We start from the raw sequence: 70,577 nt of genomic DNA on the forward strand, positions 1-70,577 counted from the left end.
TTGCATTTGGTCTGTCATCAACTGAAATGCCACTATATTCTATGTGACGGTTTATGCCAGTGCACCTTCAAGTAGTATGCCAGTTTATGTAAGAATACAATTCTTGGGACATATGCTACTATTTTCCCCTCCACATCACGTGAGTAACTTGTCATAATATTTTTCCTGAATATTAAACTTCATAATCCATTGAACTGTAGTTTATAAAAGGAATTTGAAATTATTCCATCAGCTTCACCATTTACAGTTCTTCAGTTGCTCAGCATCTGCACCTGATCTCATTTCCTTCACCGGCGGGCCTCCCCGTGCCATGCTGGCATGTCTGCTCCTGCTTGCAGCAAGCTCAGCTTTTGAAGGATGCCTTGCTGCACAGACATACAACCCTGGCTTCACATAGGCGCGTGGGGGGTGGGGGGAGGGAAGCTCTTATCTTTTACTTCTTTAAAAGACATTTTAGAGCTTCTGAGATGACTCCGCTGGTAAAGGCACTTGCTGCTAAGTCTGGCAACTTCAGTTTGAGGGATGTAACCACACTGGAGAGAACTCTCCTGTCGTCCTGATCACACCTTCTAACTCTCCCAATAAATAAATGTAATAAAAATATTGTAAACACATTTAATTTTCTTTTAGCTTTAGGATTTGTTTATTTATTTATTTTCGGAACAAATATGTGGCTTGTCTTTGTGTATACACGTGAAGTGGGAAACAGCAGGACCGTGACCCAAGAGTGTATAGGGACTGCGACCTGGCAGTGGCCACGAGGGTGTGGGAAGAGCTCAGATCCTGAACAAATTCAGAAGTTGGGCTGCCAGAACCTCACACACTGAACACAAATGAGGAAAGAGTCCAGTTGTCTCTGGCCACTGGCCGAGATTCGGGGACGGGTGGGTAGGTGGGTGGGGCAGTAGGCAGTCCGGTTGAGAAAAGCAAGACCGTACTGCCGGACACACAGACTTGCTGAACGCCTGTTTTCTGCGTGTAGAACCGCGGCCCGAAGCAAGCAAGGTACACAGGGACGACCGGTGTTTGCCTCTCCTTTGCTGGGTGAAGCAGGAGCTGACACAGGAAAGGCTGACTCTAGGAAGCAGAGCGTGCAGTGAGAGGGCTGAGGTGACAGTGGCTAGGGTCACCACCGAGAGCTGGCCGGTGGGTTGAAGCAATGTGGTAGGCAAGAGCCAGAGACCTGGACACGGTGAAGCTGTAGCGAAGGAAGCAAGCAGTTCTAGCCATGAGCCGCCATATCCTTTAAAGTCATTCTACGTTGAGACAGAACTGACACGTTAAAATATCCAGTCGGTGCAACCACTTCCCACGATGGCCTGGCCTCAGGGTGGACAGCTGACCCGGTCAGGGAGGCGGGCCGACCCCTCCCAACCGGACTTACGCCCAGACTCCCTTCCGGAGCTTTCTTAGCGAATGTACAGGAATTGTACGTAGGCCGCGAGCCTCCTGGTGGCCAAGGAATTGATGCCCAGATCAAAATTCCTTTCTGTTCCTCGGTTTCAGACTCCTGACCCAAAGCTACCTCCCCTTTAAGAACTTGCTGAGCCCTCCCGCCTCTTTTTTCTCGCGCGTAGTTCTTCTAGAACTATCCCGCCCCCTGGCAGCGTGTGCGTCATCGCGTTGCTGCATCATCGCGCCTGCGCTGTGGATCCACCCAGGCAAATGATGGGCGGGGGCCAAAACTGAAAGGAACTGGACTAGGACCGGAGCGTCGCGGTGACTTCCGCTCCTGCGCTGCGGGTCTTCGCGAATATGTGCCTGCTTCTCTCAGGGCCCTTTAGCAGGGTTCTGCCTACACCGGAAAGGGTGGACGAAACTCGCTGCTCCTTCCGGCGGTCTGTGTCCCAGGGGCCGCGGAATGTTGGTGCCAAGTGTCCCGAGGTGGATGCATCAGCGAGTGCGGTGTACTGAGGGGTCGTGGTCCGTCAGGTTCTCCGCCCGCAGGACTGGATCTGTCGCCCCTGTGGTTGTTTAGAAGCTGACGCTTGCGGAGAGCGAGTATCCTGCGCGACCACTTGCGAAGGCCAGTTTACGTATAATTTAGTGACATTTCCCCTGTACCCGCGGCGACGTCTCCCACACAGCTGACTGTAGACCGCCGGCGTTAGGCTCATCTTCAAAACCTTTGCTAACCGAAGGTCTTGAGGTCTTAAAGCCCTTACCACAGTCCCCAGTTCTTGGAAGCCCCCCAATAAACTTTGTTGATAAGACTGTGAAGTACTGGGTGTTAACCCGGCATCTCCGCGTCCCTTGTTTCTAGATATGGATCAGAAGCTTTCACAGTTGATAGAGGAGCTCACAACATCAGGAGAGTCCCAACTGAATGCTCAGAAAATGAAGGACCTGAAGAAAATTTGCAAGTATGTATTTAGGGTAAACGTACCATACATAGTAACTGTCCCACGGAGCACCCACACTATAGAGATTGTGGGGTTCCCGTCAAGTCCAGCCCTCTGCCATCTTGTACATCTCTGCCACCTCCTGCCTTCGTCACCTGGAAAGGAATTATCTGACTACGGGGGCAAGGTGGCACTTACTTGTTGGGAGATGGAGGCAGGAGGATCATGAGTTCCAGGCCAAGGTGGGCTACCCAGGGAGAACTTCTCAGAAACAGAAGCACCCCTAAAAGAGTTGTGGGGCTGTAATCCCAGTGCGCATGGGTCCAGAGTGTAGCACAGGCTCTGAGCTTGATGCTTCCGACCATTCCTGTGTGTTATAAAGCAATCATTATGCCAGTAAAAGTATATCATCTGTAATGTTGGAGTAAGGAACTCATGGCTGGGTGAGTGGCCCTGGCCTTTTTTCTTTTTTTCTTTCCTGGCTGGAGAAGCGTGCTAGGCAAACCATGCCTTTGAGCGACTTCTACCTCTGCTCTCCCTTTCTTTTTTTGTTTTTTGTTTTTTTGTTTTGTTTGAGGCAGAGTCTCATGTGGCCCAGATTAACCTCTTACTATGTAGCTAAGGCTGGCTGTGAATTTCTGATCTTCCAGCCTCAGCGTACCAAGTGCGTGGTTGGGATTGTGCGCATGCACCATCAGCGTTCTCCCCGTCTTTAAGGTCGTTATTCTCATTTTTACTAACCCCTCCAAAGAAAGCACGCTGGTGGTCCCTGCCTTGCCACATGAGCCAGTCAGACTTAGTTAGGAAGCACAGTTCCTTCACTGGCTTGGTCACTAATGGTCCTTTGTTTACAAAGGGAGAGAACGTAAGTGATTCTTCGTGAAGTGGCAGAGTATTTACATTTCAGTAAGAATTCTTGTCTAGACCTGGTTTAGTTGCACACCCCAGAAAACTCCTAACTCTGGTTTACACAGGGTGTCTAGAGGGGAAGAAGAGCCAGTCAGGGGACTTGGAGAACTTTTCACTCCGTTTCCTGTAGAGGAGGGTGGGGCTGTGCACCTGGGCCTGCCTGCCCTGCTGACACTGCGGTTCTGAGGGCACCTCAGGAGGAGTTCTAGGCTTTTGTGTCTCAGAACAGAGGTGTGAGCATGGTAGCAGGTAAAGCAAGAAAATATATTAAGAGTGAATACCCTTCCAAGGGAGGGGGCTGGCTAGAGCAGGGAGAACATTAAATATCTCAAATGTCTCTGCTCTATGAAGAGTTGGGGCCTTATGTGTCTTATTGTGAGCTTCTCTAGCTCTGCCTACTGTATTTCTACATCACCACCTCATGCCTTCCACGTCTGTGGTGGTTTGAATGAGAACAGCTCACATATTTGAATGTCTGGCCCCCAAATGGTGGAATGGTTTGGGAGGGATTAGGAGGTATCGCCTTGTTGAGTCGTGTCACTCTGGGTAGGCGTGGAGGTTTTAATAGCCCGCTCCATTCTTAGTTAGCTTTCTGCATCGTGTGGTCTCAAGATGTGAGCGCTCAGCTATTGCTCCAGCACTGTGCTGCCTGCCTGCTGCCGTGCTTCCCACCATGCTGTTCATGGACTCACTCTCTGAAACCACAGCCTCAGCGAACTCTTCTGTATGTTGTCTGGATTGTGGTGTCTTACCACAGCAGTAGAAGAGTAAGGGCCGGGTGTGGTGGCACACACACTGGGGAGGCAGAGACAGGTGGATTGCTGTGAATTCAAGGCCAGCCTGGTCTACAAAGTAAGTCTAGGACATACAGACAAAGTAAGTCTGTTATACAGAGAAACCCTGTCTCAGAGAGAGTGAGGGAGGGGAGTAACTAAGATAATGCCTCGTTAGCATTTTTGTTTTGCTCTTGTTCTTGTTTTTGTTTTTCAAAACTCCCTGTGATGTGGGCTGTTGTTAGCATATCAAGAGCCATGAAGCCATGTAGGACAGCTGACCTCGTCGTAATTTTTGACTTTAGGAATGAGATAGATCCTTAGGCTTGGAAAAGAAAAAAGAAGCCATGCTACTGGTTATATATTGGGAATTTGACAAGGTGTAAGAGAATAATTTCAAGAAGGAAGTCAGTGCTGGAACAGAGTAAAAGGAAAACAGTGTGAGGTTGCAATCATTGACTGTCATTCCGCCATATAAAAAATGTCGTGAAGGCAGGAGAGAAGAACTGGTCAGGTACTTCCGAATACACATGAGGCCCTGAGTTTGATTCCTGTCATACATGCAGAAAGCTGGGTGGAATCCCAGGATTACACTGTAACGGGGAGTAAGCAAGTAAGCAGCACTCCTAAGCGGCCTCTGCTTCCGCTCCTCCCTTCTTCAGGTTCCTGCCCTGATTTCCCTCCGTGAGGAATGTGACCTGAGGGGATTACATTGTAATGGCCGTCCTGGGAAGACAGAGACATGACGATCCGTGGTGCTGCCGGCCTTCTAGCCTAGCCTGGTCATTGAGCCCCAGATCCCAGAGAAAGACCATGTGTCAGAAAACAAAGTAGACAGCCTCTGAGGAACAACATCTGATTTTGATCTCTGGCCTTCACACACACACACACACACACACACACACACACTCATGTATATACACACATACATGTACACATGCACATACACATTCGTGTGTATATATGTGCATACGTGTACACATGCACCTATACACATATGGAGACATGGACACCCACCTATATGTACCCTCGTAAGTAATGAAGAAAACTAAAACGCAGCACAAGGTTACAACTACTGAGAGATTTGTAAATAGGACTTAGCTTTATGTTTAAGAACTTAAGACATCTTTTTGTTTGAAAAGAAAGAGATTTTGTGTTTTTTAATAACAGGAAACAACATTGTCTTTAAGACATTAATTTTTTAAAGATTTATTTATTTACTTTGTATGTATTAATACTTTTCTCATATGCATGTATGTGCACTGTGTGTATACCCATTGGATCCCCTGGAATTGGGGTTACAGATGACTGTAAGCCATTAAAGGGTTCTGGGAATTGAACTGAGGTCTTTTGCAAGAACAACAAGTACTACCAAGAAGAGACATGATACCCTACGAGCATATACAGGGAGAGGAGGTCCCTCTCAGTCACAGTCATAGGGGAGGGGAGTAACGGGAAAATGGGAGGGAGGGAGGAATGGGAGGATACAAGGGATGGGATAACAGTTGAGATGTAATATGAATAAATTAATAAAATATATTTTTAAAAAAGAACATGTACTCTTAACCACTGAGCCATCTCTTCGGCCTCTCTTTAAGACATTCTTGAGACTATGAAGACTCAAAACATGTTTTAGTCTAGAGACTAACTTCTTCATTAGTTAATTGTTGGACATCAAGAATAGCTTGAATTCTTTTAGTCTGGATGGGGTAGGCCTCTGTCCACCCTGAGAAGTTGTCAGCAAATAACAGAAGGTACTTACATCTTTAACAGGTTCGTGTGTGAGCATTGCTGTGGCTGGTATAGCTTGCAAGTGCCCTGGATATCTACATTACAGTCTAGCTGCAGAAGTGATCTCTGATGTAGGAAGGCTCCTAACTTTTAGTTGAGGACTCCCAGTGGTGTGTTTGTTGTTGGACCATGTTGGGGCAATTACAAAGGTTGGGGCTGAAAACAGTAGGTCCTTTGGCTTTTGAGCATTCCCATGAACCCAGTTATGCACACTTTTGTTTGGAGAGGATCTGGGGTTATTGCTTAAGGCTGTGCTCTAGTTACTTTCCTATTGCTGTCATAAAAACACTGTGACCAGAAGCAACTTGCAGAGAAAAGGGCTTTAAAAAAACAAAAACAACAACAACAAAAAACCAAACAAACAAAAACAACCTCTCCGGTCACATTCCCCACTGAGGGAAATCAGGGCAGGAACTTGAAGGAGGGAAGAGCTGAAGCAAAGGCCGTTTAGGAATGCTGCTTACTTGCTTACTCCCCACTGCTTCCTCAGGCTGCTTTCTCATACAGTGGGGACTACCTGCCCCATGGTGGGATACCTCAGTAGGCTGGGCCCTCCCACATCAACATTACTCAAGAAAATGCCCCCACAGACTTGCCTAAAGGCAATTGGAAAGAGTCTCAACTGAGGTTTTTTTCCTTCCCAAATAACTATAGCTTGTGTCAAATTAACCAGAAAATAAACAAAACAAACCCAACAATCAGGACAGAAAGAGCCAACCAGTATTGGAAATAAAATTAACGTTTCCAGACCACATTATAATTTCCTGAGGGACCTCAATAGGTGTTTATTGTTGGAAGAGGTGTGTCGCCCCGGCAGGCTTTGAGGCTCCAAAAGCCTCCTACCATCCACAGCGCTTTCTCTGCCTCCTGCTTGAGGTTTAAGATGTGCGCTCCCAGCTACTGTCCACCACTGTAGCCTCCACCTCTAAATAAACTCCTCTGTAAGTCACCTTTGTCATGGTCTTATCACAGCAACAGAAAAGTAAGGAGGACACGGAACAACTTTCCTGGCCTTGTCATTGTTAACAGGTTTTTTAACTCCTCGTCCCTGCAAGGAGGCTATCACCAGCCTATGTCTGCTGGTGTCAGGATCCCAATCAGTGGGTTCCTGATCTGGGAGAGCATTCGGAGTGGGCAGAGGTGAGAGTATAAGTAAATGATCTGTTGTTATACGTCCTCCTTTCTTCCCAGATACTCTGCTTTTTGTCAGGAGTACAAATAGTGAGAACCAAATATAGATCCTTCCACCCTTTGGCCAGACCTCCCACCAGCCAGCCTATATTGAGACCAGAAGCTGTTACTGTAAAATATTAGCCTCTTCTTCTTTAGGCTCTCAACACCAATTATATTTCTTTATTTACATTTTTTGGTGTATATGTGTGCACATGGACACACGTGAGTGCACATGTGCACACATGCAAGTATATTCAGGTACTTGTGGAGGTCAGGGACCACTTTGAGGAGCTGGTTCTCTTCTTCCACCTTTAGGTCGGTTCTAGGGCTCAAACTCAGATCTCCAGACATACCCAGCAAGCACATCTACCTGCTAGGCCGTTTGACAGGGTAAGAGCAAGCATAATTTCAGTTCTTGAGGACGCGCTGCATCCGGGCATCCAAGGTAACATAGGGTGTATCCTAAGAGGAAAGAAAAGAAGCAGCCTCTGAGGCTTGCGTGTAGAATCCTCAAGAAGGCTTGGCAGATTGGGATCCCCTAGTCCATCACACGCTAGGGGTTCTGGGTTAATTGAGTGAGGCTCCCCCAAAGGTTAGAAACACTGCTTTGTGCCCCCAGCTTTTCTGTTTCTATTCTCAGCTAGAGTTGGAACCAGCTAGTGATGTCTCTTCGGGGACCTTGCCCTGCATTAACTTTCCTGGGAATGGAATGCAAGTCCTTGCTACAGGCACATTTCTTTCTACCTCAGTGGAAAAAGGCTTCTCCTGGGAGCTTCTAAAAAGTCCCAGGCAGTGAGGTTAATCAGAGAAGAGGCTTGCCTGCACGGGTTTTTCCAGGTTGTCATCCAGGGTAAAAGTGGAAACTGGCAATTTTTCTCTTTGACTTTGGACCTCGTGTATAAGGGAATATAAACTACCTGGGAAGCTAAATCAGTGACCTTATAGATGGACTGTCTACTGTAAGTGAGCAGGGAGGGCAAGGCAAGGGAGCAGAACATGGGCGGCACGGGGAAGCCACTCAGAAGTCCAGCGCTTCTAGTGAGAGGCTCTGTAACAAAGGATACAGCTGGAGAGGGACATCAGAGCCTCCACCGTGCAGGGAAGCACCAGAGCGACTTCCAGACTGGAGCCCCTGCACCATGCCTCTGCCCAGACAGATGCTGCATAATTGAATGCTCCGAGCATCCAGCCAGCGCCCTCATCTACACTGTGCCTGCTATCACCTAAGCTCCTGGGCAGGTGATAGAGGAGACAAAGTGATGGCTGAGGTGTGTGGGGGCGTGGCTTGATGGGCTCCTTTAAAGTTATTTGTCCTTACCAGAAAGTTGCCACTGGATGTAGTGGTGTGTGACTTTTTTTTTTTTTTTTTTTAAATATATTTCACTATGTAGCCTTGGCTGGCTTGGAAACTCATATGTAGACCAGGCTGGCCTCATTTGAGTGCTGAGACTCATTGAGTGCTGAGATTAAAGGTACGTGCCACCACACCCAGCACCTGATGTGTGACTTTTACAGCATATCTTGATGCATGAAGGGGTAGTGTCTAACCTCTGATAGTGACCAGCCAGATTATCCTGTGATGGGCGTCTTCAAGCAGCTGGCATGCTAGTGGCTCAGCAGGTAAAGGCACTTACCTTACATGCTTGTCAGCCTGAGTTGGCTCTGGGAACGAGAGGGTGACTCTTGAAAGTTGTCTTCCGACCTCCACATGCACGCCATGACATGTGTGCACCTGCACTAACACACATGCACTGGCAGTACATCTTTTTTTAAAAAGAAAGAAAGAAGGAAGGCGGGAGGGAGGGAATGAAGGAAGGAAATACTTCCAGGGGGAGCTTATTTACGTAGTGCAAACTTTCTGGCTATCTTCTGTTCTGTGTAGTTCTGTATACAATTTCATGACCCACTAACATCTTAAATTCCCACCCAGGCGTGTGTATTTTAGTATTATAATGAATCACTGCTTTCTCTCAGCCTTCTGAGGTGCCTCTGTTCCTGGGCCAGTAGCACCAGCATGTTTTAGTTGATCTTAGCTGAGGCTACAGTCTTCTTTGCCAACTTGCTTTTTCTTTTTTCTGTTTCGTTGTTGTTGTTTGGTTGGTTTGGTTTGCTTTTTGAGACAGGGTGTCTCTGTGCAGCCTTGGCTGTCCTGGACTCACTCTGTAATGCTGAAATTGAAGGCGTGCGCCGCCATCCAGCGGCCCAGTTGTTCGTGTTACTCTTGTATGAGGCCTTCCGAACCTCACTCTGCCCTGTTCCCTGCCTTACTGTTATCCTCTGAAGGATCTGTGCACACTGTGGATATCAACTGTTAAAGTAATGGTGGACCATCCAGGGGTACCTGTGTCTCAACAAAACCCGTTGGCATTTACTTTTTTAAAATTATTTTATTTTATGTGTACGGGTGTTTTGCCTGCATGTATGTTTGTGCACCATGTTCATGTCTGCTGCCTAGGGAAGCCTAAAGAGTATGTTGGGTCTCCCGGAACCAGAGATAGGGATGCTTCTGAGCTGGCATGTAGGTGCTAAGAATCAAACCAAGGTCCTCTAGAAGAGCAGCCTGAGCCATCTCTCTAGCTCCTAACATTTGGGTTTTTTTGTTTTTGTTTTTGTTTTCACTTTTTTGAGACAGGTTTCTTTATGTTATCTTGGCTGTCCTGGACTCACTTTGTAGACCAGGATGTCCTCGAACTCACAGCGATCCTCCCGCCACCACACCTGGCTAACATATGATTCTTTTTGGTTTTTGTTTTGTTGTTGTTGTTGTTGTTATTATTGTTTGGGTTTTTTTTGTTGTTGTTTTCTTTTGATTTTGAGACAAGGTTTCTCTGTGTACCCTTGGCTGTCCTAGACTCACTTTGTAGGCCAGGCTGGCCTCGAACTTACAGGTCTGCCTCTGCCTCCCCAGTGCTGGGATTAAAGGTGTGTGCCACCATGCCAGGCCCAACATTTGATTCTTAATGTAATGTTTGTATGTCAAGAAGTATTCTTTAGTGTGTTTCAATCATGCATTTACCTTTGCAGTGCTAGAGATCCTGCTGAGGACCTCACACATCCTAGTCAGGCGCATTACCACCACGCTACATCAACAACTTCTTTAGCCATTTGAAAATGTAGAAAATGTCCTTGGCTCATGGGCAGTACAGAAAAGGCCAGGAGTAGGCCACATTGGTGCTTAGACATTGATATGTCCACTCAGCTTCAGAAGGAAAGAATGAAGATTGGATGCCACAGTCCCTGCCACTTGTAAATGTAGTGTCCCCACTTCAGAAGGGACACTTAGTTGTCTTTCATGAGTGAACATTTGTGTTCCTAGGTCCTCAGAGGAGCAGCTGAGCAATGCCTACCGCCTGCTGATGACACAGCTGACCCAGGACCATGCTGAGATCCGCCTCTCCGCCTTCCAGATCATGGATGAGCTCTTCACCAGGTCTCATCAGTTCAGGCTGCTGCTTGTTTCTGACTTCCAGGAGTTCCTAGAGCTCACACTGGGCACAGATAATGACTGTCCCCTGCCACCCCCACGAGAAACAGCGCAGAGGCTGCGGCAGGCAGCCATGCAGGCTGTGGAAGGCTGGAATGAGAAGTTTGGGGAGGCCTACAGGAAGCTAGCTTTAGGCTACCACTTCCTAAAACACACCAAAAAGGTAAGTAGGTTTCGGACAGTACAGTTGGAGTCCATGAGGTCGGTGAGACAGGCTAGCCAATGAGTGAGAGAGCTCTTTTCGTCAAGTATTTGGCAGCTTGCACAGGTTGGGTAGGCAAGGCAGCTGGAGGATGCTCCCTAAAGCCTTGGGGTGGAAAAGTGCTCCTGACCCCTGAGAGCAGAGCTGAGCATGTAGAATCATAGTCCTAGATGCCCTCAGCTTTAGGGTGGGCTCCCCTTTCTGGAACATACCCTGTTCTGGCTAGTAAGCCCTGCTTAGTTCTTGCCATGGGCTCTGACTGGTGCTTAGTAAGATACCAGGTTCTGTTATATCTTCCAGACCTCCTGTCACTTCCCAGATTCTGCCATGCCCCTGTCAGTAGCACAAGCAAATGGCTGGGCCTTCCTACGTGGTTGTAGTCCTGTATGGTTCCCTACTCTCTGGAGTTTAGCCTGCATGCTGTTTAACCTCTGGATCTAGCTGGCAGCCCCTACCTGCAGTTAGAGGGGCACACTGTTTCCTAACAGTGTTGGACTTGGCACTGGATGGCTTCCCTCTGCCATCTAGCGGAAGATGTGGCAAGATGAGGCAGCCTGTTTGAAGTGCCGTAGACTAACAACCACCGAGGCCCTGGCGTTGGGTTGATGGCAGTGTGTCTTTTTCACTTTGGGTTTGTGTTTGCTGTAGGCAGTCCTAAACTTCCTTCTCAATTTCCCAGGTGGATTTTCGGGATATAAATGTTAGGACTGTGGCAGAAAGGAAGCGAGAGGAGGAGAAACAGAAGCACTTGGATAAAATCCACAGAGAAAGTGCTGAACGGGCTAAGAAGGAAATGGAAGGTAAGTTCCTAGGCTAAGCCCTTACAGCTGCCCCTGGGGCCCTTGTGCTGTTCTTCAGTCTGGTCTGAGACCCAGGCAGGCAGGCTTGCAGAACAAGATGGCTCAGGACGGGCTTGAGCCTTCACAGGCTGCTCGTGTGTCTCCTGTCTCTTAGTCCTTCTGCAGCTATTTGGCTTAGGACTCCCTGAGCAGCCACATGCAGGGTGTGGTGGTGCACACCTTTAATCCCAGCATGTGGGAGGCAGAGGCAGGCGAGGCTAGCCTGGTCTACAAAGAGAGTTTCAGGACAGGCAGGGCTGTTACGCAGAGAAACCCTGTCCCAAAAAACAAAACAAAATCAACAACCAACCAAACAAACAAACAAACAAAAACAAGCAAAAAAGACTCCCTGAGCAGAGAGGCTGGATGCTGGTGTGGATCCAGGAAGAGGTCTGTGCTTGGGCACTAGCTGGAGGCTGTCGTGTCCATTCTTCTCCTGTCCCGCATCTGTTCTTACTAGTTCCCTTCCACAGATACTTATCCTTCATGAGAGCCAGTCCTTGGGAGATGGGTCAGCTCTGCTCTGTTTTTAGATACAAGTCTTGGGTCCTTTCTGTGTCCTGAGCCTCCGTCACATGCTTGTCCTGGTCGTCAGCCTTGAAAGCCCGGGCACTGGATAAAGCTGCAAGTAGACAGCTGTGCTGTGCAAGGCTTAAAAGGCTCCAGGAGGGGGCACCCTGTAACACGGGTGATAGCGATAGCATGTCCTGCCCTGGCAGGGAGTGTGGCCTCTCTGGGAACACCATCCTGAGTGGAAGGTTAGCCTTTGGTAGTGGTCATATAGACTCCTGTGAGCTGCCACACAAGCACACCATGATCATACCAGCTACTGTGCAGGATAGTTTATTAAATCATTGAAAATGTTATGATTCATGTGCCAGGGCATTGGCTTTTCCTGGAGGCATCATGACCCTGTGATGCCCTGGAGAGCATCTTGGTTCTTTGGCTCAAGATGACAGAATAAGCAGGTATCTCAATGTCTGCAGAAATGGCTGATGAAATTGGATGCTGCTTGACAGAAGTGGAGAGCTGCTTTAGGCTGCTGGTGCCCTTGGATTTTGGCCCACACCCAGAGGAGAAATTTTTTGGTGAGACATCTGGTATAACAGAGGGCCGTGCTCCTTGCACCTTGAGCTTGGACATGGCAACTCCTCCTGAGTCTGGTCTCCCTGGACCCCAGGATGAAGAGCAGCCATGCTGTAGCAAGGACCTAGTTGCCTCTGCATACCATGTAGGATCTGTTGTTGGTCTGAAGGCACTAGCCCAAACAGCCACGCAAGACCCCTGCAGGGTTGAGGATGAACACAGCGACCCAGAGGACTTCCTGCGGAGCCATGGGCTGGGTTCCCACAAGTACTCGCTGGATGTGGAATTCTCATCAGGTAATGACTGTAGGTGCTGCTCAGTCCCTCCATGCACCGCTCTAGCCAGACCTGTAGCTCTCTCCCTGGCACTGGCTTATCCCATGGTAGGATTAGGATTTAGACTTGGGGCCAGCAGCTCCTTGGGTTGGGCTATGAGAAGTAGAAGGACCTCTTTCCTGTGTAACTCTGCTCTGGGTTTCTGCCACCGTGCTAGACTTCCATCGCCATGAACCAGCTACATGGAATTCTCTGCCATTTTTGTCCTCTCCCAATGAGCTTTGAGAAGGAGTCCCTGACAGGCTGGATGGGCATCCACCTAGGAGGAAAATATGATCAAAGCATGATTTCTTGCTGTGTTAACAGTGACAGGGATGTGGCAGAGTTGTGCTTGGCCCTGACATTCCAGCCTTGGGGCACAAGGTGCTTTCTTGTTCATCCACCTACCTTTTTTGGATTGTTTCTAAGACTGTGTTTTTCTCTCAGGGTTGACCAGTATCTGGGACCAGGTAGGAGTCCCATTTCCACTGGGTATAATGGCCTCTGCTACGTGGCCAGCCTCAGCATCCCTCTGTGACTTTCTTTGTCTTGATGTAGATGGTCTGAAGGTACAGGAGAATGAAGACAACCTTGCTGTCTTCCAAGCTGCCCGAGACTCACTCAAACTCATCCAGAACAAGTTTCTGCCAACTGTGTGCTCCTGGGTCCAGGTGAGGCAGGGTATCTGGCCTTCAGCAGTGAACTTGGGCTGAATGCCCAGGAAAAGCAAGGATGTGGAAGACGGGAACACTGACCTGGGTGGGGATGAGCATTCTCACCATCCCTAGCACTTTGTCCCTTCCTACAAGGCCATGGGACTTCTGGCCAGCCCAGCATCTCTAGGGACTGACTGGGACCTTTGTGAGTCATCCTTTGTTTTACAGCGGTTTACACGTGCAGGGATCTATAGTGGAGACTTAAAAAAGGCCATTGACCTGAAAATGGAACTGGAACTGGCTCTGAAGAAATATGAGGAGCTGAACGTCGGGCCTGAGAGAGGACAAAGGAACAGGGTGAGTTCATAGACCTGAGGCTGAAAGGTCCCAGGAGTCTGCACTTGGCCATTTTAACTGGCAGGCATCACCAGAGTTAGAAGATTCTGTTTTTTTACTCACTAAGTTCTTGTGGTGGGAGACCCAGGTCAGCCTCTCCCAACAGAGGACCCAGTTGCTCTTGTTGGTTTGGCATTCTGCCCTGTCCCTGAGCAAATCTTCCTGTGAAGTCACTCATGCCAGTCGTGCCATGGTGGCTACATTCCTGCTCTTGGGGGCTGTTCATCCTATGTTATAGCCAAGGATACTTACAAAGTACTGAAAACCCATGTGTCAAGGGCACCTTCAGAGATTCCAAAGACTCAGGCTGTGCCCTAGCTTAGTGTTAAGTAGGAGGGGACTTCTGTGGAATTGCTAGCAAAGAGGGAGCCCTGTCTCTGGGCAGGCCAGACAGAATGAAAGCTATAGCGTGCTCCTGTGCCGTCAGAGGTGTACCCCATGCACTGTGTCCCTTGAGGTGGAGACCGGAAGGCCACCTGTCTGTTAGATAGGCCAGGTTGTTTGTGGGCAGAAATGGTATTCCTGGGACTCACGGGCTGACAGGGTACTGCATCTCCCTGAGTGAGGACCTGGTGCTGAGATAGAGCAGAGATACTTGGGTCCCTGGATGGGGCTGGAGTGATGGGAATCCCAGGCAGGGCAGAGAGAGGTACGGACAGGTGTTCTGGGTGCCTGGTAGTGGGCAGGGATGCAGCCCTGCAGTCCTAGGAGCCACAGAGGCCATTTGTGCCAGGCACGCTGCAGAGTACATTACTATGGATGGAGGTGATGGAGTGGGAGTGGAGCACCTATGCCTGGGGCTGCGTGGAACCAGAGCTGAGGGAGATGGCTGCACTTAGGGGAGTTGGGCTGTGAGACTTTGACTGAAAGACACAAAACTGTCACAGTCCAAACTCTGTCACCCACTTCTCTTCACAGCTACCAACTGAAGTCATCATCCCGTGTTTCTCTCTGCTAGTTTTAATTAAATTTTTGTTTTCCAAGACAGGGTTTCTCTGTGTAGCCTTGGCTGTCTTGGACTTACTTTGTAGACCAGGCTGGCCTCAAACTCAGAGTGATCCACCTGCCTCTGCCTGGCTGTAATGAATTAAAAAAAAAAAAATTGTGTGTGTGTGTGCGCGCGCGCGCGCGCACGCGCGCACGCAGGTCAGGACTTGCAAGAGTCAATTCTCTCCTTGTACCATGTAGGTCTAGGGACAAGACTCAAGTCCTTAGCAAGTGCCTTTTCCTGTTGAGACATCTCACAGGGTCCTTCAGCTGGTTTCCAAACAGAGAAAATAGGCATCAGAGCTGCTACCGCCCCATGGAATTCTGTCCTGAACCCAAATCCCAAACCTGGACCCTGAGCCTAGTTCCTGAACCTAGCCTTAGAGTTGCGGTTTCCATCCTATGGGTTACGACTATTTTGGGGGTTAAATGACCCTTTCACAGGGTATGTATTAGATATATAAAATTACAGTTATGAAGTAATGAAATAATTTTATGGCTGAAATAATTTAATATGGTTCCACAACTTGAGGAACCATATTAAAGGTTGGCAGCATTAAGAAGGTTGAGTGAGAAGCACTGTCTTAGAGGGTGGTGGGCCAGCCGACTTGGGCAGTCTGACTTGTGAGTTCTGTTTTGGGAGGTAGCATTGAGGTGGAAACAAAGGTCTTTACTGAGGAAAAGGTCAAATTTGAAGCCATCCACTGCCACAGCCTGAAGCCACGAGCACCTCATTTCTGGTACTTAGAGACTCTGCTGACCACTCTGTGGCTGCTAGGAGGCACGTTGAAGGTGTGGGAAGTGCTGGAGCCTGAGGATACAGGAGGGAGGGTACTGTTTGGCAGCTGCCTGATGGTCCCAGCTTTGCAGAGGGTATGTGTGATGTGGGCCAGCAGAGGGCGACCTTGTTTCTCCTTCAGTCAGCAAATAGTTGAGTTTACAGCAATCACAGGAATACTGTGCTGCAATTGATGTTGTCTGGCAGTGTTTGGTATATGTCGTTAACATCTTATGAGAGTTGTGTTCTGTTGTGCCACTTATCTAGATCAGCTTTATGAAGTCTGAGCAATGTGTGTTTACAGTGGAGAGCACTTCTCTAGCCATGAGGAAAGTGACAGACATCTCCAGCCCTCACTGCAGCAGTCAGAAAGAGGTTTTGTTTTTTGTTTTCCCCAAGGCAGGGTTTCTCTATGTAACAGAGCTCTGGCTGTCCTGAACTCACTTTATAGACCATGCTGGCCTTGAACTCACAAACATCCACCTGCCTCTGCCTCCCAAGTACTGGGATTAAAGGCGTGTGCCATGATGCCCGGCCAGAAAGAGTTTGTTTTATCTCTACACTCAGTGTTCAAAGTCATCAGTACATCAGGCTTAGCCAAGTCTACACCATGTGGGTTACCTTCAGGGTAACCTAACAACCAACCTGTGACGGGAGGCCACCTCACTATTCTCCTGTGTACCCCAGTCCATCCCTGAAGAACTCAGCCAAGCCAGTTCTACAGTGCTGATGGGCCTTGGCAGTGCAGGGACGTACTTGGATGGCTAGCGCTCCAGGGAGTAGCCACAGAGCTGTGAATGTTTTTGAGCAGCACAGAAGGGTTTTTCCAGCCTGAGCTTCCTTGCTGGGACCGACAGCAGTGGGCTGGCAGGACTCCCAGCCCCGGGGTCTCAGCAGCCTCACCATTCTCCTCGTCCTGCAGCTTTGTAGGCAGATAACGCTGGGTGCTGTGGATGCTGTTCCTGTAACCGTATCTCTCAGCTCCGTGTCTCCCGAGTGCTGAGTGGCTGGCTGCTGGAGGAGCCCTGGGCACTCTTCTTTTGGCCTACAGGCCACTCATGAGGCCTTTGGGTGGTGGTGAGGACATGCAACGTCCTGAGCCAGGACTCTGCATTTAGTTTAGCTAGCTCCAGGTGCAGCAACTTGCATCTCCAGAGCCCAAGTAAGAAGCTCCATCTTCGTATGTTGTGGCTTGTACCCATGGCTATGTTACCAGTATGGTAATAATCATGCACTCAGGACACCTGAGTGGAAGCTGGGCCTGGTAGTTAAAAGCTTGTCTTCTCAATTACCTGACAGGCTGAGGCAAGAGGATCATTACTAAAACACCAGCCTGGGATAGAGTGATTTCAAGGGCTGCCTTGGACCTAGGTAATTTAGTGAGCCCTTGTTTCAAAATACAAAGAGGCCTGGAGATTTGGGTCAGTGGTAGAGAGCAGCCTAGCATTTTTTGTTTGGCTGTTTGGTTGTTTTGTCTTTTTTGAGGTAAGGTTTCTCTGTATAGCTTTGGCTGTCCTGGAACTCACTCTGTTAACCAGGCTGGCCTCAAACTCACATAGATCTGCCTGCCTCTGCCTCCCAAGTGCTGGGATTAAAGGTATGCTCCACCACTGCCCAGCACAGCTTAGTATGTTTGAGGCAGGAGATTTAATCTCTAGTAGTTTAAAAAAAAAAGGGTGGCTTGCCCTGACTCCTGCAGTCCTAGTCCTAGCTTTCTGTTGTGGGTCTGCCTTTGCTGTAAGGCGATATTGGGCTCACATTAGGAAGTCATTGGTCATAGCATTGCTATGTCAGTACTTTGGCTGCCAGGACTGGCCATTTCCTAACTCCCATGGGACACAGACACGGGTGTCTGAAACCCAGCACTGTAACACTGTGAGCACAGTCTTTCTGTGGTGCATGGTGGGCAGTCTTGGATTGATGTGATGTCCAGGGCCTGACTGTTTCCACTCTCTCTTGTTAACCTGGTCATGCATTAATACATGCATCCTTGTGCATCTCAGCAGGTGGATAGTAGCCCTTACAGCTGAAGCCTGCCTCCTTCCGCCTGTGCCTACCGGAGCTGCTGTGAAGGCAGGCCTTTCAGGTGTTAGAGGGTCCTCTGGTGACACAGGTCAGCACACTAGCCCAGGCCACCGTTGGGTATGTACGGCTGCCCAGGCCCAGCGAGGTGGTAGCCCTTGGACCAATGGTGCCCTACCTTCAGTGGGAAGGCAGATAGTGCTCTGCTCTGCTGTCACTTGAATGGACACTTCCTAGACCTGTCTCCTCAAACTGATTTTAACGAAAGGCACTGCTCTGAAGTCCTTGGAGATTTTGCTTGCCGCAGCTGGAGAGCGAGCGAGTCGCTGCCTGTAGATGAAGTGATTGGCGGCTCCGAGACTGTGAGTGGCAGCGCCCAGGCTCAGGTGAGCAGTGCTTCCCAGAATAGATACAGCGCCTGCCTATCTGCACATCGCCCGCCCTTCCTGCAGCTGGTGGGCAGCTCCCTGCAAGGCTGCTGCACCACAGTGTCTTGTGGGGGAGGGGCAGTGAGAGGGCTAATGAATGTCTATGTTAATTAGAGCTGTTTTAATTAGAAATCATGATGAGGTGTTCACTAATTTCCAAATAAAATTTACGGAGGGTTTAAATCATTTCCTAGTGTTTCCCCATTTAGCGCGGGATTGGCATCGTTAACTCCTCGTGTAGAACAGGCTGAGCAAGGAGCACTAATTCAATAATGCATGATTTAAACATTTTAGAACTTCTAGCAAATGTGTGAGATTGAAACAAACACAATGCTGCCAGTCATAAACAGCAGTGCAGACATTCGGCCAGTGCAGGCTGTCTTTGGAAGGCGGAGTTGATGCAGGCTGAGCTGGTTGTCCCCTGTTCCCTCAGGCATCTGTGATGTCCAGCCCCAGTTCCATTTGAATGTTGCCGTTGGTTTCTGTACAGTATTGTTTTCCTTTTGATATAGATGGTCTGTCTTCAAAAATACTTAAACCAGTTTAAACATGTCTAAGCACTTGCTTTACAGAGTGTGTGCGCTTCAGTTCAGTTTGGAGGCAGGCTGGGGATAAATCTTGACCCGATCAATGTGGAGGGCCATTTCGTAGAGTTAGTTTCCACCTGCTCTGTTACAGAAGAGCTGTAATAATCCATGGCGACCTCATTATTTAAACTGATAAAAATCCTTTGAAAACTTTTAAATTGCCTGCCTTTTCATTATGTAGCTCTGATCATGGTTAGTTTGTATTGGGTAATTAACAAAATTCAAATTCCCACCAAGTGGTGATTTGAGACATCAGTATGTCTAACTTGTCTGCTGTTCTGTCCTTCCTGGACTGTTGGTCTACTCGCTCATGTGGTTATAAATGCATCTTTGTGCAAGCCAGTCTCATGGGCTGTGTGGCAGTCGCCCTGATGGAACTGTGGACTCATCTTCGCCCTCTCACAGCAATGGAAATCAATCTGGTTGGTACACGCTGCGAGCTTTGCCTGTTTTCTGTGTTGGGTGCTGGCCAGTCTGCCTTTCAGATCAGTCTCATTCCAGGCCTAGGGGTGCTATATTGGGAGCTCACCCAGGCCCAGCTCCTCTCCTGCTGAGTGTTAAGAAAGCTTCCTGGGCTGTGCAGGGCTTGCTTCTTGTAGGTGAAAAGGACAGAGGCAGAAAACCCAGGGAATGAAATGTTGAACCGTCAGGCACACCGGGGAAAGCAAGGAAACTAAATCAGCCTGTGGGGACCTTGTGCAGCAGCAGGGCCCGTAAACAGCCCTCTCAGTGCTCTGCTCCCTCCATCACACTGAAGGCCAAGCACGTCCCCAACAGCATAGAGTGGGGAGGGCTTTGAGTACACGTTCTTATGAGGTCAGCTCACAAGGATGGAGAGGACGCTCAGCGGCCTCTGCACCAGCCCACACCCTCCCAGGCCCAGTGCATGGATCTGGTCTTGGTTTCTCCTGGCTCATGTCCGGCCCAATCATTTGTCTTTCCAGAATGAGCTGGTTTTCAACACGGCTCATATGTCATCTCTTTAGCGCTAGGAGGATCCCTATCGGACTATTTCCTCCATTTTACAGATGAGAAAGCCATCCTGAGGAACTTGTACGAGTCCTGGGCCCTTCTAGAGTCCCAGGTGCCCAGTGGAAAGGCTGCCTGAGGAGTATGGCACCAGGACCTTTGGGACAGGCCACTCAGCATAGCATGGCCTCATGTTCCCAGAAGCTGGCCACCTGCTCTCACCTGAGATGGCAGCCAAGGCACAGGGAGGACCCTGTTCCAATCCTAGGAAGAGACTGTTAGGTGTGGGTCCAAGCAAGTAGGGTGCACTTCCCCTGCAGGGTTGGCTTTCTCTGCACACTCCCAGGAGGAATGATTGCTGATTTCACACTTCATTGGATGTTCCTGTGTGGAGTTCACACAACCTCCTTCAGGATAACTCTCCTGCCTCTGCACCACTCACACAGCCTTGTCATTGGGAGAATGTATGTATGGGTTCCCTCAACAGCCTGGTTTGAGTATACCCATTAGGAGTACTAGAAATCCATAGTGCCTGGCCTGTGTCCACCTAGGCTACCAGCCCTCAATTTGATTGACAGCATGCAACTCCCTTACCCATCTGGCTTAGCTGCTTGTTTGGATCTAGCTGAGATTTCCAGCCTTAGGCTCACTCTGGAAATGAACTTCTAGGCACATATGACCAAGGTTTCCTGCCTCATACTCTGTAGCAGCCTAGGCTCAGCTCTTGGGTCCCAGTTCTAGGAAGCTCCCTGGCACTGGGGTGATTGGCCAAATGGGATTCTCAAGGGCAGGTTTTTGTGGACTGTTCTACACTGATTCGGATCAAGGGAGAGAGGGGAAGAGAAATGCCTGCCCCTGTGTGTCCTGCAGTGCTGTTGTGAGATCTTTTGTGAACATGGCCATTATAGAGACAGTCATTTCAGAAAATGAAGTTTTGCTCCAGCAGAATTTTTGGACTTGAGTGTATGCTCTGGTGCCCTGCCTGCATCTGGACAGGGTTGGCTCAGTGCCAGCTCTTCTGGCCACCAGGTGCCTGTTCTGGGTTATCACATGGTCAGCACCACAACGCCCTCTGTCCTCTGAAGGTGCGTCCCTGGCAGCCAAGATGCACATGAGATATTGGCCTGGCCGGGCAATTTGCACGGCCTTCCAGGGAGGGCATTAGCATATAAATAGCAGATGCAATGACGGCCATCACAGCTGAGCACGTTTAATTTTTAGTTTATAAGATAGAATGGGTTTTTAAATGCATAGCCATCAAGCCGCTGAAAGACAAATGCAGTTTGGAACTCACTTGTCTGACGAGGCCTTACATCATTTTTTTTTTAAAAGGGAAATAGACACACATAAAACTGAACAAAAGTGATTTCTTGGGTGAAAAGTAATTGAGATTGCGTACCAAGTTAATTAGATCGTACAAAATTTATTTAATGGTCCCAGCTGTATCTCTGGGCCCTGGGCTTGGCGGCCATGGGCTCTGTATGTCGAGATGCTCTTCCCATTCCTTTGCAAATAATTAGCACTCACCACCCCACTTCTGTAAACTGATTGCGTTGTATATTTTAGCCGTTTTATTGCTTGTTTAATTATGATCATGACGACTCATTTTTCTAAATCCTTTTAACTGTGGGTGAGAATCAATTTGTATAAAACCAGCAGTACCCCTACCGCGGCAACAGTGATGGGTAAAAGCTTGTGTCGGTCTTGTGGGTGGGTGAGTCGGCTCTCGGCAGGGCTCTGTAGCTCCCACTTTGGGGCCTGCTAAGGAGAAGCCTTCTGATTGGCTGGGAGGGCTTCTGAACCACCTACCTTATCTCTCAAAAGCATTCAGGGATTTCACCTGCCAGAAAAGGTATGAGCGAGATGCCCAGCCTCTGCTGGTGTGTGGTCCCATGTGCAGATCTCATTAAGGGTTGTTCCTCCCCCTCCAGTTTCATGCAGTATGTTTGTTCTGTGATGTTTCCCCACAGTAGAAAACCTGGCCCTAACGTAGGATAAAAGCGCATTGTTCTTGAGAACATTTCAGAAGTCTGGCCTCGTTTTGAAGACATTAGCAATTCCGATGCCTTTTACCAGGTGTGCGCCCTTTCCCAGCTACTTTATGTGGCCCCTCTGGATGCTGGCCTCTGTCCGGCCTCTCCTGTGACCTTATAGGCAGATTACAGCCACACTGGCCGTGGCCTCTGGATTATTTAGATTCGGCCAACTGAAGTTCAAGACCCATGAAGGCCTTCTTCCCTCTGCGTTGTGCTACTTTCCAGGAGAATGCCCCTTGTGATCATAATATTCCTGGTCAGACTCCTGAGCAGGTCACAGGAGTGTCCCCACAGCTAGGGCTCAGAGCTTTTCCACATGAGAGTGATTTCCCGTCTCTCAGGTATGGCTCATCTGTCAGCTGTCCTTGGTAACTTCAGCACCAAGGATTTGCAATGTTGATATTTACCAAATGTGAGTTAAAAGTTCACTTTAGCTTCACTTAAGTGTCAACAGCGATGTCTCTAAATTCTAGTTGTGGCAGTTTGAGTACTTCATCTCCAGACAGTTGCAGAGTAAAGTATAAGGATGCCTGGTGGCTCTCCGCGGCCCCAGAGAAGGCCTGGGTCTTTTTTGAGGCATACACATATGGTAGAAGAATAGCCAGCTGGAAGCCTTATCAGTGCTAATTTAAGAACAAGGAAGAACCCAGTGCTTCACATTTATTCTAAAATATAAACAGTTTTAGTTGGGGAGGAAGAAGATAAAATTCTAATAGTTACCTAAGCAGTTGAATATTTTTTAGGAAATGAAATTTTGATAAAAAGTCCCCAGCAAAATTCAAGGGTGTGAGCAATAAGCATAATATTTTATGAAAATGACCCCCATATTTAAAACCTGGCACTATATGTTATGCATTGTAGCACCCAGCCCACATCTACCTTTTAGAAAATTAAAACACATAAATTCTGTTTAGTGTTTGATACGCACTGCACTAGCTGAGCCCGTGACGCCCTAAAACCTTGGGCTGCTTTCCACCTTTCATAAATTCCTGGGTAGATTCTATACAAAAATAATTTTCAGGTCCGTGGCTCATTGTTATTCAAACGTGATTGATCGTCATCATTTGCTCAGCTCGGGAGTTAAGTGCCCCTGTCATCTCCAAAGAGTATAATTGGGACGTTTCACAGGTCAGCGGTGGAGACAGGCTTCCCTTTTGATCAGTGTTAGACTGATAACAAAAATTACAGTTTCCGATGATTAATGTCTTCTGTGCTTCCCAGATGCACGACTGTGGGCTGCACCAAAACAAAGTGCATTTGCATCTGATTATGCTCTCTCGGGCAGCAGTCTCCCAGGTTGGGGCGAGGGGCTGCAGGCAGCCTCACATGGAGCCAGCTCTACCTGGGTGGGCAGCGTGCTGAGCTGAGCTGCAAGCAGGTGATGCACTGTAGATCCTCCTCCGTGGTAACTGTCATTCGCTTCGCTTCCTGTGCACAGTGGCTCCTGTCCTGAAAAACAGAAGCTACTCCTTTGATATTCCTTCTTCTGTTGGCAAATAGTCAGGTCCATGAGGAACATATGTGAATTCAAAGTGTTGCTTTTGGGAATGGTTTTTTAAATTAATGTTTAAGTTTTTCAAAGTTTTTCTTATAACTCTCTGAGGGTCCCCCTAGTTTGCACTCACTTGACAGAGACCTTCCCTGGCTCTGCCCTGGAGCCGTTTGTTTTCTTTCTTTCTTTCTTTCTTTCTTTCTTTCTTTCTTTCTTTCTTTCGTCTTCTTCTTTTTGAAACAGGGTCTCTCTATTATCTGTATTATGAAACTGTCCAGGAACTTGCTACGTACACCAATCTGGCCTCCTTGAACCCACAGAGATGCACCTGCCTCTGCCTCCCAACTGTGCAGTCCACTCTCAGACATTGATGGATACTCAGTACAGAGCTCCTGCTGGTCAACCCGGGCTCTATGGATTGTTACTGTAATTAAATCTTTTCTCTATCTCAGCCCTTATAGCTTCCCCTTCATTTCATACACAGACAAGCGCTGAGATTAAGGGTGGGTGCCACCATGCCTAGCCAATTGCCCTGGAGCTTTGGAAGGTGCAAGAGCACTGAAACTCGGCGTGAGGTGCGGGGGGGGGGGGGGAACCAAAATCTCAGGGGCATCACAACTCAAGGAGCCACCACAATCTGAGGGGTCCACTTCCCTAGGGGTATGGACCTCTTTGCCTTGGCGAGCTGAACCCGGCTCCCTCAAGTGACAAGTGGGCAGTAGAATTGATCTCAGAAAGGTTGGGTTTCTGGCTTCTTATCCTGAGTGAGGAAGAGTATTATGTCAGTGGGAAGTAGAGTGGGAGGAACCTCATCAGAGGATGTATCTGCAGTGAGAGTGGAGAAGCACTGGGGCTGGGGCATAGCAAATGTCATGACCTGTGGCCCTGGGCATGGCAGAGCTGTAGGTGGGGTGGCGGCAGCATTAATTCAGGCTCTGCTGCCTGCTTAAAGGGAATGAGCCAGCTGTGCGGGTGCTTGGTGATGCCCACTGTAGCGGGCACAGGAGGATTGGTACTGGTTAGGGAACTAAGCAAAAGCATTGTGATTTAAGAATAAGAACAGCCTTAGAGACATAATTAAAGGCTATCCACGGGCCGGAGAGATGGCTCAGGGGTGAAGAGCACTATCTGCTTTTCTAAAGGTCCTGAGTTCAATTCCCAGCAACCACGAAGCGGCTCACAACCATCTATAATGAAATCTGGTGCCCTCTTCTGGCATGCAGGCATACATGTGGGCAGAACACTGTATAAATAATAAATGAATAAATACATCTTTAAAAAAAAAAAGACTATCCACATCTGTTGTTGATGGGCCCATCAGAAGCAGCACCCATGCACAGCCATGGACAGCTGCTGTGGGTAGAGCTGATGACCTTATTTGTAATTGGGAATGTTTCCACAGACAGAAGCACTGGAGGACAGCGAGGAAGATGATCAGGACTTTGTGGAGGTCCCAGAGAAAGAGGGTTATGAGCCTCGAATCCCTGACCATCTACGGGCTGAATATGGTGAGCTGTGGGCCCATGAGGGGCAAGATTGGGCATCAAGGGAACTGGGGAGACAGATCTCCACTCTGGACAATGTCTCTAGGTTGTGACATCAGCCAGGGAGCTTAGCCTTCAGCTTTCCTTGCACAGCTGTTGTGTCTGCAATGTTGCTTGGCTGTTTCTTTTGTGCCCGGAGCCTGCTGTGCAGCACATGGCAGGTGTCCACTGCACGGGGTCTTTGGAGCCCTTTGATGCTCTGGCTGTGGGGCAGGGATGCAGTGTGATGGGGGAGGGCCTGCACCAGGGTGGAGAGGAGGCAGATACCAGGATAAAAGCACCCCTGCTTGTGTCCGTGAGGTCACAGACGTGGTCTGGACCCCATGGCAAGAATTAGCTTGTCACACATAGAGCACCACTGTGATAGACAGGCACGACCCAGCTAGGATTTCCCTCTTTTCCAAGAAAACATTGAAAGCTACACTCTGTGCCCTAAGCTTGTATCCTCCAGAGAGAAAGTGTAGACTTAACAGGGATCCAGGGCTCAGGTCACAGCCTCAGGTTTGGCATCACTTATGCCAAGAAGAAGCAAATAAAACAATTCCCCTGGCTTCTGTGGGAAGTACACAAGAGGATTTGATCTGCCATCTGTACCTGGATGGCTGGTGATGTTGACCATTTGAGTCTAGCACAGGAGGCCAAGTCATAAAGCCACTTTGAAGCATCTCCTACTACCACTTGCTAGGCCACTTGCTTGGACACAGCCAGAGCAACCTCCTGTGAGCCCATACAGGGAGTCACAGTGGCTCTGGTTTGCCAGTTACAACCCACATCTACTCGTGGTAATCCCAGCCTGGCTCAGGTCTTACCAGGGTTGTGCTGCCCTACTAGGTGTTACTAATGTAGACCAATCCATGATTCTCAATAGAATACCGCTGGTCCCACTACTGAGTTTTGGGTTACTTGTTACACAGCAGCAATAACTATACTGTCCATAGCTTCTGCACCCAGTGCCCATCAGCCTGTACACCACTGCCTTTCCATCAGAGCCTTCCACGTACACCTGGCCCTGGTGGTTTGCTCCCTGGTCTGTAATTCCTCCCTTTCTTGGCAAGGCTCTAAACATGCGTTTTAACCCTGGAAGGCAGTGACGGCTGATGTGTTCTGAGCTGGGCATTGTTTGTGTTTTCAGAATGGCATCAGGTGGAAAGCAGGGCAGAGTTAGAAGGGGCTGGCACGGTGTGCAGGGAGACCTATAGCAGCCACACTAAGTACATAGAATCTGACCATCAGTGCCAGTGCTGGGCTGAGGGCCACAGGAACCAAGCAGGGCTTGATGGGACACACCACACCTCAAATTCCTGGAGCGTTCACGAGAGGGCATGGGCAAGAAGCGCACTGGCCCTGGGCAGTAGGACCTGTGGCGTGGGCGGAAGGTGGGAATCCTCCATCATTCTACCAACTGGAGAGTCCCTCGGGAGTCCTGGGAACTAGCCAGCAGCCTAGGCTGGAGTGTCTGGACAGACAGACAGTGTGCAGTGAGCTCAGTTCATAATACTAGTTTATAGTCCATCACTGTTTTTCCAATTAAACACAGGAGAATCTGAAGTGTTAGATTCGGTCTAAATCCACATGGCTGAGGAAATCAGGCCCTTTTTTCTTTCTCATTTCTTTCTCTGAATTTTCACTGAGGGGCTTTTATCTTCCCCTTAATCCTACCATTTCTGTCAGGACATAATCTCTTTCTCAAATTTACATTTTAATTACAAGGCCAGCTGAACTAGGTAAAATCAATAATGTCAGCGCACGGCAGCCTAACTTTGTGCGGAGCCCAGCCTCTCCATTTCCTCCTATCGATCCATCTCTCCCGCACTGTCTGCTTTAGTGCTTCAGGCAAATAGGTGCCACTTGGCCAATTTAAACAAAAAAAGGAGCTTTGGACATTTTTATGATTCTTTCTAAAAGCAACTATGGGAGTAAATTTTGGCCAAGGGACTACTGGGGGCAGGCCCTGCAAGGCAGCAGGGCCACAGCAGCCAGCGTGATGATGTCTCACTCTTAGGGTCACGAACCCTCTGGCCTGAGGAATGTGCTCTGCTTTTTGGGTTTTAACTTTGAAAATATGTCAGTGAGATTGATTTTCTACGACGGTGTGAAAACAGTGGTGTTCAGTGCCCTGAGTGTTTACCCTGCTCTAACACGCTTACCCATCTTCTTAATGGTTTAAAACAACAAATCAATGAAAAATATATTTCATTCTTGTAACTCTTAGGAATTCTCATATTGATCTTTTGGCTGCGATTGTATCTATCTAAATGTCACATTGTTCACTTACCAGCCTTACCTCCCTGCTGTGTATGTATGTATGCAGGGCTGGGCTAACTGCTGCCTTCCACGTTGCCAGTAACGTTGTGGTGGGACACACTGAGAGTCACACGTTTGCCACAAAATCTGAGACACTGTGTTTTGGGTTATCTGTTTGCTTATTTGTTTGTTTGCTTGCTTGCTTGTTTTTCAAGACAGGATTTCTCTTTGTAGCCCTGGCTGTCCTGGACTTACTCTGTAGATCAGGCTGGCCCTCAACTCTTAGAGATCTGGCTCCTGAGTGCTAGCAATAATATCATATGCCACCACCACCCAGCATAAGACACTGTTTCTATGGTTGGATCAGATAGGAGGCTGCCAGGCATCTTCTGATACACAGTGGGCCCAACGCCTTAGGACTATAGAGCTCCAGAGCCTGGAGGTGGCTGTCTGTGACTCCACTACCCTCTCAGCATGGCCCTACCCAGGTCCTCTCTCCCAACCCATAAGAATCCAAGAGATAGGAGCCCTCGCCTGTGCATAAGGTCATCCAGAGTTTCTGTGAAGGGCCACAGGAAATATTTTGGCTTTCTGGCCTGGATCAAGTCTCTGCTATAGCTCCACTCTGAAAGCAGCACAAATAAAGCACAAACAGATGGCTATAGTTAGGACCCATAAAACTTTGTTATAGAAACAGGCAGGAAATGTGATTGGCCCATTGCCTTCAGAGCCACAGGAAGCCCTGAAGAGCAGCTGGTCATTTCTATGCCATGTCAGGCTGACCTCTGCTACAGCAAGCCCATGATGAGTCCAGAGCTCCTGGTGGCTTGTGCTGTGGCCTTTCAGACTTTGCTTCCCCAAGGGCCTCAGGTAGAGTGCATAGGCCTTCCTTGATGGATGTTTCTTTGTTGTACAGACTTTGTTTTGTTTGGTTTTGGAAACAGTGTCTTGCACTGAGTTCAAGATGCCTTCAACTTGAAATGCTCCTACCCCAGGCCTTCTGGGTACTAGAATCACATACCTGTATCGCATGCCTAAGTCATTCATTGACCTTGAGTTTAGGAATTAATGTACAAACTTAGCTTACCATTTTTTAATGATTTTTTTCTTGATTTAGGGTCTTGCTGTGTAACCTAGACTGACCTTGACTTTGAGATTCTCCTACCTGAGTACCCCAAGTTCTGGTGACAAGTGAGGACCAGAATGTACTTTGACTGTTACCTGTGGGTCTGTTACCATTTGTCACATCTTCATGTATTCTTTCTTTTATACTGTTTTTAAACTTATAATTTACTCTCTGGTATTAAAATGTTTTCTCAGCTGTCTTCCCCCTCCCACACACCCCCTTTGGTTTTTTTCAAGACAGGCTATCTCTGTGTATCCTTCCTTTGTAGACCAGGCTGGCCTTGAACTCACAAAGATCCTCCTGCCTCTGCCTCCCCAGTACTGGGATTAAAGATGTGCGCCACCACACCCGGCTCTTGGCTGTCTTTTGATTGTTTATTAACTTCTTAGTTTAGTGCCTCAATAGTTGTTTATTAGCTAAACATATTTGACTTGGCCAGCTCATCTCCTCATAGATTTATCAGTTCATTTAGCAAGTAGTCCTGAGTCTGTTGAGTACTTTTTCTTGCTGTGCTGCTACTGTTACTGTTTGTTTGTTTTTTCTCTCCTGCTTTAAAAAAAAAAAAAAATATATATATATATATATATGTATATATATATATATATATATATATATATATATATATATATATCTTTGTAACATTCTGATAGTTGTCTCCAATTTTAAGACTTACATAATTTTCTCATTCACTGCTCCCATTTTATGGTTCTAGGGACAGAACTCGGGGCCTCACACATGATGACCATGCTTTCTGCCACCTTACTCCTCATTCACTATTTTTTTTTTTATGGTTTTTGTACTGTCCTCTACATAAGACAGGCGGTCAAAGCCCCTCTTATCCCACCTCCATGGCCTGGGCCACGCTCATGCCCACTGGGTCATTGTTCTGATGTCAGAAGTCATTTACTCATTGTTATCTTGCCCTGCACTTGGGATTTAGATTTTCTTTTTCCTGATGGATCACTTATGCTAAGTATGTTTTTAAAGGATCTGCAAGGGGAAGTCCTTGTGGCCTTGTGTCCACAGGACTCCTCTCTTGTACCTGTGGTGGGCATGACAGCTCAGCTTGTAAACTTGGTTCTTCTTCCTACACTCTTTACCTTGTCCTTTTTCTCTTTTGTGGTACTGCGGATGGGACTCAGAGCCTTACACATCCTAGGCACATGCTCTGCCACAACACTGCAGCCCCAGCCCTTCCTTCTGCCCTTCAAGATGACTTTCCAAGGCCCTGACCTGCTGCTGTGGCTGAACGTGTGGCTCCCAGTGGTGTTTTCGGTTCTTTACTCTTGTCTTCGTTATCATTGGTGTTCTCCAGTTCTCCAGCTTCCTCGTTTAGCCCAGTTGCCCCTCACCTGCTCTGGCAGGCAGCAAGCCCCTTAGTTTCAGGAAAACTGTCTCATTTCTTCAACTGTTTTCTACATTCCAATTATATATTCTTTCCTTTGGAATTCTAGAAACAAGGACAGCATACCTGTCTGTCTGCAAGTTTACTCATGTGCATGTTGGTCCCTCTGCCCTTCAGGTACCCAGCGTGTAATTATGCCTCTAGAGTTTCCCAATCCTCATTTTTTAAAAAATGTATTTTATGTGCATGGGTATTTTGCCAGCTTGTATGTGTGCCATATGTGTGCCTAGTGCTTGAGGAGGCCAGAAGAAAATACCAGATCCCCTGGAACTAGAATCAGGCAGTTGTAAGCTACCATGGGGTGCTGGGAATTGAACCTGGGAAAGAACAGCCAGTGCTCTCGAGCACCGAGCCATCTCTCCAGCCCTGCTGCTCCTCATCTTCAATACCTGTTTCTCTTCTGACTGACAGAATGGTGCTCTGCTATCTACAGTCCTCCCAAGTGACTTTTCCTTCTTGTCCTGTCTCAGCTGTGGAGTCTTCCTAGTCTAAGAAACGGTGCGTTGTCTGCCCTCTCTCTTTGGCGGCACGATGCTCAGAAGTCAGAGTTTTGCTGTCAGTGCAGGTCTCACTGGCAGGGCTGGTCCAGCTGAGGCTGCTCCTGCAGTGAATGTGAGAAGTGGGCTAACACGTAGTAGTGCCTCTGGATTCCCAGTTCAGACTGTGCTCTGGAGCCAGCAAGGGTCAGACTGGGCCCTGCATGCAGCCTGTTAAGAACCAGACCCAAGAGTGAGCAAGAAGGGAAACCAGGTGCCAGAATTGTGCCGTTGGAGATGTGAGAATGAATAGTGGGCTAAGGTTATATTCTATAGAACCCTGGTGTGGAGTGTCGGCATCATAACCCCCTCCAGCTGGTAGTAGGTAGGACAGCTGTTTCAGGGTGTTATCCTGTAGTCAGGGTCTTGATATCTGCCCCACAGCCACAGAAAAGGTTCTCCAGCTACGGGACCCAGGCCTAGCCACCCGTGGCTTTTAAAGTTTGGACAGAAGTTGGGAAAAGCCATGCTGAGGATAGCACATGGGAGAAGTGCCATTGAGCTCTGCTTGAACCACCTGTCACCCTCACACAAAGGCTGGTTTTCTCTGTTCCTTGCTCAGTGAAGGGAGGGCCCCTGCTAGGGGCAAGGGAGCTGTGTGTCCACACTATAGGTGGCCTCCCTTTAGCATGGCAGGTTTCATATGCCGATGTCCATTCTCTCTCTGTAGGAAGCTGTGGGCAAAGGTGATCGTGTTGTCAGTCAGTACTGTGAACAGCTGGAGTAGGCTCCTGGTGATAGTCCCTGTAGGCTACGGCTGCCTCGGACTCTGTCCTGTATCCCCTCAGAAGAGTGTAGCCCATTTCTGAGGAGTTGAGGTGACAGGTATTTCTTGTGCTCTTGGAGGCATGAATGTTGTCATGTGTGGGTGCATCTAATGCCTGACAACATGGTGCTCCCCTAGTCTTCCCTGGGTTGTAGAGTGATGTCAGAAATGGACATGTGTCATTTCAGGGCTGGAGCCAAAGGCTCCACTGAAGACTCTGGTGAAAGGCACAGCTGTGTGTAGCCGACAGGAGAGGACAAGGATGAGAAGGGAAGAGGAGGCATCAGACCCCACCTCAGCAGCTGCCCAGCTGTTGCGGCTCCAGGACAACTTGCCACCCTCCTCACCTTCCTCTACCAGGTGACTTTAGATGTCCCATGCTGCTGGGCCCACTGCCTAGTCCTGCCACCACTTGTTCTGACCACTGGCTGGCCTGAACAGGTTGCCCAAATAAATACCCTCCCTTGAGAGGTAGCCTGGGGTATGTATAGCCCTAGCCAAGTAGCACCTGCTGATGTGGCCATGCTGCTCAGCTGAGCCTGCAGCAACCCTCTGGAGGTCCTGCAGGCAGGCCACATTCTTGAAGGAGATGTCAGGTGACCTTCCCCACCAGGCAGGTTCATTTCATAGATCAGAGCCAGTACTCATTGGGGCCAGGTTGTTTGCTGGACCTTGGCAGCCACTCTGAAAGCTCAGGCTCAACGCTGTGTATTCATGCTGACCCCAGGTCTGTATTGCAATGTGGGAGGGAAAGGCAAGTGGCCATACAAGGAATGGACAGCTCACATGTGCTAATCTGTTTTCAGGGTACTTCTAGGGCCAGAGGAGGCCCAGAAGCAAGCAGAGCGAGACCGAGCACCCATTGTACCCTTCGGAGTAGACCTGTGCTACTGGGGCCAGGAACAGCTAAGAGCTGGAAAGATCCTTAAGTGAGTCTAAAGTATCTGGTTCCCAGGACTCAGCACAGCCTGGCCTTATATACCTGTCCACTGGCCCATAGGACACTGGGACTTGAGCCTTATTATTGCTTCTTCAGGAGGTACCTGTGAGAGCATCCATTACTCAGTGTGAAGGGATAGCTAATGAGACAAGCTCAGTTCTAGATCCTCCTGACAGGTGTGGCTCCTCAAGATGCTGAGTGCGACTACTCCAGCAGAACTCAGGCTGCAGATGGCTAGGGGAAGGTGAGGGGAGCAAAACACACCTAAGAGTGCAGGTAAAACTCATCTAGAAGGAAGAGGGAGTCAGGGTGGTGGGAAGGGCTCAGGCTGCATTTGCTGGCACTGTGCTTAAGAGCTAGAGCTGGGAGTTTAAAATCAGGAAAACTAATAATGTGTGGACCTCAGGCTGGGCTGCCTGGGTACTAAGCTTACGTGGCAGGAGTTGGGACCCCTGAAAGCCTAAGAAATGGAGTCAGGTCTCTATGTGAGGGATCTGCTTCAGGGTTTTGCTCTGAGGCTTCATGAGGTTAAGTATTGGTGCAGTTAGGCTTATAGTGAGGAACTTCCCCAAGTTGAAGTCATAGCTCTCCTGTGTTGCTGCTGCATCGCAGTTCCTGTCAACAGATGCTGTTGCTCTGAAACACAGCCAAGAACAGTCAGGATCCTGGGCTGTATCACTCTTCTGCCTGCCATTTGCCCCACCATCTCTGAGCAATCCATAGAGGAGCCAGCTCTTGCGGCAGCTGGCATCCATGTGCAGAGCCTGAAGAATCCAGCTATGTATTGATGGAAGGGGGCACAGAGTGACAAAGTCTGCCCCATTCTTTGGCATCCAGAGAAATGTGGCTTTAATAGAGTTTGGTGATGCACTGAGTCTGTAGTTCAGTGGCATAGTGCTTGCCTGGCATGCATAAGGCCCTAAGTTCAGTCCCCTAGGATTGCCACGGAAGAAAAAAAAAAAAGAAAAGAAAACAAGGTTTGGTGATAGCCAGACAGCAAAAGCTCCATCCTTTGGACCCCTTAGCACTGCATAAAGACTATGAAGGTATAAATTTATACACACGTCTTCCTCTGGGGCATTGGTGCCATGTTGATGTCGGAGCTTATATTCACCCACTCAATGGCAGAGACCCTTGACATGGGCTCATGTTATTCTCAAAGCCATGACCTGAGGGCCCCGGAGCTGCTGCCCTGCTTTGCAAGAGGAATCTGAACCTCAGGCCAGTGATAATACCCACCATGTTTGGCTGGTTTGTGAACATCAGGATTTGAACCCAATTGGAGTGCTCATGTTCTCTAGTCCAGGAAAGCCACCAGGGGCCAGTGCTCTCCTCAGGGCTGAGGGGTAACTGTGGTGTATGGGATTGGGACAGCCTCCCTCTTCTAGTCCAGAGTTTTTGAGGGTCTCTGGTTTACCTTTCAGATCTGACTCTCAACACCGCTTCTGGAAACCCAGCGAGGTGGAGGAGGAGGTGGACAGTGCCCATGTTTCTGAGATGCTCCACAGCCGACACATTACTTTTTCAGGGACGTTTGAGCCTGTGCAGCACAAGTGCCGGGCTCTGAAGCCTAATGGCAGCCTCTGCGAGCGCCAGGATCGGCTGAAGGTAAGGCCAGTAGGCAAGGTCATGTATGAAGTGTGCCTACCCAGGGAGAGGCGAGACCACCAGTGTCCTGGGGAAGTGCTGGCCCTCTGCCTCCATCCTGACTAGGGATACTTCTGAGCCCTGGGGAGCCCTGTGGAGGAGGGCTTAAAGCAGTGTCACAATTGCTTAGCTCTCAGAGCCTTGTGTTTGATCTTCTCTGCCCTGGGCCCTGACATTAACTTCTGAGAGACCATCTCTAACAGCCAGAGCGCTGTTCTGTAGCTAGAGCCTGAAGCTGGGGAGGTCCATACATGCTTGCAGAAGGTAGCAGGACAGAGAGAAGTTGCTTTGGACAAACAGACTTCAGTTCTCACACTCCTACTGCTATCTCTCCCTAGATCTCTCCTTGAGGAGGGCGCATGATCACAGGGCTTGGCTGTGGCACCCTCCCCTAGAGCTGTTTGTGCTATGTCTCAGCTTTGTGTCTATTGTATAGTGCCCATTCCATGGGAAGATCATCCCCAGAGATGACAAGGGACAGCCTCTCAACCCAGAAGACAGAGCCCGTGAGCAAAGGCAGCAGCTTCAGCAGCAGCAGGCACATCCAGGTAGGTGTGTGGGAGCAAGAGAGAGACTGCAGGCACAGCCCTGGAGCTTGTGGTCCCCATCTGTAACTGAGAAACAGGTCGGGGCTCCATGGGCAAGCTTGGGTACACATGGCTAATAAGGTGTTTATCTTCAAGGCGAGTATGGATGCTCCTGACTCCATACACCAAGTCAGCATCTGCACAGAGGGATTGAACCAGAGTCTTTTATGTGCTAGAGAAGCACTGGACCGCTGTGCTGCAGTCCCCCAGGTTCTGGTTCTTACTCCTGCTTCCTGAGCAGATGAAGGGGTTGCAGCAGTCTGTCTCTCCTGATATGGTCATCCACTCTAGTTCTTGCACCTGGAGTCTAGGTGGTCTGGTTGCTGACTCTGCCTCACTGTGGTCAGCTCCAACTCAGCTCAGTAGCTACATGGGTGGTCAGCCCATGGAAGGCCCTTCTGTGAAGGGGACATGTCTACAGCCCCCTTCATGGCTTCTTGCCCTGTGGTCATGAGACACAAATGCCTGTTTCATCCTGTGCCCAGAGGCATGTCTGGGTTGTATAGCAGTGCAGGGGGGCCTGCCCTGTTCATCTGCAGGAGAAACCTTCCCTGGTGGCTCACACTCAGGAGCAAATTAAGTGCCTATTTTTGTGTCAACCCTGAAGAGTATCTAGTTTTCCAGCCCTCGGTGGCTTGTTAACAAACAGGTATCAGGCCACGGGCCAAGCCCGGTGCTGGCCAGTCAGATGTGAAATAGCATCTCTTTACTAACTGCAGTATTGATCCCGCCTCCCTCGCACACGGGGCAATTTTCTTTTCCCTGGTGCTAACCTCAGTGACAATGCACACGGTGCTCCAGGGCCCTTCAGCGCCCAGGAAGGCTGCACAGCCCCAGCGTCTATTGATTTTCTTCAAAGGCTTTTAAATTGCTCCTTCATTTTCCTGAGGTGCTCATTCCATCTCCACTGGATGCCGGCATTTTTTCGTTGTGTTTAAACAATTGCTCTATTCACCAGGTTCCTAAACTGTGACGCCTTCTTATTACTGGGAGATAAACTGTTTAGACAGTTTTCCTTAATCTTGGATTAATCGTCCCTGTATCTGAATTGTGCAGTCCTGAGTTCCTTCACTTAAAAAAAAAAATCAGCTTGGAGAGGCCATGCCATCTGTCTGTCTGGCGTGCTTGCTTCTCCCTCAATGGACGTGCCCCTCTCGCAGTCTGGCTTTGCTGCCACCGTTTCCAGGCACTCTGCCCCAGCTCATGGAACCTCTTTGGCATTTGGGTGCCTCTGTACTAAGGAATGTCCAGTGTCCTTCTGCCTGCTAGGCTCACCCAGGTCTAGAAGAGTTAGCTTTACTTTGCCTTTACCTGCTTCACTAGGCTGACTTTCCCAAGCCAGGCTGGACCAGTGCCATGCCCAGCAGAGCTCAGGGTGGCCTGTGGAGGTGAGTGAGCAGAGTAGGGAACTCAAGAGTCCCAGGCTCTGACCCCTAGAAGGGCCCGGTGCTTACTTACAGTCTCAGAGCCCTACATATAAGCAATAATCGGCCATGAATCTGGCCTGCAACTGATGAGGCTGCTTGGTGGACTGGGTGCTGTTCAGTTTCCCTCACTTTCTACAGACCCTCATGGCTACAACAGACAGTGCCCAGCTCACAGCAGGAATACCTCTGCTCTGCACTTAGAGGCCCATGTCCACATTTCCTGTGAAGCAGAGAACCCATCCCTAGCCTGCCATGTACCTCAACTCTGGATACCCTTGCCTCTCATGCCCGTTAGGTAGCAGATATGTCTGAAAGTACCACAGTTGGCCTGGTTGTCCATAGTCAGGCCTATAGACTGGGCAGTAGCCTGTAGACACTGACTGCATGGACAGTGACCTTGAGTACTGTCCACCTGAGTGGTCAGGAATGTCAAGAGTAGTAGGTCTGGGCCTTCCTGGATCTTTCTAGCCTGTTCAAGTTGTGGGGACCCTTGGGATACTAGAGGACTAAATGACTGAAGGAGGAGTAGGCAAGACTGTGAAAAGAGGTGGCTCTGGTGGCTCTCATCCTCCATGTGGCCATGCCACTTGGCACAGACCCTTTCAGACTATGGTACCAGAGCATGCAGCAGCCAAGCTCCAGCCCTCCATCAGGGAGAAACCACAAGGGTCACCTGGGCTGGTGCTGGGCACTTTTTGAAATCTTAAAGTTTTTCTCAGATTGGCAGGACCCTGAGTTTATGAAGGACGTGGAGGCAGCCACAGGGGTGGACCTCGGGTCTTCCAAGTATAGCAAGAAGGGCAAGGGAAGGAAGAAGAAACACCCCAATCTCACTGACCTGCGGGAGCGTGCCAACACCGCCCGGGCCCGCCTGGAAAAGAAGGTCTTTGCCAAGTAAGAGCTTTTTACTGTCCAAGGCCCCAGGCTTTGTTGTAGGATATGTTGGGGGAGAGCAACTGAGTTGCCGGGAGCTTGTGGTGACTGAATTAGCCAGGGAGGTAACCAGGATCAGCCATCACGGCAAGAGCCATTGGGGTCAGAGCTGCAGCCTTGTACTGGTCAGCCGTGGGTGGGGTGGCACTGGCCACATAGGCCTTCTGCTCTGTCCTACAACCTTCCTGATGAATTCCTTATGCCTTGCCCTGCAGCCCGTGTTCAATTGTGCCACAGAGTAGCAAGTGTGGGCTCTTGCACCTGCCTTCAGGGCTGGGGTACAGCTCAAACCGGTGAGCCCTACTCTGTCCCAGCCCTACCTGAGAGACGTTCAGTGCCCACTGGGAGCCTCTATGAGGCCCAGGACAGCAGGCCAACCTAGGCCCCCAGAGTCCTGTCAGGTCCTCAGGCATGTCTTTGCTCTCTCCACAGGGCAGCCGTGCAGAGAGTAGTTGCTGCCATGAACCAGATGGACCAGAAGAAACACGAGAAGTTTGCAAACCAATTTAACTACGCACTGAATTGAAAGGGTGTGGGCTGAGTGTGCTGCGGGGCCCTTTGGCCATCAGCTCTTTTCCTTTCACCAGCTAACTAGGATAGGAGGATAGGCTTCGGGCTGGGTAGTCAGAACTTGTTTTTTATGTCTGTAACAATGGAAAATGATGCATTACGGCACTCTGCACGAAGCCAGGGAATATAGCTCAGTGGTGAGGTCAGGGGCTGAGACCCAACAAGTGTAACCATGCACGTGGCACCTCACCTATAGTGTCAGCGGTTGGGAGACAGAACCAGGACTGAGTTCTGAAATTAAAGGCATAAAGGTGTGGCTTCTTTCCTGTTGCTTTAAAGCCCTTCCATGTTGTGATACACACCAATACTTTATTCCTGTTTTTTGCGCATAAAAATCGCAGCAGAGGACTAGGGAGGCGGCTCAGTGGATAAAGCACTTGCTATGCAATCATGAGGACTGAGCCGGGATTCCCAGCATCCAAGTCAAAGCCAGGTGCTTGGCTAGCCTGCCTGTAGTCCTGGCCTTGGTGGGGGAGACAGGGTCCCTGGGGCAAGCCGGGCAAGGAGACCGGCCAACATCAGCAAGACACTGCCTCTGTATAGAAAGTGGAGAGCAATTTGGGGAAACACCCAGCTACAACCTCTGGCCTCTATGCGCATGTGTACACACACCAATAGACTTGTGCCCACAAGACAAACACACAACCACACCACAATATGTAGACCAGGCTGGCCTCAAACTTACAGAGATCCTCCTGCCTCAGCCTCTCAAGGGCTGGGATTAAAGGAGTGCACCACCACAGCCTGCATAAACACTTTTGCTTTTTTGAGAATTCTATATAAGAGTACTGTATTTGTACCATTTCCACCTTTTCTGCTCTCTCCAAATTCTCCTATGCCCCTTTTCAAATCTAGGCTCTCTGTTTTTAATCATCACACACACATATGTATGTATAAATAAAACCTGCTGCATCCACTTAGTATTGCTCATATGTCTATGTGTTAAAGGCTGACTGCTTGAGATTTGATAACCTATCAGTAGCATGGAGCCTGGGGAAGACAGATTCGTCCTCTGTGCAGCCATTGATTGGCTAGAGTTCTTCATCAAGGGGTGGGGCCTTGTAAGAGTTTCCCATCCCGTGGGCATGTCAGCTGCTGTTGTCGATGTGCAGGCCTTGTTTACTTTAGGTAAATGTTATTGAGATCTCTTGGGTCCAGTTTCCCTGTCATATATAAGATCGTATCTCACTGCAGAGGTTCTGGGCCCCTCGCTCTTAAAATCTTTCCACCCTTCTCGAGTTCCCTGAGCCCTAGGTTTAGGGCTTGTAAATGTATCAGGTGGGGTTGGGCACTCTCCAGTCAGTTGTTCTCTGCACTGTGGCCAGCTGCGGATTTCTGTAATGGTCTCTGCTGCAGTAAGAAGACTGTGTGCTGAGGGCTGACGAGCTGCACTTGTGGGTATAATCAATCATACATATTTATGGTACAGTCAGAAATGATACTCGCTTATGCTGGCATATTTTATCTATTTTATTTGAACTCCTCTATCTACTACCCTTCTCCACCCCAATCCCTTCCAACACCCACACCAGGTAGGAGAAACAGAAGGTTAGTGGGGAGAGGGGGCATGGAGATCTTTTTAGACTACTTTCTGCTGATTTAGGGGTACTGAGTGCCTTGGGGGGAGCCCAGTCTTCGCCTTGCAGGGAATCTCCAATTCCTCTTTTCGTCTCTTTTCTCATGACCACGTGACAAACCAGCAACAGCAGCAGCAGCAGGAACAAGCAGGAGGAACAGCCGTGCCCCTCTCTTGGGCCTTTGGACTTTTTATACCAGAATTAAAGTATCTTCAGCAGGCAGACTCACACCCTGCCAGAACATGCATGAGCAAAAAATCTGCTGCTGTGGACAATCTGAAGCAGCCCCCTACCCCACTCCTGGGATTAAAACAAAAGCGTTCACATAACATAACTGGGCTCTTAAAGAAACCAAAACTTTGACTACCGGCTTAGGAAATTGGAAGTTGTGGGTTTTTTTCTAGAGCCCATGACTTCACCTGCCACAAGTAGGAGGTAAGGTCTGCAGTGCAAGTCATGAATCTGCTCCTACTGAGAGACCCTTATATCTGGTTAGATAACTGTTGCTTACCCCCAGATACAGTTGCATCCTTGGGGATACCTGGTCATGTTGGTGATATCTGTGGTGTGTAGGCTTTACAGCTGGCTAGGCTGCTGCCTGGCTTTCTCATCTGGAAACTTGTATGACACCTTCAGATGTGACCAGAACTAATTCTCAGGGAGGAGGCTTCTAGGTCAGGTCCATTTTGATTGCTCCAAGATCTGTGTCCGAAGTGTGTCTTAGCTTCAGCAGTGAGGTCCTACCTTCAACTTCTGAAAGGCAACCATGGGCACCAGCATTAGCCTGTCTTATTTTGGTAGTCTCTTAACTCCTGGCTAACAACTTGAAGGAAAATTCCATTCAAGCACTTGGATTTTTGTTAGATAGTCTCTGGCTTTTGTGATAAATTATATAAATGTACTTACAGGCAAAAACCACTTGATTATCTCAATAGATGCAGGAAGGCCTCTGACAAAATCCAATATGGTTTCATGATAAATAAAAAATCCTAGAAAGGAGTTGGGTGTGGGGGCGCACACTTTTAATCCCAGCACTCAGGAGGCAGAGGCAGGTGGATCGCTGTGAGTTTGAGGCCAGCCTGGTCTACAAAGCGAGTCCAGGACAGCCTAGAATACACAGAGAAACCCTGTCTCAAAAACCAACCAAACAAAAAAGAACTCAACTTCAAAGATCAGGGTTACCTTCAAGTGAAAGGATGGAAAAAAGTAAACTAAGCAAATGGAACAGGAAGCAATTAGGTGTTACTACTTTTTTTTTTTTTTTAAAGACAGTGTCTCTCTATGTAGTCATGGTCTGCTATAAACCAGGTGGGCCTTGAACTCACAGAGATCTTCCTGCTTCTTCTGCCTTCCAGGTGGTGGAATTAAAGATGTGCCGTCTTGCCTAGCCAGGATTGCTGTTTTAATGTCTGACAAAATAGATTTCAGGCTAAAATTAATCAGAAGAGATAAAGAAGGACACCACATTATAATCAAGAGAACAGTCTACCAAGAATACATTACAGTTCTATATGCACGAAACACAGATTACTCCAATTCAGTATTAGAGGGTTATTTCCGTACCCCACTTTCTCCAGTAGACAGGTCATCTGGGAAAAAAAAAGATAAACAGAAACATTAGAACTAAGTTATACCATACATCAAATGGACCCAACAAATATGTATAGAGATGTTTGACCCAAATACCTGAGAATACACAATCTACTCAGTAGGCCATGGATGCTTCTCTTAAATAGGCCTATGCCTTGAGTCCCAACACTTGGGAGGCAGAGGCAGGCAGATCTCTGAGTTTGAGGCCAACCTGGTCTACAGAGTGAGTTCGAGGCTAGCCAGGGGTACCCAGAGAAACCTTGTCTCAAAAAATAGAAATAATAAAAGAAATTGATCACATAACTGGACACAAAGCATATCTTAACAAATTCAGGAACATTGAGATAATTCTGTGTATCTTGTCCAACCACAGTGCAATAAGGCTTCAAATCAATGGCAAACAAATCCCTGTTAGTTAAACAAATTCATGGAATTACACAACACATTGCTAAATAATGAGTGGGTCAAAAAGAATCAAGAAAAAAGTTTTAATCCTGGAGTTAAATAAAACTGAAAACATAATGCAGCAAAATCTCTGAATACATTTCATGGATCTAAGAGGACTAACCTAGCTCCAAGTACCTATTAAAAAGTCAGAAAAAGTACAGATAAAAGGCCTGGTGATGTAATTCAACGATTTGGAAAAACAAGAACAAACCAAACCCAAATCCAGTAGAGAAGAATAAATAGTAAAAACAGCATAAATAAATGAAATCAAAAGAAATGATACAAAGAATCAGCGAACCTAAGAGCTTGTTCTTTGACAAGCTGTCAGCAAACCATTGACACAACCAACCAAAAACAAGAAACCCGAAGACATGATTCACATTAACACAATTAAGACTCTAACAGGAAACATCACAACAGACACTGATGAAATTCAGAGTACTGTAAAGGAATATTTAAAAAAAAAAACAAAAAACAAAAAAACCTTATTCTCCATTAAGTTAGAAACTTTAAAAGAAGAGGGGAAAACATACACATGGTGCACACACATGCAAGCAAAGCACTCGTACATTTTTTTTAATTTATAAAAAGAAATGGATGAATTTCTAGATTCATCCAAACCACCAAAGTTAAAAAAGAGATCAACAACTTAAACAGACCTATAACAAATAAGTTGAAACAGTAATTAAAAAAAAAAAACTTTAAATTTTTTATTTATTTGTTCACTTTACATCCCAGTCATAACCCCCTCCCTACTCTCCTCCTCAGCCCCACTCTCCCTCCCTCTTCCCTGTGTCCTCCCACCCCACCCATGTCAAGTTATATCAGAACTGAGCTCATCCTCTGCTGTGCTGGCCTGGCAAGGGAGCCCGGCCAGAAGGAAGTGATTGAAAAGCATGCAGAAAGTCCTTCTCAGAGACAGCCCCCACTCCTCTTTCTAGTGGACCCACATGAAGACCAAGCTGATCATCTGGTATGTTTGTGCAGGGGGTCTAGGTCCAGTCCATACTTGGTCCTTGGTTGGTGCTTCAGTCTCCTCAAGGTCCCCTGGGGCCAAGTTAGTTGACTCTGTTGGTCTTCTTGTGGAGCTACTGTTCCCTCTGGGTCTCTCTATCCTCCCTCCACTCTTTCACTGGGCTCCATCTAATGTTTGGCTTGGAGTCTCAGCATCTGTTTCCATCATTTTCTGGGTGGAGCCTCTCAGGACAGCTGCTGGGCTCCCATGGCCAGGCATTAGTTGGATACTCCCTCAGTCTCTGTTCTTTCTTTATCCCTGTATATTTTGTAGGCAGAGTAAATTATGGGTCGAAGTTTTTGTGGGTGGGTTGGTGTTCCCCTCCCTCTACTAGGAGTCCTGACTAGTCCTGTTAGAGGGTGGCCTCTTCCGTCTCCATGTCTGCCAGTAGTAGGGGTCTCAGCTAGAGTCACCCCCATATCCTCCCAGTAGTCTACCCTATCATGGGTCTCCAGCCTGTCTCAGAGGCGCCCCAGGCCATGCTTTCTCTTCTCTCTGAAAGCCCTCGGTCCTCCTGCGCGCCCCCTCTCCCCACCTCAGACCCCACCCTCACTTCCCTCAGCACACTCCCTCTCCTACCCTGCTCCTTCTCTTTAAACACTTCCTCTGTCTGTCCTGTTTCCCCTTCTCAGAGATTCAAGCCTCCTCCCTTGGGTCCTCCTTGTTACTTATCTTCTTTGGGTCTGTGGATTGTGGTGTGGTTATCCTGTACTATATGGCTAATGTCCACTTATAAGTGAGTAATACCATGTGTGTCTTTCTGGGCCTGGATTATCTCACTCAGGATGATCTTTTCTAGTTCCATCCATTTGCCTGCAAATTTCATAATTTCCTTGTTTTTAATAGATGAGTAGCTAGGCATGGTGGCTCACAGCTTTAATCCCAGCACTCGGGAGGCAGAGGCAGATGGATCACTGTGAGTTCGAGGCCAGCCTGATCTACAAAGTGAGTCCAGGACAGCCAAGGCTATACGGAGATAGCCTGTCTCGAAAAACCAAAACAACAACAACAACAACAACAACAACAACAACAAAAAGCTGAGTAGTATTTCATTGTGTAAACGTACCACAGTTTCTTTATCCATATTGTTAGCCTTTTGGAAAAAAATAAAAAAGGCCCAGGCCCAGGTTGGTTGACAGGAAAATTACACCAGACTTTCAAAGACCTACAGACAGTACTTCTTAAATTAAAAGAAGAGAAATGAAAAAAAAACAGAAACATTTCCAAATTCTTTCTATGAAGCCAGTATTACTTTACTACCGAAAACCATGTAGACACAACAACAAAACTATAGACCAATATCCCTGATGAACACAGATGCAAAACTCCTCAATAAAATACTGAGAACTGAATGTGAGCATGCATCAAAAAGTTCACCCAAGGCAGGACTGAATGTAGCTAATGAGCTCTGAGTCACAAAGAAGTTAGGTAAAGTTAGTTGTTTTTCTAGTTTTAGTGCTCTTTTTGTTGGTAGCTAAGTGCATAAAAATGTGTTTGATAGTGAAAATGTAAAATCCAACCTGAAGCCCCACAGCTGCTTACTGGGGTGGGTAAACTTTGGGTCTGGTTAATTTCACTGTGTGATTTTTTTTATAGTAAATAGTTTTTTGTTTTGTTTTGTTGTTGTTATTGGTTTAGTTTCTGTGCAGCCCTGGCTGTCCTGGGATTGACTCTGTAGACTAGACTGATCTTAACCATAGAGATCTGCCTGCATCTGTCTCTTCCAAGTGCTGGACTTAGAGACATGCACCATCACCCCCCAGCTTTGTAATAAAGTTTTAATAATAACAATTAAAAGATCTATCACAATCATAATAAAAGCTATATATGTTAAGCCCACAGCTAGCATCATCCTAGATGGAAAATGTGAAGAAATCACAAATTTCAAGCTATTTTACAGAGTGACAGCACAAAATAGTGACGGAACAAAATAGACTCCAACATGAGTGCACATAGCTACAGCCATCTAATATTAAACACACACACCAGAGAAACAAGTGGGGCAGGGAAAGCTGCATGTCCACATGTACAAGAATTACACCTTCCACAAGAATTAACTCCCAATGGATCAAAGACCTGAGTGCTGAAACTGCCAGAAGATGTAGGCACTGTCCTCCATGCTAGAGACGAAGGAAGACTTCCTCATGGGACTCCATTTGCTCAGATTACACCAGCAGCTTACAAACAAGACCTTATAAGTCCACAAAGCTTCTGGACATGGAAGGAAACATGGAAGAGTAAGCCCACAGACTGGGGTAGGATCTTTGCCGGCTGCACATCTGGTAGAGGATTAATATCCAGAACAAACATTTAAAAAAAAATAATAAAGACTCAAAATTAACAACCTAGTTTTTCTAAAGTGTGGGGGGAGAAGCTATACAGATCTAGAGAGTTCTGAAAACAAGTAAAAAAAGGTTTTAAAATGACTTTTTGAAAAGTGTTTAATATCTTTAACAATTAAAGAAATGCAAATTTAAAATACTTTGAGATTTTATCTACCCAAGTCATAATGGCTAGAACCATCTTTTTCTCCAAAGCAACTTGGGGAGGAAAGGGTTTTTTTTTTTTTTTTTTTTTTTTTTGGCTTATACTTTCATATCATAGTTGATCAACACAGGAAATCAAGGCAGGAACTCAAGTAGGACAGGAGGAATCTGAAGGCAGGTTAGGATTCATGAACTTCTGATAGCATTCCATTTAACTGAGCTGTCATTTATTTTTAGTTTACTTTAAACTTTTTATTGATTTGTGAGTTTCACATCATGCACCCTAGTCCCACTCATCTCTCCATATCTGCCATTTGCTCTTACAACTTCCCCCCAAATAAAAATACACAAACAACAACAAGCATACAAAATATCTCACTGTGGAAGCTGTAGTGTGTCGCAGTGTGTCCCATAGTATATTCCTCTGTCTACACATCTTCACTTGAAAATGTTCATTGCAATGAGTCATTGGTCTGGTTTGAGGTCTCTGGCTTCTGTGACATCATCAATACTGGATCCTCATCCTGACTCCTCTTAGTTGCCTGTTGCTTCCCTGTGTCATGGAGATCCTGCAGCTTTGGATCAGCAGGACTGGCCCTTCCATAAGGCCCAACTATTCACGGATGATGAAAACCTCAGAGCCCTGGATTTGGGCCTGGGTGGCAGTGGAGCTGGTTAGTGTACCACCGCTGCTTTTAAGCTGCCTCATGCCACCTCCAGCAGGAGACAGGATCAGCTCTTCTGCTTTCATTCCCTCTGTCTGGCTCTCCCCCACCCATGCCTCTACAGCCAGCTCCACTGTTGCCAACTCAAGGCACATGGCCCCTTCTCCCAAGTGCTGCAGCCTGCAGGGTCAGCTCCATTGTACTGCCCAGGCAAGGTGCAGGACCCACTCTCCAGAGTGCTACAGCCAACGAGGGGGCAGGGATAGCTTTCCTGCTCTCCTGCCCTGAGGCCAACTCTCCTGACTACCACAGGTGTCGAGAAGCCAGCTCTCCTACACTCTTACCCTCTGGGGTGGCTCACCCACATCACCTCAACCAGGGCTAAAACTACTATGCTGTCCAAGTGAGGTGCAGAGCTTGCTCTCCTGAGTGCTGCTGCTGGTGAGGGACAGGGCCAGCTCTTCTTAGCTCATGACCCTGTGGTCAGCTTTCCTGACAGCCGGAGGTAACTAGGGGGCTACTATATCTGCACCCCTGCTACCCCCCTGGCTCACTGCATTGCCTGGGCAAGGTGTAGGGCCTGCTGTCCAGAGCGCTACCTCAGGTAGCACTGCTGCAGCCAGTGAGGGGTGGGGCCAGTTCTGCACAGCCCCTGGACATCCACGTGATTCCCAGTGGTTCCCCAGACAAGAGATCTTCCCATTTGCTCTAGTGGCAATATGAGCCACGGATATCAACATGACCAAGCCCGCTGCATAGCCACACTCTTTTCAAACATGGTCCTCAGCAGCAGCTTGGTCTGGGACCTCACCTTGGCACCAGGTGACAGGGCTGGCCGCTCACAGGAGCCTTCTCCAATTCTGTATCCATAATGCTCAAGTTGTTCCATTTCTCTTTCTCTCCTATCTGTCTATCACATACGCTGCTATTGTGGTGGCTCCTGCTGCAGGCTGGCCACACAGCTAGCAGGCCCCTAGGTGACATCCATCCATACTGCGTTGTGTGGCAGCAAGCAGGTGTCTATGGCCCACCTGTGCTGTGAGCTGGAGGGCAGTGCGTAGAAGGGCAGGCCTGTGGGTTCTCTGTCTTCCTCCTCCCAAGCACTGTCCGGGTTTGTTTGTTTGTTTGTTTGTTTTTTAAGACAAGGTTTCTCTGTGTAGCCTTAGCTGTCCTGGACTCGCTTTGTAGACCCGGCTGGCCTCAAACTCGCAGTGATCCGCCTGCCTCCGCCTCCCGAGTGCTGGGATTAAAAGCGTGCGCCACCACGCCTCCCGGCTGTCTGGATTATTTTATTTTATTTTATGAGGGCTAGGCATAAAACAACTTTAGCCAGAAAGCTAGGGTGAGCAAAGGACTGCTATCTGCTCTGCCCCTGACTAGTAGAACACCATGACCAACAAGGTGTCTCTTTGCTTATTGTCAGGGGGGATATTTTTAGTGTTTTACAGTTTGGCTTTTTTTTTTTTTTTTTCTTTTTTTGGAGACATGGTTTCTCTGTGTAGTCCTGGCTGTTCTGTACTCACTTTATAGATCAGGCTTGCCTTGAACTCACAAAGATCCACCTGCCTCCACCTGCGTGAGTGTTGAGATTATAGGCGTACATACACCACCACACCTGGTTTATTTTTCCATTTATTTTATTTTATTATTATTTTACATATTTCTACTCTGGCTTTCCTTTGGGTTGGCTTGGATATGATTTTCTCTTTTCCTGCTTCCTAAATTAGAAATGTTTAGCTTATCAATTTAAAAATCTTTATTTTTAATAGAGGTGTTGATAGCCACAAGTTTTGATCTAAGCATTATTTGCATTATTTTATATTCATCTTTTAAGTCTTTTCATGTTGTATTTTTGTCTTTTAAATTTTTTGTTTTGTTTTTGAGGCAGGGTCTTATGTTACCCAGGCTAGCCTTCACTAGATGGAGGCCCAGCCTGGCTCTTTCTCTCAAGCACTGGGACGCCAGGCATGTGCCTCCAAACCCGGAACTCTTCTGTTTCTGTTTTTTTGTTTTTGTTTTTGTTTTTGAGACAGGGTCTTTCTGTGTTAGCCTTGGCTGTCCTGGACTCTTTTGTAGATCAGGCTGGCCTTGAACTCACAGTGATCCCCCTGCCTCTGCCTCCCGAGTGATGGGATTAAAGGCGTGTGTCACTAACGGCCAGAACTCTTCCTTTTAATTTCAAAGAACTTTCTAGTTTTTCAGTTACTATTTTCTCAATTGATTAGGAGTTTGTTGTTTCATTCCCACAAATATGTGGCACCCCTTGTGCTAGTGATGTTTTATTCTTACTGAAGAATGTACTTTATATGACTTCGAGTCATCCTGAGCACACTGGCCATGTGTCAGGGAACCAGCCGCTATTCAATTCCGGGCAGGCTCTGTAGCGTCTGCTAACTTCACCTACCTGGCGTGCTGTCCAGCCTTTCCTATCTGCCCACTGAAGTGGGATTAGGTTCTTCCTCTTTTGTCTCTGTCGACACCCATTCTGTTAGCGTCGGCTTCATGTCTTTGGGGGCTTGTGTTAAGCTCTTTTCCTGCCATGTCTTCCTAAGGGATGGACCCTTGTCTTTGGTCCTAAGTTTCCTTCCTCTGCTAACGGTGTAGCCACTCGGCTCTTTCTGGATGACTGCTCACATAGCGTACTCTCTTCCACCTTTTCCTGCTCCTCCCCCTTCACTGCCTGCCCACAGTGTACATTTCTGCAGCCTAAGAGGAGTTTTTGTTTGTTTGTTTGTTTGTTTGTTTTTCTTTCAGGACAGGGTTTCTGTGTGTAGCCCTGGCTGTCCTGGACTCACTTTGTAGACCAGGCTGATCTGGAACTCACTGAGGTCTGCCTGCCTCTGCCTCCCCAAGTGCTGAGATGGCAGGAGTGGGCCACCACGACCTGCTCTGACAGGAATTTCTAATTTGTTTACATTTACTGGTATCGCTGTATTTCTGTGTTGTGTTAAATTACTGTTTGATTCCTTATAACCTCTCTTTTGGCTGTAAACAAAATGGGCGTTTGTTTCTCTCCTAAGTCCAAAGCTCCTGCCTCCACAAGATCCTGGAGTCCAGAACCCCAACCAAGCACTTGGTACCATAGTCTCCAACCACAAGCCACTGTTCTAGAGTTACAACGTACCGTGGAGGAGTCTCTTCAATGCTGGCGTGCAACACTTAAATTCCAGTGTTTCTCATCTGTGACTGACAACTAGCTCCTTGGAAAGTGTATGTTATTTAGGCAGCTGTGTACTGAGTAACACGTTAGACATTTTCAGCTACTAAGCCCAGGGAACACCTTTCCCTGCCACTCTGCTTAAATTTAGGGATATAATGAAGAAGAAGACATTAGGAGCATCAAAGCCAAAGAGGACCAAGCATTTGCAGGCGTCAGACAGAACTGGCTGGGGGCTTCCTTTCGCTTTCTGGGTTTTGGGTTTTTGTTGTTGTTGTTGTTTGGTTGGTTTTTTGTTTGTTTGTTTTGTTTTGTTTTTGAGACAAGATCTTGGTACAAATACCTCAGGGTGGCCTGGAATTCGAGGCCATCCTACGCCAGCCTCTTGAATGCTGGAATCACAGGTGTGTGCTGCCAGGCAGGGTTGTGTTTGTGTGTGCAGGGCTAGGAGTTGAACCCATGGCTTGCACACAGTGTGTGTTCTGCCCCTGAACTGCACCCTATCCTTCAGCCATCCCTCAATAAACATCTGGGGGATGGCGGGAATGGGGTTGGGGTTGGGGTTGGGGGCAGATGGGGGTGGGGTCAGAAACCAATTTTTAACTTCCAGGCTTGGAAGTTTGTTTTTCTTGGTCACTGCTGTGCTCGGCAGTTCTCGCTCTCCCTTCTAGAAGGATCTCCCTGCAGGACACTGTTGTGACCATGGACGTGCTGTTCCTCACACGACGGCAGGGCTGTTCCCAGGCTCTGCCCTGCACTCGGGCCTTTCCCATTTCTAATGTGTGTGCACACCTCTCTGGAACCGGAGCTGCTGAGCCCAGGGGTTTGAGTGATTATCCCTATTTTTTTTTCTCCTATTACTTTTGTGCGCCCACATTCACCTTTAAATCACTGACCTAAAACATATGAACTAGGAAATACCATTTTTACAATGTAGGCGGCTAGCTGGTTGTCCCTGCACACCTTTTTTTTCAGGTCTGAAAGAGCACCGGCACTATGTGCTAAAACTCCAGTTGCAGTGGTTCTGGTCTGGCACTTGAGCTGTCTACGGAGTGAGATAAACGCAGCCTTTTTTATTTGTGCAGCTTTGTGATGCGATTGTAGGTCAAAGGCCTCCTGTGTATTTCAGTCTTGAGGTGAAGCTGCAACATCGGGGATGGGGTAGAAGGAGAGAGTGTTTGCAAAGTGTGACTCAAGACTAACTGGTTAGTTAGCCCGGTGGCTTTAGTGTTCTGTTTTCCAGTGGATCTTTCTGACTTTATTATAAGAAAGGTCTACCAGTGTGCCTGGCAGGGCAGGGCTGCAGTGCGTAGAGCAAGGGGAAGGAAGGGTCCCACTCAGCTGGGCCCTGAACACAGGGCTTCCACAACACCCAGCACCCAGTCTCACTGTACTTGCTGCGGTTCAGGCCCCTGAGCCAGGAGGAACAGGGTAGAGTTGTCTGCGTCCAAGGTGGGGTATGGAGGCGGGGGGGGGGGGGTGAGGCTCAGAGCTGGGAGAAAGGCAGCTGCTGGGCGGGATTCAACAGCGTTTCTGGGCACTCAAGGCTGTGGGTCCTGGGGGTGGACAGCAGAGAGGGGACGAGGCAGGACTGGCAGGCATTTGGGAAGGTGTGCCGGTGCCAGCTGCAGGCTTCACAGACGCTACCCATCAGGGCTGTGAGTAGAGTTGAAGGGACCCAGCCTTCAAGGGCCGCATCGAACCCTGGGCCTTGTCCAGTCACAGGGGTGTTGCTAGTAAAGCGGCTGCTGGAGGTGGCTAGGCCACAGGAACAGCAAGGTAGACACTGTTACAAAACAGCTAGCAGAATCCGTTTGAAAACTAAATAGCAGCTTATAAGGTTTGGGATGTTTCTGTTAGAGGTCATACTGGGCCTTGAGGAGGCCACGCGACGAGGCCACGCGACATCGTTAGGATCTTATCTCTTTCCAGGTTGTGGAACAGCTGGCAAGCATGCAGGCTTCGTCTTCCAGGGCTACCTCACAGTCTGAGGGAGCTGGGCTCCAGCCACCGCACTGTCTACAAACGGAAAAGGGATTATCTGCTTAGACTTGCCATGAGTCACCTCCTGGCACCCTGTCCAACACGCACACCTCTGTGTGGCCAGAATTTAGCCACAGCGCCCAGCTTCCCCTTCTAAGAAGCAAAACTTGGGTCAGCCTTGTTTCGTTTTGAGGCCGAATCTCACATATCCCAGGCTGATCTTGAGCTTTAGTCGGCTTGCCTCCACTTTGTGAGGCCTGCGGTTGCAGACGTGACCTACCACGTCCAGGTTAAACAGTACTGGAGATTGAACCCAGGGCCTTATGCTTGCCGGGCAAGCACTCTACCAACTGAGCTTGCTCACCAGCACCGGATGTGCTGATCATTCCAGGATGTGGCCAGTTTCCCTGAAAGTGAACAAGCCATCGGAACACATAGTGCTATTCTGGAAGGTGGCTGCTGTGCAGGACTTCCCAGGAGTCAGTGGAATACAAACATACCAGATTTGCACTTGTGGAACTGTGTGAGGCTGGGGTGGGGAGCAGGGGGGCATCCTGGGGGTGGGGCACAGAATAGACCCCACCCTGTGCTGGCAGGACAGGCCTTGATCTTGTTTCCTCCCCTCACTGGCTGTTCCCTTCTGTGGTCTCCCTGGCTGCCTTTCTCTGTGCCCTGCTTCCCAGCTGACACCTCCTCTGCCCCGTGCTGTGTGCTGGGTCTACCTCCGCTACCTCCAATTGTCATCCTCGATCCTTGGGCTAGGGAGGGTCCCTCTGATCCACCTGACCCAAGGTGACCCAGAATGGAGTTCTGGGGAGCTTGGCATAGGCCCTGGTCACAGCCAGTAGGAAATGAGCCACACCAGAGGCAGGAGGTACTCAGACGGCAAAGAAAACACAAAGGGGGGGGGGGGGAAGCGTGGTAGCACCAGGCCATTGAAACCACAGGAAGTCTTTATCAGGGCCAGCTCCGTGTAAGGCAGAGCTGGGCTCCGGGTGGCACAGCTGGAGGAGGTGCTGGGTCCTGGACATTTCTGGGGCTAGGGATTGTGGCACAAGGTAGACACCTGAGATTGACAGTGAAGGCCACTGGCCATAGGGGACACCTTGAGTGGGGTGCAGGTGAGGCCACAGCTTCCCTGAGCAGGAAGGCAGGTAAGGCGAACATCCTTGGGGCTTTGAAGAGGAAGAATGAACACACGGACATGCAAGGAAAGAGAGGGAGAGGTGCAAATAACTAGTGCGGACAGTGAACAAGAAAGAGGAGCCATGCGAGCAGACACAGGAAGGCCGAGGCTGGCAGGTTTAAGGTGCAGGTCCATGGCTCCAGGAAACCCACATCTGTCTCTATATTGGGCCTGACCCTGGGAAAGACCCCATTTCCCAGCCTCCCTCAGTGACCACGTGGCTAAGCTCTAGCCAGTGAGGCAAAAGCAGCTGTGTTGCCTGGGTTTCTGGGAAAGTGTCATGTCCTGTCCTGGTGTCATTGTCCTATCCCTGTCCCCCCACCTTCCCCGAAAGAGTTTTTCTGTGTTGCTTTGGCTATTCTTGAACTTTCAAACTCTCTCTCTCTGTAGACCAGGGTGGCCTTGAACTCACAAGGTTCCACCTGCCTCTGCCTCCCAAGTGCTACAGGCATGTGCCACCACTGCCCCATGGGAAAGTGTTTTATAACGAAGTGCCATCCTTCCTTTCTTGCCCTTTGTTTGCTCCTGTAAGGACCCAGCAGTTGGAGCTCACGTGGTTTTGTGAGCCTCAGAGAGCCTGGTATAGCTGAGCTTCACCAGGATCTGTGAGGGTATCTGCCCAAGGCTGACACTGGCCAGAATTCTCTTATGAGAAGTAGTCTCCTTTCAAATCCTCTTTACTTGAACTTTCTCTCACATGCTAACTCACTCAGTCTTAACTCATGCCCGTGGGGCCGTGATGCACAAGGCAGGTCTGGTGGTGCCAGGTGGGGTGTGTGTGTGTGTGTGTGTGTGTGTGTGTGTGTGTGTGTGTGTGTGTGTGTGTGTCCCCTCACTGTTGTGGGGAAGGGAGCCTGGGTGTGGGTGAAGTAGAGTACTTGTCCTGTTTGGCTTTGCTTTCATGCTTGCCTTCTTATTGACAAGCTTGTCACCAGAAGCTGCCACATGTGGAAGACAGGCAGTCGGGTGTCACAGGACACACTTGTATTCCTAACACTTTCATGGCTGAAGCAGGAACATTGCTTTGTCTTTGAGAATACCCTGGGCTATCTAATTAGACCCAGTCTAAGGCAAAAAGATTATATGGGGCACATTCTGGGTAGAAGACCTAGCCTAGGAGGAGGACTCCCTACCCTGCGGTCGGGGCAGCTTTTCAACCCCAAACCAAAGGGGTGTGTTGAGGGTCAGCAAGATCAAAGTTCAGAGGCTCCAGTCTAACAGGGCACCCAAGGCCCGGGATAAGAAGTAGGCAAACTGGTGTACTTTCACGACCCTGCCCAAAGCAGAATTGTAGGACCAACTGGAGAGCCCCTCCCAAAACAGCCAGTAGAATCTGCACCCCACAACTCAATCAGATGCCACTTGTGTGCCAGCTGAGAGGCCAGACCTGGGTAAGCTGGCTCCTCCTAAGTCCTGTGCCTAGAAGCTTCTTACCCTCTGGACCTATTCTTCTGTCACAGACAGATGAGCATGGTTCTGTGCTGTGTAACAGTCTGAACAGGTTGAACCATTCCATTCTTCAGGAAGCCATTTAAACAAGAAGGTAAACAACTCAAAATAGCTTCAGGAAGTTCCTGAAATGGACCAGATTCACTAAGCCCCTCCCTACCAGAGTAGACAATGAAAGCTGAGAGTAAGCTCTTCAGAGAAGCTGAGCTGCTAAGAAGTCAAGGAAGCCAAGCTGGAAATTGAGACCTGTCCAGCTGCTTGGAAGAAGCCTAAAGCAGCTAAGCTTCCTTGAAGAGGTTTAGACCAACTGAAGGCACCTGGAAAGGACACTCTTCAACCTGTGGAGCTGTCCGCAGGCTGTGCAGTGTGTTCTAGGTTCCCAGTTGTTGAGAGCTGCCATCTATGCCAGGGTGGGCCTTGGTGATGCAGCCACCTTTGAGTGATTTCTGCTCCTGTAAATAACCCCCACCCATATTCCTGTAAGTAACCCCAATAAAAGTCATTGGCTTGCCAGGCGATGGTGGCACACACATTTAGCTCCAGCACTTGGGAGGCAGAGGTAGCCAGATCTTGAAGTTTCAGGCCAGTCTTGTTTACAGAGTGGATTCTAGGACAGCCAAGGCTACACAAAGAAACCCCATGTTGAAACACACATACCAACCAGCTCACTGGCTCACCCAAGATGGCCTTTGGTGGTACCTGTACTTTTGCTCTGTCTTGGGATCTCTTATCTGGGGGTGAGTAGATGTATGTGTTACATCTCTTCAGAAATGTCATTTTGTCCCACAACATTTTATCACAGGCAAATGGTTCTATACATAGTAAGAGCCCAGCAAGAACGACTACAGGAGCCCAGGGCATGCCAGGAAGTAGCCTCTACTTCTCTATACTAGTGACTGTGAACCTGGAGACAGGAGGGAGATACTGTGTGATGGGCTCAAAGCTTCCCAGCCTCGCAGCCTCTAACCCACATTCCCTACCCAGTCCCAAAGCCTGGGGGAGCTGTCGCAAGTCCCATTGAGTATAAGTAGCCCTAATTGGGATTGAGCCTCAGCAGATGAACTGACCCCACTCCCAAACCCCACTTGGATACTGAAGAGTCCTGTCCAGCCGAAACTCATTTCCACGTGGCAGGGTAGCTAGGCTCCAGGGAGGTACAGCTACCTGCTCTACCGAGTCATCTCCTTGTGAGTCCTGCACTTTCTCAGTATTCCCAGCTGAGCCCAGCAAGGCTGGCATAAGGAAACCGGCGAGGAAGGGGGAGGCCCACCCCGCACGACAGGCTTAGGTATTTTTCCAGGGTCAGCTGGCAGCTCTCCTACACAGGGACCCCTGAGCACAGACACAGAGAAAGCTTACAGTGAGGCCACTCCCACCCTTGCTCCATGGCATCTTGCTGTGTGGGCTAAGACTGCTTGTGTTGCTATGTCAGAGATCTCCATGAGGTTTTTTGGGGGGGAGTGGGCTGGATGGGACAGGCCGCTGGTATGGCCTTTCCTATTTAGGGAGGCTGTGGCTTCTGGCTGGGCAGCCCCTGCACATACAAAGCCTGAAATGATTTGATTTGATTCCAAGAAACTTCTGGAATCTTCCAGAGCCTTTTAGGACTCCTCTGTCAGCTACCTATGTCTGTGAGGCCCAGCCCTTAGCAAAAGGCCAGCAATGTCCCCAACCACCACTGCTCACAGTGACATTTATCGCAGTTGATGTAGGGCTCTCCCCTGAACACCAGGATCCTGTGTGTTGGCATGTGCGTGTTGCCATCCAGCTGAGTTAGAAGGCTGAGCTGCGGCTCATCCAGGGGCTGGCCCAGGAGATCCAGAAGTAGAAATTGGGCTGGCTGGAGTCGGGTATCAGGTCTCTGCTGGTGAGTGAGGGGATTTAGAGGCACTGGGTCTCTTTAAGGGGCAAGAGGGCTTCTGCCCCTGCCAATTACCACATGCACTGCTCTTACCTAGGAAGCCAATTTTGAGCACTCTCCATCAGTGCAGTTCATTATCAACCTGACTCTCAAAGGTAGCTAGCTGACTACAGTCAAGACTCCTCCAAGAGCTCACTGTGCTCAGAAAAAAAAAAAAAAAAAAAGATACAGAAGGAGAAGCCAAGCCCCATAGTGGCCGACAGTCAGGGACCCTGGAAAAGACCTGATCGCCATTGCTTCTCCCTCCCCGTGCCCCTTCATACCATCCCTTTCCCATTGCGAGTCTCCACCCTTACTGGGTCTGCAAAATCTTCCAAAGCTGGAACAGGCTGCCTTTCCAGCGTCTGTAGCCATAGATAGTTCGAGTCTCCCTGTAGCCATAGATGGTTCAGTGTCTGCTTTGCTTTGGGTATGTGCAGCCCATAGCTTCGGGCCACCCCTGGGGCTCCTTGCAGTCGGTGTGTATATACAATTGTTCCAGAAGAGTGACACACCAGAAAAAGTCATTGGCCTTCCAGTCTGGCTTATTAGACTATCTGGCAGGTGGTTAAACTTCAACCCTCTGAGCCTAGCTTCCTCCTATGGGAAGCCGGTGGGATGTTTTTCCTATCTCTCCAAGTAGCCTACTTGGGGAAGGGGAGGACGCAGCTGATGGGACCGGGTATGGAAGACAATGAGTAACTGTGGACCACTCCATTTGGAGCTCAGCAGCGCCAAGCTCCAAGAAAAGGGGAAAGGGCCTCACTTTGGAGACAGTGGAAAGGGGACTCGGATGCACTAGCTCCCAGGGCGAGCCCCATGAAAGAAGGGGACCTGGGTGCAAGTTACCAGAGTGAGGGCTGACCATTAGACACTAAAACTGACAGGAAAAACAAAAACTGAGAGCTGACAGCTTTGAAGTCCCTGCTCAGGGAGACACACAAATGGATAAGAACCCAAGCGGACAGGAAGGCAGGATTAGCATCCTGCGGCGCCAGAACCCTCGGAAAACGCCCGCATGGCTTCCTGTGGTTTATTAAGAGTTCTGCAAAGTGCTTGGAGCAGGCCATGGGAGCCTTTCGTTTGGCCCCAGGGCACATTCGTTTATAAATTTCTCTTCCGTAGGAACCGGCTATATACAGAACCAACGACTGAAACCTTAGAAAAGAGACAGCCGCCCTCGTCTTGTCCTCTGGCGGAGAGAGGCCGCGTGGTGCAGCCCCCGCTGGGTCCTGGCACCGAGGTTCAGAGATGGGGCGCATAAAAGGCGGGCGCGCCGTACGTCTGCGAACCCAGCACGAAGGGCGAGAGCACCGCTGGGCTGGACAAGAAGGGCAGCTGCGCAGCGCACACCAGCCCTCCCGGACTGTGCGCCGGGTACCCCGCCGGGCCGTGCAAGGCGAGCGGCGCGCCCATGGGCGGCGAGGGGCTGAGCGGACTGAGGCCGCCGGGCAGCCCTGCGCCGGGCCCTGCTCCTGGGCCGGGGCCCCCGCCGCCGCCGGTCGGCGCGCTCGTGTCAGCGCCTGGGTTTTGCTTCTTCCACTTGGTTCGGCGGTTCTGGAACCAGATCTTCACTTGTGTTTCGGTGAGGCTCAGCGACAGCGCCAGGTTGAGGCGCTCACACACCGACAGGTAGCGAGTGGCCTTAAACTTGTTCTCCAGCGCCACGAGCTGCTCATAGGTGAAGGCGGTGCGCGCCCGCCGAGGCTTCCCGGACTTGGAGTCCGAGCCTGTGCGCTTCCGCTTGGGCTTGGTGGCCACTGCGGTGCCCTGTGGGGTGTTCCCCGCGCCCCCCGCTCCCGCAGCAGTTGCAGGCGGGCCCGGGACTCCGGGCGAGTTCCCGCGGGGCCCTGGGGCCGCGGCCTCATCCACAGGGGAAGCCTCGACCTCAGCCGCTCCGGGGCAGCCCGACCCGCGGGCCCCGAGGCCGCCGCTGCCTCCCCGAGCCTCCTCGGTGCCTTGAGCATCCTGCACCTCGGGCGCTTCGTCCTCGTCCTCGTCCTCGGGCGCTTCATCCTCGCTGTCCGCGGTAGGGCTGCGACCACTGCCACTGCTGTAGCCGTTGGCCTCGGCCCTCCTCTGCCCTGTAAGAGTCCCCAGCACCTGCGGTAGGCGGAAAAGGAAGAGAACAGAGGGTCAGGCCCGCGCCCAGCCACCCTGCCCGCTCCCTCTCCGGAAGATTCTCTTTTAATCGTTAGGATTTCTCCTCTTCCTCGTCTGCCCCTTCCCCAGAGATGTTCTTTTTCTCCCTCCCTGGCATCTTTCCTCTTTTTGGCTTCTTGCATTTCCTCTCCGCCTTCCTTCGGAAGGACCCTCTCGGTGCCCAGCTGCATTTGCTTCCCCATCCGCTGTCCACGCCTCCCGCCCTTAGGTCTGCGGTGCGCGGGCGGCCCTCGGAGTGTACAGCGGAGAAAGAGCTCCGATCGATTCACGGGGCAGATACAAACTTAATTAAACTCATTTTGTGCAATGTACAAACTAGTTAAAGTCCATTTAATTTATTTCGGCGTATATTATCTTCCAATTACAGCGGGCGCGAGGCCAGCCAATTACCGTACACTTAATAGCTGGAGGGGCTAGAGACCTGGGGTGGGGTCCGCCTGCTGTGAGGAGGCCACTTCTGGAGCCCAAAATCAGTTGTCCTGGAGCTGTCCCTACCTAAAGCTCCAGGCCCTGAAAGCTAGGCGTCGTGAAATGCTGGCTTTCCTGCCGGCCTCTGGGGCCCATTACCTAGCTCCCCCGCGACAACGTCTTAAGCGAGACTGCAGCTTCCTTTGAGCTCGTGGAGTTTGGAGGTGGGGAAAGAGCATTGTGAGCTTCTACGCACACGAGCCTGGGAGGTGGTGTGAGCACCAGTCCCGCAGCATCCAGAGAGAAGCTGCCTCCAGAACTGCATTTTTGCCTCTGAAATTGGGAAGGCTGTCTGTCTCCTATGCAGGAATCTGAAGACTGTTCATGACCTCACCCACAGGTGGTCTTTACATGCCAGAGGAGGCCTCCATGCTTTCCAACCCACTGCCCCGTGTTCTGCTCTCAGGCCGAATTGGCGTTGACATACTGGAGCATAAATTCGCTCCTTGCGAATACTCCCAGCTCAAAAGACCCAGGACACACGAGGACTGATGGTGTCCTGTCCTCAACTCCCAGGCAGGGCAACTATTCCCTCAGGTGACCCGTAGCCATCCAAGAAGCCCCAACCCTGCCTGGCTGCCCTCATCAACAGTGCAGCGCTCACTTGCTGCCTACACAGTTCCAGCAGGCAGCCTCGGGTTCCTGATAGATCAGCTCCTTGTCGGATAGCCGGATAGTCGGAGGGGTCCAACTGCTGCCTGTGGGGACCTGCTCTTCCTCCCTTTAGGAACGGAAGGTCAAAGCAAAAGCGCTGGTAGAACTGGCGGCCCCAGTCCCGTCCTCCAGAGCGTTCTGGTCCGTGCGTGGCGCAGGGGCCAGGAAGTTAGAGGGAGGACGGGGGAGGGGCACAAAAAAGCAATCAGGAGCTGGTCGAATGCAATTCGCGATCAATAGCTGCCCCTAATAAGTGTAATAGGTTTTAATCGAGTAATTATCCGAATTTTGACCCTATAATTTAGATGTTCGGGGGGAGTTTGCAAGGTGCTTGAAAGAGATATGCATGCGCCGTAATGGGATATCGACCGCAAAGGGGGCGCGGGCCGCCCCATTACCGGCCGCTTTCCGCCGCTAAGCACATTTCCCTTTAACTGTAATCGAAGGGATTTAATTGTTTTTCCAGAGATAACCAGCGTTTTGTCACAATTAGTCTGATTTGTCCAAAGGGGGAGGGCTAGGGAGGCCACGGTGGGGGTGGGTAAGTCACCAAGCCAGCCACCGCCGCAAGTCCCTTTGCCTCCAGCACCAACTACCCTCCAACGCCTGAAGACTGACTAGCCGAATCCTGGACCACTGTCGCAACCCCAAAGCCCCAGGTCTGGCCCAGCGGAGCCTTTCCAGAGGCGTCCAGCAGTGAGGGCCTTAGAGTCCGGGTCGGGAGGAGGCCATCGATGCCTGGCGCAGACCCCGCGCTCTGCGAACTTTCTAGAGAGCCTAGCGGGGCCAAGTCAGGCCCAGCTTGCCGCGGGGTCCCGGGAACATAAACATTCCAGAACAGTCAATGCCCTGGCCCCTAGCGCCCACCCCTTATACTCACTTGTAGGTTCAGCTCCCGCGGCCGTGGAGACTCCTGTGGCAGCGGAAAGGTTTCGTCGTTCCAGCTCTGAGCGTGGCGAACGTCCGGAGGTAGCGGGGACCGGGACGCAAGCGGCTGGGGCGCATGGAGCACACGTAGTGGGCACCACAGGGCCCAGTAGCACGCACCGGCGTCTCCTGCTGTTGAACTTGTTGGGATCTAGAATGTCCAGCACTGAGAAAGAGGTGGGGCGCGGGGGCGCGGCAGGCCGGGCCGCTCCAGCCCCTTCTGGAACCGCGGGCACAGTGTCGCTGGCCGCGAGCGGAGGGACTCCAGCCCGGGGAAAGATGGGCAGCTCAGCTCGTCCGTCCATAGCGTCCCGAGCTGTAGCAGCAGGAGCTGGCGGTGCGGGCCCCGAGCCGGGCCCGGGCAGTGGCGGCGGCAGCGCGGGGACGTCCCCAGGTGCCGCCGGGCCGCTGGTACTCATGCCGGCCTCGGGCCGCTCAAGCGGCTCGGGCCCGCTGCCTATTGGGCTCCCATCCCTGCGCCCCGCAAAATCAGCCTCAGCTCAGCTGTTCTTGTCCCTCTTGGCTAGTCCTGCCTGGCGTTGCCTCCGCCACCGCTTCAGGAGCCCGCCGCGCCCGACCAGTGCATTTATGGCGGCCCCGCCGGAGGCGCCCACGCGCCCACACGCCGCACACACGTGCGCCCGCAGGCGGCCGCGGGGTTCCGCTACCCTCGTTAGCGCGCACGCCTAATTGGCTGCGAACGGTCCCAGGCGGAGTAGGCGGACCCGGTGCGGGACTCACGGACTGAGCCGCAGAGCCAGACAGACAGACACCCTGCGGGGAGCCAGAGCACAGTCCACAGGAGGCTGTTGTGGTCAGCACGGTACCGCTGCGCCTCCGCGGGTCTGGAAACTGCGTGCCCGCCTCCTCGGCGAAGGGGGAGGAGACAGCCCGGCTTTTAAATAATTGCGGGATCAGTTGGCTGGTGGAGGGTTGCAGAGGCCCCAGGGCGCGTGAACCCGCGAGCCCTGAGTTGGCGTGGGCATTCCAGTTCAGGGTACAGCTCTGGGGCAGGTCTCTCCTGCGGCAGAGGCACCCGGGTTCTGGCCTCCCGGGGCACCAGGGGCTCCCGCACCCTCCGCAGCTGGGACGCTGGACGGAGTGTGGGGGCTTGTGCAGGTTCTGAGTCTCTGCAGATCTTCAGCCCCTTGCGAGGCTTGTTCCTAGGGTCTGTTTCGCTGCCCTCGGGTTGCTATCTTTCGTGTCCGCAGCTCTCTGGTCAGGATCTCTGCCCCTTCATCCGCACCAGCCCTGACTCCCGCCCCCTTGACTAGATCAAATTAGGGACAGCGTGAAAGCCCCGCAAGGGGCGGGGCTGACGGCCGCGAGTGACGCTCATTAGAAGTGGAATCGAAATGAGAAGGACTAAGATGGCCCTCCCGATCCCCGCCCCCCCAAGGGGTGACCGAAAAATCGTACAAATAGCAGGCGCCCTACATAAAGATCAATACCCTTCATGTAATGGGAAAATGTGTGTTTCTTCCAGAAATAATACGGAAACAACCCCCTTCCCCCACCCCTAACAAATCAGAAGAGCTGTTCAAGGCCTGAGTATTTGTGCACTGTCTTGTCCACAGGCTGGATATTTGTAGGATCGTCTCCACAACCTCGGAAGGTCGAGCTCGGCTCCGGAGGGTGATGGCCTGGTAGCCGATGTTTTGCTTCCGAGGGTCGTGAATTTCCCTCCTCCTCTCGCTCAGGCCAATGAGTTGACCCGCCTCTGATGGACCCAGGTGGGACCCGGCGGTGAAGCTCGTGCCCAGCATGTGAGTGTGTGCGCCGCCGACGTGTGCTCCAGCGGGTATGCGCTCCTCCTCCCACTGCGGTCCCGGGAGCCTGCTCTGCACAAGGACGGTCCTTTGCAATTACCGCGGGCAATGATCCTTCGGAAGCAGAAATTAAAAGTTAGGAGAAATAATGGGGGACCGATCGCCTGTAATTTGGGCCAAGCTCGAACATGCTGAGCCTCTGGGAGGCTGGGACGGGAGGAAGGAGGAGGGGGGCAGGGCTCTCCTCCCCTCCGTTTCTTCCCTGCCCCCTCCCGCCCTCATCGCGTGCTGGTCCATCCTGAGATTCTAATCAGACCCACAACACTGTGTCCTTCCTTGCCAGGACTTGATTATTCTTTATCTTTAAATTATAAATCACCTCTGGGGAAGGAGGGTGGGTAATCTCTCATCGCAGTGAGGTAATTATCTTCTTCCCGCCCCCACCTTGGTCTTTGCTCCCTCCCTCTTCTCAGCTGAGTTTGAATATAGATGTACACGCCCCATTCTGTTACACACACACACACACACACACACACACACACACTCATTCAGAAGCGACCAACACACAAGCAGGAATTCATTCATGAGCACCCATACACAGTCAGAAGGTGGTTCATAAGGGCAGTGCACTACACCGCTTCACCCCTCCCCCGTTTGATCCTCCTCCGCCTTCCTGTCTCTTTTAAGTCTTTTGGTGAGGACTGCACACAGGCCGGCTGCCAGGCCTCCATCCTCTAAGAAGAAGAGCCTCTTTGGGGAAGGGGAGGGGGAGGGGACTGGAGGGCAGGGCTCACTTGCAGACGTGGGAGCTGGCTCTGGGTAGTGGAGACTCCCTGTGACATCCCTGAAAGCACAACTCTCCCACAAGCATTTGTCACCAGCACAGGTCACCAGAGAGGTGAATGTTGCCAAAATTTAACAGCAGCCACAGCACTCACACCATACTGGGTGAGTGAGAGCTGGCATGGTTACACTCTCTGCCATCACAACACCAGACACCTGCCTGTGAGGAGATACAAAAATAACCTGTTCAGTCCTCTCTGCACAGCTTTCCTTCAGGACAAGCAAACACAAGCAAGCAAAGTGGTATTTCCTAGAATGTAGGTGTAGCCTTCTGCTAGGACATAACAAATATAACACAATGTGTTAATAGGATATGACATAAGGTAACATAACTTGTTATAGAAAAATATACAACTAGATGTTGGTTGTTGTTGTTGTTGTTGTTGTTTCCGAACTCACACACTTGACACTGCCAAATGTTCTCCCTGCCGACGGGTGGGTGGGGGCTGGTCAGAGTTGAGTGTAATGCAGAGAAAGCACCACGTTGGCTGTCCAGAAGTTCCTAAGTGCCGGAAGTTCACTCCCCCTGCCCTGCCTGCCCCTCAGTATTCTGATAGGAACTGTAGCAGGCAGGGTAATGAGCGTCCAAGCTCACATCCAGTTCAGAGGAGCAGGGTGAGCCTGAGGGTCCTCCAGAGCTGAACGAAGCTACCTCCTCTCTTCTTCCTTTGGTCTGGGGCTGTGCTGTGTGGACCTAGCTCAAGGGGGAGATGGAGGCAGCTTCTCCCACGGTTCCCATCCTATCTCTGAAGAACAACCAAAACGTAAGGATGCCTGATGCTCCTCCCCCTCTCCTAGATCTCCAAACAAGGGCCCTCTTCCAGCCTCAACTCAAACTGTCTCCGGCTTATAAGGACGTCCTTTAGCAGCTCCTAATCACAATTGATTGTCAATTAGACCCTCATTTGTGCAATCTCTGCCCATCTGCCATCTCAGGTTATCTCCAACTCACCAGCTTCACTTGTGGGGCCCCAGGTGGGCACTGACAGGTGAAATTGCAGTCTAGAGAGGAGATGGCTCTGCCTGCTCAGTGGATAGGAAACATCCCCTTTCCTGCTGAGCCCTACCATGGTAGGTCAGTCAGGGTGACATAATGTGTCGGACCAGGGCATCAAGGTAGGGACAAGGGTGGAAATCTGGGAGCTCTATGGATGGGCTTTAAGGTTGCGCACATGCACAGACAGCTTCTAATTTGGATACTGTTTGCCTCGTGTACTGTAAACCTCCCCTCCCCTCCCCTCCCCTTCCCGACTCTGCCCAGTCACCAGGACTCCCAAAACCTTTCTGGCAACATGCAGAGGCAGAAACTTTATTTAGTCATCTGGTTCACCATGTGTGGACTCACACACTGATGTCTGATGTATCTTGCAGCCTCTGAGTGTTCTGCCTCCCCATAGAAGGATGCAGTGCAGGAAATTCTTAACCAAACCTGTATCAATACTTGGCACCCTTTGGGTCTTTTATCCATTCAAGAATGGACACAGAAACCCAGAATAAAGAAGGAGCTCTGGCTGCTGCCCTCTCCACCTTGAGAGGCCACAGAGGAGGAACTGTTATAGGCGCTGCACACAAGAGCCCAACCAGTAGGCTGGAGGTCAGAACCGCGGACAGCTCCCAGAGCCTCGGTGAGAGCCATCGGCTGCCAGGTCAGTACCGCGGACAGCGCCCGTTCTAACACCGCCTAGTCAGCACCGCGGACAGCGCCGCCCCGCCCCCCCCCCCCCCCCCCCCCCCCGCCCCACTTCCAACCTCACCTTCCAGGAGACCAGGTCAGAGTCAGGTTCAGCTGGACGGTTCTGCTCTCCACTCATGCACCGTCCCCACTGTCTATTACAAGTCTGCCCATCTCAGAGCTCGCCCACAATCTTCGTGGGCACAGTGTGGTGTCTGGACCCCTGTATTTTACACACCTAGACGAGAGTCACACCCATTCACCTCACACCAAAGGCCTAGGGAGTTTTTCAAGATCAGTGGCTGCTGGTTTTACATCCTCCTGTTCGAATGGTATGGGGTTCAGAGGTGCAAGCCAAACCCTTTAAATTTGAAACCCAAACCAGCAAATAGAGCGCCAGGAGTGTCTCCGGGGCTGCAGGAATATGATGGTTACTGTTCATGGAGAGAGAAGGCTGCACAAAGCAGTGGCTGGCTGGCTCCCTCTCTTCAATGCTGCTAGTTAGACTTCTGATCTAGAAGAGTTTACTAGCCACAAGACACAATGGGGTAAACTGAGGCCAAAGAGGATCAATGGGGTGCTCAAAGTCTTCCACTGCTACTCCTGGCCAGTATTTAAAGTGAAAAGTGACAGATAACCAGTTTCTCGGTGCCAGAGGGAAGATAGCCTAGGCAATACTAGGCAATACAGAAAATGAGGCCGACAAGGGGTCAGGATATTCCGTGTGCCTTTCTCGACTTTTGCTTCTCACCATGTGGCACAACCTGCTGATTACCAGTCTGGAAATTACCAGAGTGGACACCAGTCTGTTCATCCCTTAGGTTTTCTTACAGAGCTTAGAGGGGCCCTCTTCTTACCAAGCTGTCCCTGGGGGCTCTAACCATGCTCTACTCTCTCTAGACTTTTTGCTAGATAAAGCCACTGACTTCCTTGAAAGGTTTTAGCAGGATGTCCAGGACAGAGTTCACCCACAGTGTCACCTGCCCTTGCTCTCCAGAGCTCCCAACAGTACACAAGCTGCAGACGTCTCACTGTCAAAAGCTGTGACTCAGTAGCCAGGAGTGGTGGCTCACGTCTTTAATCCCAGCACTGAGGAGGCAGAGGCAGGCGGATCTCTGTGAGTTTGAGGCCAGCCTGGTCTATAAAGTGAGTCCAAGACAACCAGGACTGCAAGAGAAACCCTTTCTCGAACCCCTTCCCCCCCCCCAAAAAAGCTATGAGTCCTATCTGGTGCACATGAACTTTCCCTCAAGGAATGGTCAAGCCATATTGTATAAAGGCATGAGGTCAGGAGTCCTTTATTGAGTTGGGGAAGTAGGAATGACTTGGTACTGTGCTTCATGTCATTTGTTTTGTTTTGCTCATTTGAGAGAGATTCTTGTTCTGCAGCTCTGGATGGCCTGGAATTCACTTTGTAGACCAGGCTGGCCTTGAACTCAGAGCTCTACCTGCCTTTACTTAGGATTAAAGGCATGCAGCCTCATGCGCCATTGCTCACCTCTTACTGCATGGCCAAAACCTAGCTCCCTCCATTTATTTATTTTCATCCTTCTTAAGAAGTGTGAACTGAAGCCAGACGTGGTGGTGCACGCCTTTAATCCCAGCACTCGGGAGGCAGAGGCAGGCAGATCGCTGTGAGTTCGAGGCCAGCCTGGTCTACAAAGTGAGTCCAGGATGGCCAAGGCTACACAGAGAAACCCTGTCTCGAAAAACAAAAACAAAAAAAAACAAAAAAACAAACAAACAAAAAAAAAAAGTGTGAACTGTCACAGCTTTCTCCTCTAGAGGCTCCCTGAGGTTGATGTGGTCTGAGAATTATGTCTGGGCTAAGCAGCCTGCCTATAGGATCCTCTGAGTCATCCTGTACAGTCCTACATCTGAGCCCCATATCCCAAGGTCCTTTGTGTATCTGATGCCAATCACTGGACGTATCCTTAGCTAGCTGTTCAAAAGCATTAAACCTGGGACCTCACCATCTTCTTCCCAGTGAGAATGGCACCATCATCTGCACTTCTGTCTTGCCCTAACACATCCAGGGGCTTTTATCTGAACAGACTGGGCTCTTGAGCACTGAGTGTGACTTGGTCCTGTGTCCCTCATCAAAATAGAGGTGGGATGCAAAATGCAAACACATGTTTGCACACACAAGGAAAAGTAGATCAGAGTCGGGCAAGGGTCTCAACCAAGGGCACACAGCTCTGCCTGGCTCCTGTGGGCAGAAGATGCCCCTAGGTGGCTCTTGACTCTGCCCTCTATACCGCTTTGCCATATCTTCAGAGTAGTTTGGCACTGGTCACTCTACTCCCTCTAGGTGGTGCATGCCCATCTTGACTGGTGTCGGTGCCAGTGGTTGTCAGGGATGCTGCTTCCAGAGAAAACTGGGAACAATTTTCCTCCAGAGGCAGGGAAGCTGGTGTGAGTCACTCCAGAGCGCTCCTCCAATCAGACCACACGAGACTTCGCAGAGAAACATCTTTTCTCAGTTTCCTGTACCATCTTGGGAATGACAGGCATCCAAATCCTTGCCCCAGGCTCAGCTTTCCCAGAGGCCATCAGAAAGACGATGGAGACTGAGCCCTGGGAATCAGCCCACACAGGTGGAATGGTCATCTTTCCAATGCCACAGTTCTAACAAATAGCCTTGAGGGTCAGAATGTGTTGTGCAATTAGGATAACACTTTTTGTCCCTTGCCCCCAGCACTATGTAACCGGGAAAGCTTTGAGTCAGAAATGCGGCAGGTTGGCTAACTTGTCTGTAATTTTCCCTCCTTCACCTCTGCACCACTCCATGGCCTTCTGGGGAACAACTCTCGAGGCTGAGCTTAGCCATAGGACCTGTGGGGAATCAAATCACAGAAGTCTCTGGGTTTGGGACTCATGTGAAGGCATGCTTCTGGGTGTTGGATGAGGGTGTGGAGTTAAGTGCTTCTCAAAGCGTCAGTCCCAAGCACTCTGTTTCTTAGAAAGCAGCCCCACAGAAGAAGCAGGAATGGTAAACTTAGCTGCTGGAGGCCCAGCAACCTGGAGTCAGCTTGCGGCCTGTCAGTACCCAACCCAGCATAGATCCTGGGCCCATGTCACCTTTTCTGTTTCTTCCGTGTGCTCATCAACTGACTTGTCCAACTTTGTCCTATCCAGGGGTCATGGGCCACTGGACGCCCTTACAGTCAGTGTTGACTCAGATGGTACACATAGGGGCTCTTTCTCCCATCTTTTTTTTTTTTTTTTTTTTAAAGACACCTCCAGCTCTCCTGTGACAGGGTGGGTCTGGGATAAGGGATAACGTTTTGTTGTCAGGGAGGCTCTGGTGTTCCTGTTCCCATTTCCACCGGCTTTAGAAGGTTCTGGAATGTGGCAGGCAGGAGATTTCTCTTCTGTACTGCCAAGGAGGCCTGTCCTGTGTTGGACTGGAGGGTCTGAGAAGCTGGGACACTGGAGAAAATAGAGAGGCCCTCTGGGGACTAGGAGGAAGAACACAGAGGGGTGAGTAGGAGGGCATTTGGAGACTGTACCCCAACATTAAAGAGGTGCCAGAGGGTGAAGGGAAGGATCCCAGGTCAAGTACACAGAAGGTGCTCAATAAGTGAACACAACAAAGTGTTCCAGCGGGCAAACAGGCAAATGCACGCATACCTATGTGCCTGCAGAACCACTCAGGTCAGGAGGGCATGTGGAGAGGAGCCAGTCACTAAACAACGAGCGTAATTGAGGCTAATGCCTCTTGCGCAGCCCTTGATTATTAAATTATTACTATGCATATGAATCATAATTAGAAGGTTGAGAAACTATTGGACTGTACAAGAAGCCAGGAAGAAGGATTTTGAGATCCAAGGGGAGGAGAAAAGGCATGTCGTCTAGGCCGGGGTGGGGGTTATATTGTCAGAGTGGTGGGTATCCTCCCGGTGGGGGCGTCTTGGGGAGAGACATATCCTTGGGGTGGGAGAGTCTGCAGGTAAGGGGCAAGTTTTCTGGGTGAGAGGGAGTCTTGGAAAGGGGGCGTGTTGTTAAAGTAGAAAAATGTCCTGGTGGCGGGTGCTGTATCCTTAAGGGTGAGAAAAGTATCTGCGGCGGGGTGGGGGGATGGTGGGGGAGTAGGGGCTGGAGGGGGTGGGAGGAATGGGCAGGGGGGAAATGTCACGGGATGAAAGGTGGGGAGGGGCGTGTCCTCGGAACGGGGGCGTGTCTGCGCTGCAGCGGGTGTTTCAAGGTGGCGAGGGAGTGCTGTGAGGAGGTACAGACCCCGGTCCGGATATCAGGAGACGCTCACTAGGGAGGGCTGCTAGGGAGGGCTGCGCCACGGAGGGTCCAGGCTGCTGCCCAGGTGAAGAAGATACGCCGCCACTTCGCCCACGGCCTCCGCCCGCCCCCTGCCGACACGGAGCGGAACTGCAGCGACCCGGGTCAGCGCTCCAGAGAACCGGGATGAGCTAGAACCGATCTGAGGCTGGAGCCCCAACGCTTGAGGTGCAGCCCCGTAGCGGTATACGGACTGGATCATGCAGAGAGCAGGCTAGAGTCCCTGTGCTGCGTGTCCCGTGCAGCTGGACCTGGCTTTGAGCCTGCGTTCCTGAGCACGAGCGCGCGTGGGCTGGATGGGGTATCTGTCTGTGGGGACCCCGACCCTTCGCCCCGCGGCACAGTGGGCTCAGCCAGGAAAACCCCCAGAAAAAGCCAGCACGAGGGCAAGGGGTAAGCCATCACCCCTGCGCTCTCCAGGGGCACAGGCCGTCCCTCTCCCTCAGCGTCCTCCCCCGTCCACTTCTCTATTTATTTCCTTCTCTGTTGCTGAAACATATTGAAGGGAAGAAAAAGGAAACATTAAGATCCGCTGTGAGCCGCGAGGCGGTTTAACGATTTCAAATGAGGCCGGCCTGGGTGAGGCCTGACAATCCCGTCAGGATGGCAGATGACGGCTAAAATTACCCGGAATCAATATTCTCACCGGGTGTCCCGGGCTGATAAGCTCCGCCAAGACAATGTTGACTATTAAAGTCGACAGCTTGAGATATTACACTATTAGTTATGCTATTTTTAATAATCTATAATATTTGGGCGATAATTAATTAATTATACGGGTCAGATAATATCTAGGGCTGGAATGAGGTCTGAAGGACCCATTACAGCGGTAATGAGAATCTAATCTGGGGCAGGTGCCGTGGTCCTGGTGCTGGGGCCTAAGGCGTGATGTTTCCTGTGCCTGGCCCTGCCACCAGCCTCGGTCTGGGCCAAGCCTGGCCCCTCAGAACCGAGGTTAGCAGGCCAGGCAGCTGAGGCAATGCCTGTCTCTGCTTCCTGTGGCTGGATGAACTGAGTGCCCAGTCCCAGACTGTCTTCTATAGGCTGGGCTTACTTCCTGTTTTGTTTTGCTTTTCTGAGGTGAAAGCCTGGACAGGTGAGTTCTCTGATGGAGATGTCCGGTTCTCCCCTCATGCACCTCCTGCACCATCCCACAGAGTGTGAAGTCCAAGCTGTTGCCTCAGCCAGCAGCAGCACTATCTACCTCTCATCCCGGGCTTTCCAGCCAGGAGGCTTCTAGTGAATGAGCCAAGCCCACCCTTGTCTCAGGACCTTAGCGCTAGTCTTTCCTTGTTCCTGACTCTTCCCTCCCCCTCCTCTTATCTATCCACCATTAACCCTTTAAATGCCGCCCTGACTGGTTCATCTTAAAACCACCACTGCCCAGAGGGCCCTAGTGGAGGCTTCCCCTGGTTTCTGTTGTTCCCCCCCCCCCCAAGTGTGTCCTTCAGCAAGCCCAGTTGGCTTGTGCTTAAAGTCGGCATATGAACCCTGGTTTCGAGCAAGGTCACAGGAATGGCCACTTGCCTAGAACAGTAGTGCTATGGCCAGCAGCTGTCAGAAAATGCACTTCTTCCTGCTGCCATAAGGGGTGGGAGGGTCTCAGTCTTTTCTAGTGAGTTCAGCTCTTCATCTCTGGAATTCTAGGGAGAGAGGGGCGGGAGGAGAAGAAGAGTCCTGAGGTGAGGCCAGTCTGTGACTGAGAGCAATGGCTCTCCCTGTCCCAGTGGCTCTGAAACTCAGAAGGGCTGTCTTCTGGGGAGTGAGAGAATTTCCTAGAGGACTACAGGCTCTCTTCAGGGCTGTGGCCTTTTCCAACATCTCTGCCAGGCCTGGGCCTCTACTTGGCCTGGGAAGTGGACAGCGCTCTCCAGTGGGAATTTAGAAACTACTCACCAGGGTGACCAGGCTGTCTGCTTCCTGCCACCCTACACTGTGATTCCCAAGCGTCTGATGGATACTCCTTTAGGAAGCAATGTGTCTGTCTAGGTTCTAAATACTTGCTGTTGCTATTGTAGAATTTATATGTCTATGCACAGTGTACACACAGGCATATAAATGATATGTACATAAACTTCAGATTGCCACCCTGGGTCATCCTGCTCCTCTCACAGAGGCTGTCCTAAGGCTCCAGTTTCTACCAGGCGCCTCCGATGATGGCCACAGGGGTTATGTCCTAAGCAATCTCACCTTTGCTAACATTCTGTGGCTTCAGGCTCAGTTCCCCTCTCTTCCCTCCATGCCCCACCTTGCCCTCTGTGCAAACACTCATATCATAATAAACACGCGGCCAGTAACTGGAGAGATGAGAATGCCAAGACATGTGGTGGCCCTGTTGTAGGTGAAGCCACTCCCTGCTAAAAATTCACCAGTGAACGTGCCTGGGCTTTGAGCTTTTTCTTTTCTTTTCTTTTTTCTTTTTCTTTCTTTCTTTCTTTCTTTCTTTTTTTTTTTTTTTTTTTTTTTTTTTTTTGAAAATTACTAGCTACAAATTCAACTGCATTTGTAGACACAGAACTAGTCGGGTTATCAGGTCTTGGGGGAAAGTCTGCAAGTTTGTGGGTTAGCTCAGCTGTTGAATATGGTGCATGGAGCACCCTAGGATGTCTGTGGTCCCTGAGTTGATGGCCTCCCTCTTGTTCCTGTGGTGGGTAGCAGGTCTCTTCCCTGTGGAATGCTGCCTTGGATGCCTGTGAGCTCAGTACTTACACTCCGTTTTTTTGTTCCTGGAGTTAAAAACCACCATCTTCTTCATGGAGTGCTCCCGGATTGCACGTGGGTTCTGTAGTGCCAGCCTCTCTCTTCTCTGGTTGGTGGACACTCTGTCAGAAGTGGGGTCTGTAGTAATTGTTCCTCTCTTATTCCTGTTTTTTTCCCCTTTGTCAGTCTCTCTGAAAGACTCTTCAAAGCCTTATCCAAAGACTTGATTTCTGACTTCCTGAGGTTTTTCTGCTTTTTAAAGTCATTGAATTATGCTTTACAGTGTGTGTGTGTGTGTGTGTGTGTGTGTGTGTGTGCGGGCACGCGCGCGCGCGTGTGTATGTCTGTATTTGTTTCTGAGTCATGTCTGTATTTGTTTTTGAGTCATGTCTGTTTCTGTGTGTTCACTCACCTTTGTGTATGCATGTGGAAGCCAGAGGTCAACACTGGGGATGTTTTTTATCTAGAATCTCTACCATGTTTTTTGAGACAGGGTTTCAGGGAACCTGGAACTCGCCATTTCAGCTAGACTGACTGACCCCAGGATCTGCCCTTCCCCACCCCTGCCAAAGCGCTAGCCTTACAGAGTCATGCCACCACCGCCCTCTGGCTTTTTACGTGAGTGCTGTGATTCCAACCTC

General features: G+C 50.0%; 2 protein-coding genes across 2 annotated transcripts; one reads left to right on the plus strand and one right to left on the minus strand.

Moving 5' to 3' along the window:
* The first annotated feature begins 2,224 nt into the window (after positions 1-2,224).
* Positions 2,225-36,969, plus strand: Uvssa (UV stimulated scaffold protein A). The gene is made up of 13 exons (XM_051165236.1): positions 2,225-2,363; positions 10,305-10,635; positions 11,354-11,474; positions 12,500-12,895; positions 13,472-13,584; positions 13,798-13,926; positions 24,667-24,772; positions 31,074-31,245; positions 31,692-31,814; positions 33,250-33,433; positions 33,909-34,020; positions 36,206-36,380; positions 36,852-36,969. The coding sequence occupies exons 1-13, from the start codon at positions 2,266-2,268 to the stop codon at positions 36,943-36,945; spliced, it is 2,154 nt and encodes a 717-aa protein (XP_051021193.1). The 5' UTR covers positions 2,225-2,265; the 3' UTR covers positions 36,946-36,969.
* Positions 36,970-55,689: 18,720 nt separating this feature from the next.
* Nkx1-1 (NK1 homeobox 1) lies at positions 55,690-59,075 on the minus strand. The gene is given in 3 exon segments (XM_051165245.1): positions 55,690-56,515; positions 56,517-56,547; positions 58,610-59,075. Coding segments are annotated over 3 exon segments (1,323 nt in total).
* Between the last annotated feature and the right edge of the window lie 11,502 nt (positions 59,076-70,577).

This window comes from Acomys russatus, chromosome 22, assembly GCF_903995435.1.
Source record: "Acomys russatus chromosome 22, mAcoRus1.1, whole genome shotgun sequence".
In the NCBI taxonomy this organism is placed as follows: Eukaryota; Metazoa; Chordata; class Mammalia; order Rodentia; family Muridae; genus Acomys; species Acomys russatus.

Coding starts and splice junctions, on each gene's coding strand:
- Uvssa (XM_051165236.1), top strand. CDS start 2,266: ATGGATCAGAAGCTTTCACAGTTGATAGAGGAGCTCACAACATCAGGA. Junction 33,434..33,908: donor AGCGCCAGGATCGGCTGAAG/GTAAGGCCAGTA, acceptor TCTATTGTATAG/TGCCCATTCCATGGGAAGAT. Junction 36,381..36,851: donor GAAAAGAAGGTCTTTGCCAA/GTAAGAGCTTTT, acceptor CTCTCTCCACAG/GGCAGCCGTGCAGAGAGTAG.